The sequence below is a fragment of the Miscanthus floridulus genome, unplaced genomic scaffold, assembly GCF_019320115.1.
Source record: "Miscanthus floridulus cultivar M001 unplaced genomic scaffold, ASM1932011v1 os_1157_1_2, whole genome shotgun sequence".
Lineage (NCBI taxonomy): Eukaryota > Viridiplantae > Streptophyta > Magnoliopsida > Poales > Poaceae > Miscanthus > Miscanthus floridulus.
The window spans coordinates 1-60,000 of NW_027097556.1; the positions used below are offsets into that span (position 1 = coordinate 1).

General features: G+C 47.1%; 1 pseudogene; it reads right to left on the minus strand.

Annotated features, from left to right (window-relative positions):
- Positions 1-8,693: 8,693 nt before the first annotated feature.
- LOC136533738 (uncharacterized) lies at positions 8,694-36,294 on the minus strand (annotated as a pseudogene).
- Positions 36,295-60,000: the final 23,706 nt, after the last annotated feature.

Below are 60,000 nucleotides of genomic sequence, written 5' to 3' on the forward strand. Positions count from 1 at the left end.
CATAGGGTTGTATAAGAAGGATCGGTTATCATTCAGGATAGATGTTATTTAAGTGAATATTAATCAATGGCAATAAGATATTAATGATGATTGGTTTATACTGAGCCAATGATTACAAGTAACCGAACTCCTTTTATTTAAAGAAACAATTCAACACCTCTTAACCATTTAATAAAGATAAATCTAATGAACATGTTAGATCTCATCTATCGCCATGACCAGTGGAGCATGGGGCAGAATCATGCAGGCCGTAGAAACAATAATAGACTTGACGACCCTAACTCATTACTAATATCAGTGGGGCATGAGGCAGAATCATGCAGGTCATAATACAATAACAAGATCATGGGGCTAACGCATCTTTCAACTTATCTCTACTTCAATGATCTCGTAATGTGAACTGTTCGTGGAAGCATTCGATATCGGATAAACAACCGATTCAGGCATAACGCACAGTTAAAGTCATGCATTCTCAGGAACGGGTCTACTAACTAACAATCCCCACTCCACGGTGCCAACAGTGGGGTGAGAGGCAGAATCCCACAGGCCGTGATGACAGGCCATGGAACGGTTTTTATTAACTAATAGATCTACTTAAGATCAGACATGCCTTAACCGCACACTATGTATGATTAAGATTGACGCAAAACAGCCGATAAAAACATAACTCATCGCTTAAGATGTAGATTAGATCAGTTTTAGATTAGCAAACGATGAGTTAAACAAGATATGAGGCCGATCCAGATCAATCTCAATCGGACAGAGTGATATTGCTGTAATTAAATAAACAATAAAAGCAATAAGCAATATCGGTAACTTAATGAATCTACCAAAGACTATCATACTAAGGTAGAGCCGATAACTTGACCTTGATCTAATTTAAGCAGTGGGGTGTGAGGCAGAATCACACGGGTCATACTTGAATTAGACAAGAATCGATAACTAGCCTATACCAGAGTCACAGTGAGGGTCGATCGGATCGATGCAGCCATACGAACAGAGGTATAAACCATGACGGTACTTACAGACAAGCAGTGGAGGTCGATCGGATCGATGCAGCTGTACTCGCTGAAGAACTCACCGAGATCTACTCTACTCTTACTTCTAAGGGAAGGCCGGAGCCGAAAAAAGTAATTGACTTTGTATTTGATTGGTTGATGTCTTTTTACAATAGCCGGGGTTTGGTATTTATACCCAGAGTCTAAACACGAACCTTACTCGAGTACGACTCAATACCATCTTTGGTATAATGAAAATATTTCTAATTTAAGATAACTTGGACTCTAATCCTTCCCCTTTTGTAGAGTTTGATATGTATCTTCTTGGCGCCAATCATATCCTGTTATCGTTATCTGCTGATATCATTCGAAGAGAATGGATCCAGTATTGCATTCGATCCAGCAGATATCAATCTTAACTCTATCGACTTCTTGATTGGCATAATTCTAGAAGCCTACGAGTTCCCTCGCTCTTCTCCCAAATTTTGGTGTAAACAGAATTGTATATATAGATTGTGGAGCCGGTAGAATCACTTAATTATTTTAAGAATGGCATTTCCATCTCTTCTGTGGGCCGGTCTATCCTCTATGCATAGCTCTGGACAGAGAATTTGCTTCTGATAGTGAGGTAATCCCTACATTCTCTTTTTGGACAAATTACTTGGCGAATCTTCTTGCCAACTGTCCTAACCAATCCTTTTAGGATATTGAATTCGATCCTCCAAGCCGAGATAGGAGAGGGCGTCCGATAGATTACCAGCCGTCATGCCTAGTTTCAAGGATGGGATCAACCGCACCTTCTTTGAAGAAGTTGATGAGAACCCATACTGCTCCCATGATCATGACATGTCCATCTCCTAAGCGCAAAGTGGTTCCAGGGGCAACTCAGAAAGCCACTACTAGAAAAAGACTCTGTTGGACAAGACCATCAGCTGCTCAGGTGAATGATTCACACTTTCTTTAAACTGACGTTCAATTTTTTATCCTATTTTTTCTCACAGTTATTGAGCATCACGTCTCAGTCTACTTTGGGCGCGGGACAACTATCTCAGGCACTTGATCCATCACCAACCAAACCTTCATCTCAGGAGAAGCTGATTTTAGTAGAGGCAACCGATGCTTTCACGATGGCAGAAAATGTGAGTTTCATCCTTGATATCCGTTGGAGTACTTCCCTTTTAATTTCTTGATTTTCCTAGCTTTCCAACCTTTATTTAATCATTTGTCATGCTAGACATCTTCTGAGGAAACACCCGTGCAAGAGCAGGGGCCTAGCAGTTCACCTATTGACAACGATCCCACTGACACTGGGAACAGTCCCATTGTTGATACTCATACTGCCGATTCCCCAACTCGGCACACATCTGACAGTAAGGAAATCGTATGCTTAGCCTATTCCTCTGCAATAAACATGAATAAAAATCTCCTCTTACCATTGCAGATATCAGCGCCGAGAATCTAGAGCCGATTCAACCAGATGCTATTGGTGCATTACCAGCTGTTCCCCCTCTTCTGATAGAGGCTACTACAGAGAAGGTACTGTATCTTTTCATCATCCATTTTTGCGACAAACTGATTCAAACTTCTTAATCAAGATTTCCCCTATATACAGGCCTTCGATCCTCCAGCACAGAGTTGTTCTTTTAATCTTGAGGAGTATTTTGATGAAGATGAAATCAGATCGTCAGCCGCCTCTTTGGCTGAATCCTTGCTAGAGGAGACCAAAAATCAGCTAAAAGATATACTGCCTATATTTGAGAATAACATAGTCGATTTGGTCCAGGATACTAAATCAATGCAGCGAGTCTTCTTGGCTATTCAGGGTGATCCATCCCCAGCTCTCTCCAAGGTCCTATCATATTTGCCTAATTTCGAAGATCAGGCCTTGAAGGTGAAAACAATCCAGAGAAACTTATCCAATTGTGAAGCTTTGCTGGCCAAAAGGGATTCCAATAGGCAAGAGATCAAAGAACTAACACAGTCGATTGATGCTCTGAAGAATTCTTCCCTTGGGACTGATCTAGAGTTGTCTCAATTGGAAGCCAAACGTGCAGAGCTTGAGAGGGAGCTAGAAAACGTGAAGGCCGCCATTGATCATCGCAAGTCTACTCTAGCTCAAATACCTGATGCCATCAAATAGAAAAAACAGGAACTGTTGGCTAAAGTGAAAGAAAGTAGAACTATCCGTAGCAGCCTTGAGAACGCCCCTAGAACAGCTAAAGAACGCGAGTGCAAGATCACAGAGGCTAATGCTGTCCGGCTTGCAATACTGAAAATTATTCAGGATGTTCTGAACGTGTAATCCGTAGGTCGACACATATATCTTGTGTATGATAACTATATCTGTCTTGTTGTATTTCTTTCTTCGGCCAAGGAGCCGATTTGAAAACAGTCGATCCCAGATTTACGATCTTGATCATAATTGAATCTGAAAACGTGGCTTTTATTGAGAGAACCTCTTGACTTTCTGTCTTTAGTCGCCTGACGCCGCATTTTTCTCGGTATTTAGCGAGGCGGCGCTTCGCTTTCTATTAATTGCGGTTGCCTTTTGCACTTCCTCGAGGCATCCGTCTCTTCGCTCCGTGGCTTCAAATACCAGCCGAGGGCTTTGGCCTCGAACACATCTATACCTGCAACCGCTCCTGTTCCTTTGCATTCCTCCACCTTCGCAACCCTGTAGCGGTTTTCTCCCTTTCCAATAGATCCAAGCAACTTCATGGTCAGTGAGGACAACCACGGCAAGCGCGCGGCAGAGGAGAACATGCTAGTGAGCCAGCGCCTCCGACGCATGAGGTGAGATCGGTGCCTTCCGCTTATGGTGACGATTTGCAACTTTCTGTTCATAGGGGTGAACTCTTGTTCCTAGGTTTGTCGTGAACGACAGGCTTCGTCCTCTTCCCAGGGCTGGTGAACCTTCCGATGCCGTGTCCTCCGTGACATCCTCATCGTCGGATTCCTTCGATTCATACAACGGCGACGATGCTCAGCGTTTTCTCCAGGAGTGGAGGGCAGCTCAGAACCGCTACTCCGAGGCGACTCGAGAAAATGGCCAACTCGAGATCCGTCTCGGGGCTTCTCAAGCTGCTCTTCATGCGGCTGAGGAGGAGGTCAGCGCCGTCCGAGCGCGGCTAGCCGAGTCCGGCGCTCGCACCCTGCAAGGCCATCGTGGCTGTCGTGGTGCGCGGGGCCGACGGCACGCCAGAGGAGCCGCTCGGGCGGCAGCAACGGGCGCCGTCTGGACCATGAGACGCTGGCTGACGACGTCGACCGGGGTCCACACCACCTGCGCGGCTACGGCAGCAGAGACACCGCCCGCGTCCGAGGCGGCAACAGAGGCGGCCGGTTCCGCGACGCCGAGGCGGAGCACACGGCGCTCTTGGTGGCCTCGAGCGCCACCATATAGAGGGCGCGCTCCACGGCCACGGACAGGGCTGGAGCTGGTCCTGGCCGTCGTCCTCCTCACGCGCGCGGCCGTCGTGGCGGCGGCGGTGTTCACGGTGCAGGGCTCGGACGTGGTCGCCGTCCAATACGACGGACTGCAGGCGAACTCCATGTTGATGGACGTGCATGCTCCGGCGTACGCCGCCACCAGATCCTTCGTCAGGCTCCGGCGCGCCTCTGATCGCAGCGCAGGAGGAGGTGGAGATGGAGGGGCGAGTGGTGGGCCGGAAGGGGAAGCTGCCGGCTGCGATTGGCATTGGCAGGCAATGGATGGCAACACATGCAGCAAGCTCTGGAGAAATGCCAACGTCGCACGCAAGTATCAGCTGGCTGCTGCGGCGTGGGTGACCTTGTCGTCGTTCGTTCTCGCCGGGGGCGGCGGCGACCGGGCCGGTCGGTGCCGTAGAGATTCCGGAAGCAGCGGCGGAGTGGAGGTCCTCGTCCGAGCCCATGCCGAGCTGATGCGCACACATGACAGGCCCACCGTTCACGGCCAACACGGCGTCAGTCACGCGCGCACCCGGCGCAGTCGCATGCAGAGCGCGCCGCCACGAGGCCTGCGCCTCTCGTCGGCGTCCGAGACAGCAGTGCCGGTGGTTGCGGCCTCGCTGTCCACGCTCGTGCCGAACGGAGACGGCGGCGGGTCGTCAGCCCAAGACAAGGCGTTCGTTGGCGTCCAGCGCCGCCACATCGCCGTCTCCGTGGAGGTGGAGCCCTCGCAGGCCATGCTTCCCGTCTCATGTTATTATTATTCAATTCAATGCACAGAGCTAGTGTGTGTTGCCATGTCGTGGGACGTGAGGCCATTGAGGCAGTGACGAAGACGACGTGGCATAGATAGATATAAATATAAAAATGGTGCACGTGCGGACGCAAGTCATCGTCGTCTTTGTTGCTGCCGCTGCCACGTGCCACCAAGGCCAATGCGGGAGCGCTTCACGTGGTCGTGGACCTGTTCAGGTTCAATCAATGTAACGCCAAAATCCCTACTATAGCTGAGTCCTTGACATTTTCCTATGTTAAATGCATGGCTGACCTCCGGTCTCTTGGCTCGGTTCTCGGTTGTATTTGGTTTGTTTATCAGTCAATGAACAGTATTTTTCTCTCATATTAAACTAGCCAACAGTACTTTCAGTCATGGCTTATAAGCCAAACCAGCCCAAACTGAACAGGGCACTCACTTGGCAAACGATGCACTTGCTCCTCGGTCCCGAAAAAAAAGTGTCACTTGGTCTCGTGCTGGTCAAACTCTTTTAAGTTTGACTAGGTTTGTAGAAAAAATATTAGCAACATCTGTATCTCCAAACTTATAGTAGATCCAAAATCTTTGAAAACATATTTCTGGATCTCTAAACTTGCTAAACGGTGCACCACAGTGGTCAGTATGGTCACCAAGGCGCTTTAGCGAGACCATGGCGCAACCGGTGTCCAATTTGCCTCGGGGGCACATCAGTGGCCGAGGCAGGCGAGGCCGGGCGTGGAGACGGTGACACGAGTGGGTCCAGGGCAGTCAAGGCTGGCGGGGAGGGGCTAAGGCTGGGGTGGCGACGTCGCGAGCGCCCGTTCATGCCATTGGGATAAGGTAGAGAGAGAAGTGAATATACGAAGGAAAAGCAAAAAAAAAAACTATAGGGTATTATAGACATTTTATCATTTTGAGTAACCATGAGAAGTCTTTCTCCGAAACTGTTTTTAATTAGAGAAATTGGAGCTAAATAGAGCAATTTCATCATTTTGAGCCATGCATGGTGAGCGGTGAGCCGTGACACGGACACCGTCTCAGCCCCTGCCGAACCCACTGCGCGAACAAGACAAATGGTCCGACATCGTGTGGTCCTGCTCGCGCGCTAGAAGAGAAAAAACAGAAACAAAAATGTTGCGCAAAAAGAGTTGAACACAAGACCCATGATTTTATAAAATCATTCCCAACCACTACACTATGAATATCACATGGTACTACTTAAGAAAACAAAATATACCTCTGGAACATCTCGCGAACACGATATGAATACTCGAATATAATCGTGGAACATCCAACTTATACTATATGAATATCCCGAAACATAACATAGAACATTATACATATACACTATGTGAACATTATATATGAAAAAATACATGTAATAGATAGAGGTAATAAAAAAGAACATCATAATTGAGGAAGAGACGACTACGACTACTGCTTCAGATGGTCTAGCTCGCGATCACGTGTACGGCGTCGTACATTCAGCGATATGCATGAGAACGGCACATTGGCACCTGTCAACCCGCTGCATTAACCAGGAGTTTAGACTCCCTCTCGGGCCGACGAGGTGACGGCCGGGTTAGTTTAGGTTTCAGATGAAAAAGACTGCTGTTCCTTTTTGTTTTTGATAAACAAAAAAGGCTGCGTTCTTGACTCTTGAGAGTAGTGCTGGGGTGGCCAGGTCTTTGCCGCACCGCAAAACCAATCTTCCACGACGTGGGCCTAACAAAATAGCAGACGTCGGGCTGAAGATGGGCCGGCGGGAAGAAGCCCAGGTATCAACCGTGTCACGCCAAGTCCATTCATAGATCTGCTAAAAAAAAGTCCATTCTCAAATTCGGGGAACTGAATATTCGACTGACAGTGCGTTTAGTTGCACATAATTTTCGTCTTTAAAAGTACAACAAAGCTTTTATTGGCCACAATATTATTAACTTGTTACAAGTAGATATAAATGTCCTAATTTGTAAGAGAATCCGAGCCCAAAAGAAAACGCACAACTGTATAGGGGCAGAAAGCCAAAAACTATATATGAACGTAACTCTAAGCTTACAAGTACGCCAACGAGCGCAACTACAAAAGAAAACTGGTCGAAATAAAATCATATAAAACTACAAAAAGGACTTCATCCCCGTCACTCGTAATTAATCTGTCATCTCACAAAATTTACTAATGTGTCACGAAACTCCACCACCGCAATCACAAAATTGACTTCCAGACATGGAGACCTTCCTTGAAAACCCAAAATCCCAACCTCTGACCCCAAATATCAATTTACATTCGTCCATTCCTCACAAAAATTTGCACCTAGCAACCAAACAAAAACAAAAATTTGTACGGAGACTGCTGCTCGACCGAGGAGTCCTCCCGCGCCATCCGCGACCGCAACAGCATGGCTCGCACGACCGGCGTCACGAATGACGATGCCTCCGTGGACCATGGCGTCGTTCATCGGGATTCGAGATCGGGACGGCGAAAGAATTAGGGGCCATTTGGTATGGCTCCTGGACCAGCTCTAGGAGCAGCTGCACCTTCCCACCAGCCAAACGCCAACAAATGGATCCGCTCCACGCTCGGAGCCGCGGAAAACCTGCTGAGAGGAGAGGAGAGGAGAGAGAAGGATGGGGACCGGCTCCCACGAGCAGCCATGGGCCCGGCACAGGCCATCGGGCGGATTTGCCCCTACCGGTCTGTGCTAGCGCGGGGTCGTCGAGGGCCGCCGTTGCGTGGATGCAGGGTTGCCGGAGCGCCATGTCCGGCAGGCGGGGTCGCCGAGGGCTACCGGGGTTGTCGGAGCGCTATGGCCGGCGGTCGCGTGCAGCTGCCGCTCTTCCGTCCGCATGGAGCCTGCGCGTCGCGAGCAGATAGCAACCATGCTGCCTGCAGATAAGAAGAACGAAGAGAAGGAAGCCGAGCGCATGCTCCGTTGGTTACTGTGCTGCTCTTAGTTCGGTTATTTACTTTTTATGTAATATCAACGTTCGAAACAGTCTGCTAGGAAGGTCCAGTCACAACTGTAAGACCTCCTAAGACGCTCATTAGAAACGTGTCGTGTGTATGGTTAAACTTCTTCTTCTTAATTATAATGAATACGCAATCTTTTGCGTATTCGAGAAAAAAAAGGCGAGCCCATGCTGCCTAGGGACTGCAGGGAGAAAAAGTGAATCCTATATACAGTGGAGATAATAAGAGACAAAAAAGAGAAAGAATTGAGGATAAGGTGCCGTGTGGTGAAGATAAACAAAAGGACAACAAAATAAAAAAAAGATACAAATAAGGAAAAAATAAAAAAGAAGAAGAATATAAATAAAAAAAGGATATTATATACATTTTACTGATATATAGAATGTAGAAATTATTGTTTGCATCTTGAAATATAAATACATTTGCAAACATATAATTCAATTGCAACAAGTTACATAACCAGGGCATCTAGCACATTGTCCCTATCTTAGCCATTCATAACATACATGAGGAGCTGTTTAGTCAAATGGTTTTCCAAAACAGCTTTAGCTCTGCCAGAGAATCTGCTCCAGCACAAGAGTCAAAGCTATAGCTGTTTTGAGAGGAGCCGGAGACCAAACGAGCCGACAACTTGAGGTCCTCTTCATGTTGGCGCGTTGCTGCGTGTGCATGCAGATGCCAGAGAGCATCAACATGAAGGCGCGCCCCGACTGCTCGTAGCTATTCCCATTCGAAACGAAGCAGCGCATCTCGTGCAGCTCCGCCCCTAGCGCTAGGATCGTGGGGTCACCGCCGAGCACCGCCGCCTACTATGCCACCGCTCGTTGCCTGCTCTCGAGTATCTCCACCGCCTCCTGGTGCGCGCCCTGCTCCGCCGCCGCCCTCGCCGCAGCGTTGTCCTCGGTCGCCTCCACACGGATGCGCTCCCGCTCCACCTCCGTTGAGCGTTCCGCGTCCACCACATGCTCCGGTTCCGGTCTCGCCACCACCGTGTCCTCCACCGTCACGTCGACGTGCGCGCCTCCATCCGTGTCTCGGTAACTGCAGCTCACCTTGGTCAGAGCAGTCTTGCCGTCTGTTACTTTCACGGTTGGGATAGACAAGAACAGCAGGAAACGCCGCTCCTCATCCGCGTATAGCTCGCCGACGCGGATAGAAGCGGAGCGGCCGTGCTCGTCGGCGGGGCTATCAGTAACGCCCAGACTTGATCAAGCAGACACGAATTCTGGGATGCCCGCAAGCGATGGTGACGCGCGCGTCCTGCACCACGATGGTGAGCAGGCCGCCGATGCACTGCGTGAACACGTCCTGGATGATCGCCTACCGGTGGTGGCCTCAGCAATGACGTGCATGCATGGAGGCCGCATCATGGTCGTTGCCGAATCCACACGTGTGAGTCGGCGCCGACCAATCTCTGGTGCCTGCCAGTGGACATGAAGGACGACCTCGTAGTTGGTTGTGGTGCCCCGCAACCACCGTGGCGTCGTACGGTGTTGGTGTCCTGGCCGGCCGGCAGAGAGGAGTATGACGCTGGACATGGTGTTCCTGCTCCGGCAGTCGACGAGCACCTTGGCCACCGTGCGGAGCCCTTCGGCGATGTTGGAGCCCCTCTTGGCCGTAGCCTTCCCGATGCCCGACATCCGCAAGAGCCTGGTGACACGGCGCCCCCCGGAGGAGATGGACACAACGCTGAGGCGGTCCTGGGGCCTGAGGTTGTCGATGATGAACCCCATGGCCTGCTTTAGGAGCACGAGCTTCGCTAGTAGAGAACAGACCTTTGATCCTCGGCCAAAATAGGCTCTAGTCCCGGAATTTTTTGCGCCCGGGACTGAGATACCTTTAGTCCCAGTTGGTGGATCCAATCGAGACTAAAGGTCCCTCCCAACGGCTACTGCGCCAGACAGAGGTGGCAGGGACCTTTAGTCCCGGTTGGAGCCACCAACCGGGACTAAAGGTAGACTTTTACTCCTAGTTGGTGGCTCCAATCAGACTAATGGTCCCTGCCACCTCTGTCTGGTGCAGTAGCTGTTGAGAGGGACCTTTAGTCCCGGTTGGAGCCACCAACCAGGACTAAATCTCCCCCCTTTATATCCCGGCCGTCTCCTTCTTTCTCCCCGAGCCCGAGCTCAGCACATTTTGAAGCTCACTACACTAGTGTTCTTGCTTTCTCCCTCCATTGTTCCTCCATCCATTCTTCGATTCCTCCGTCGATTTCTTCGATTCCTCCGTCGATTCTTCAGTTGTAAAGGTTACCAATCTCATACTCTCATTTTTCACCATTGTCTTATCTCATTTTGTTCACTATATATATGGTTCTTTATTGTGGTTTTTTCATTTGTAAGCAATTTGAGCTCAAAATCACTTCAAGCCTGCATATTTACATGAACGAAGGTTAAAGTAGCTAGTTGAACTTGCGGACCGTGTTCATCTCGGCGAGCATGTTCTCTGCCGAGTGGTAACGGACATCAAGGAGGAGCTTTGATTCTACGAGGGAGAGCGGCAATGGTCATGGAAGACCGTGTTCCCTTCCTCGTAGAATCGGAGCTCTTCCGTGGCCAAGTACGGTGCCGTCCGGTGGAGAAATGCTCGCCGAGATGATCACGTAAGCAAGGTCAACTAGTACGGATGGTTATTTATTCACACGTCCCGATATCGTCGTAGTAGTCTGTCAATCACCGTACCTAAACGTAGTATATATAAAAATATAAACGATAATCGATTGTTATGTGTGTACATTCCCATTCTTCTGTTAATTTGCAGAAATATCATGTGAATTACTTAGCTACCGCAGTAAAAGACGAGAACACAATGACCATGGCCACGACCATGAAAAATGCCAACGACACAACACTAGCAACTTTCTCGGCAAGCAGAGTAGTGTTAAACGCTCTGGAAACCTTTAAACTTCAAGCTTGCATATTTACATGAAGGAAGGTTAAAGTAGCTATTAAAAACTAGTATTCACTTGTTTATTTGTAGCATGCATAGCACACTTCATTGTTTAGAGATATAGAGAATTTTAGAGTTTTTTTAATTTTATTTGTTTATAAAATGAGAAATTTATAGTGTATTAAAAAATGAGTATAGAGAGTAGATGACAACTGCTTCTGGGTCCTCGGCCTCTCATGGGTTTCCAAAGCGACTTAGGCCGGGCCTCCCACTCATTGCATGTGACAAGTGTTGTGATGAGACGAAGATTAGTGATGGAGTACCGAGTGAAGAGGAGGGTCCCAACAAGGGTCGCATTTTCTACAAGTGTCCGGATCGCAATGTGAGTTATTTTATCGTATATAATGACTATGGTTAGTTTATACCTATTTTCATGATGGTTGTGATTAAAGTTCTAATTTTCTATTTTAATTTCAGTGGGATGGCACTGGATGTTCAGGCTTCTACTGGGAGGAAGAGTATGTTGAACTCGTGCAAAAATATCTTGCACAACAGGCAGATATGGCGGCTAATGAGGCAGTGATCCAGCCGAAGAAGCCCAAAGATGTTGAATAAATGGGGGATCTATCTATTTTAGTTGGGATTGGTCGCGAAATCCTTGTGCTGCTGAAGTGCATTTTAGCTTTAGTGTTTTTAGTGGTAGTTGGGATTGTCTATATTGTAGCGATGATTTCTTAAATTTATAGCTTTTGTGGTGGTATGCATGTTGTGTAATTAACTAATTATGTTCTAGGTTTTAATATGATATTTATGTCATGTAATGCAGATGAGTCAGCATTGGATGTACAATGCTGATCGTCGCTCCCAAGAGTTCATGGACGGCGTGCATTCTTTGTTACGTGCGGCCGAGGCAAACAAACGCGATGGTTTCATGTGCTGCCCATGTGCCGTATGTAAGAATACGGTGGAATATCCTTGCTCAAGGACTCTTCATTCACACTTATTCAAGTCGGGTTTCATGCCAAACTATATTTGTTGGACGAAGCACGGAGAAACCGGCATTGTAATGGAAGAAGGTGAAGAAGAACAATGGGACAACAATGATATTGTTCCCGATGGTGCGTGCTTCAATGATACTGCAATGGGAGAAGCTGAAGAAGAGGTAGCCGCAGAAGATGAGTCTGCTGATGATCTTTGTCAGGTCATTCATGATGCACAAAGAGAATGTGAAAGTGAAAAGGAGAAGATCAAGTTCGAGCGGATGCTAGAAGATCACAAGAAATTGTTGTACCTAACTTGTGATGCAGGGCAGAAAAAGTTGGGAACCACACTAGAATTGCTGCAATGGAAGGCAAAGAATGGTGTATCTGACAAGAGATTTGGAGAGTTACTAAAAATCCAAAAGAAGATGCTTCCGAAGGACAATGAATTGCCCGCCACTACCTACGAAGCAAAACAAGTTGTCTGTCCTATGGGGCTAGAAATCAAGAAGATACATGCATGTCCTAATGACTGCATCCTCTACCATGGCAAAGAGTACAAGAAATTAGATGCATGCCCGGTATGCCATGCATCGTGGTATAAGATCATGCGAGATAACCCTAGTGATGTTGAGGGCGAACGTCTACGGAAGAAAATCCCTGCCAAGGTTATGTGGTATGCTCCTATAATACCACGCTTGAAACGTCTGTTCAGAAACAAAGAACATGCAAAATTGTTGCAATGGCACAAAGAAGACCGTAAGGTAGACAATATGTTGAGACACCTTGCTGATGGGTCCCAGTGGAGAGCAATTGATAGAGAATTCCCGGAGTTTGCAAATGACGCAAGAAACTTAAGGTTTACTTTAAGTACAGATGGTATCAATCCTTTTGGAGAGCAGAACAGTAGTCATAGCACTTGGCCTGTTACTCTAAGTATCTACAAGCCTTCCTCCTTGGTTATGCATGAAGCGGAAGTTCATTATGATGCCTGTGCTCATCCAAGGCCCGAAGCAACCTGACAATGACATCGATGTGTACCTGAGACCACTTATTGACTGAACTTCTCATTTTGTGGAATAAAGAAGGTGTACGTGTGTGGGATGAGTACAAACAGGAACACTTTGATCTACGAGCATTGTTGTTCGTAATAATCAATGATTGGACCTGCTCTAAGTAATCTTTCAGGACAGTCAAACAAGGGATATAATGCATGCACACACTGCTTCGATGATATTAGAGGTGTATTCTTGAAAAAATGTCAAAGGTCAGTGTACCTTGGCCATTCGTCGATTTCTTCCTGCAAATCACCCCGTAAGAAAGAAAGGCAAGGCATTTTAAAGGGAAGGCAGACCACCTGACCAAGCCTCGCAAGCGAATCAGTGAGGATGTACTCGATATGGTCAATGATGTGAAAGTCAGTCTTTGGAAAAGGACATGGCAGCCAACCTATTCCGAACTGACGCTAACGGTCACGCACCCATATGGAAGAAGAAGTCCATATTTTAGGAGCTACCCTATTAGCAAGTCCTAGAGGTCCACAGCTCGATCGACAGTGATGCACCTGATGAAGAATCTTTGTGTGAACCTGCTAGGCTTCATGGGTGTGTATGGAAAGCCTAAGGACATATTTGAAGCACGACAGGACCTGCGTTGTTTGAGAGAAAGAGACAACCTGCATCCTAGAGAAGATAGATGATGGACGCCATTACTTATGTCCTGCCAGCTACACTCTAAGCAAAGAGGAGAAGGAAATCATGTTTGAATGCTTAAACAACATCAAGGTACCATCTGGATTCTCCTCGAATATAAAGGGTATTACAAATGTGCCTAGAGAAGAAATTCTGTAACTTAAAGTCCCATGACTGTCACGTTCTCATGATGCAATTACTTCCAGTTGCATTAAGAGGAATTCTACCTCCAAATGTACTGTCTAGCCACCATGAAGCTATGTGCATTCCTCAATGCAATTTCTCAGAAGGCAATTGATCTAACTGATCTAGCTAAACTATAGAATGATGTGGTTCAATGTCTCAGTCAGCTTTGAGTTGGTGTTCTCTTCCTTCCTTCTTTGATATCATGACACACCTCCTAGTTCACCTAGTCAAGGAGATTTTCATTCTCGGTCCTGTGTTCCTACACAACATGTTCCCCTTAGAGAGATTCATGGGAGTACCTGAAGAAATATGTTCACAACCATGCTCGTCCCAGAAGGAAGCATCGCCAAGGGCTATGGAACTAGAAGAGGTCATTGAGTTCTGTGTTGACTTTATTCCCAACCTTGACTCTATTGGTGTTCCTGAATCGAGACATGAGGGGAGACTAAGCGGAAAGGGGATACTAGGGAGGAAAACATATATTGGTACGGAAGGATGATTATTTCAATAAAGCGCACTACACAGTTCTACAGAACTCCTCTTTGGATAGATCCGTATATTGAGACACACAAGGATCTCTTACGATCCTGAGTTTCCAGGGAAGACTGAAGCTTGGATTACGCGTAAGCACATGGAAACTTTCGGCGGTTGGTTGCGAAAAAAATGTCAAGGTGATGAGAGCATCCATGAGCAACTGTATTTATTGGCTATGCAACCATCATGGCATATCAGTCACATATAAAGGGTACGAGATAAATGGGAACATATTCTACATAGTAGCCCAAGATAAAAGGAGTACCAACCAAAACTAGTGGTGTCCGCATAGATGCCACAGACCCGAATGGGAATAAGCAGACATATTATGGCCGCATAGATGAAATATGGGAACTAGAATATGCACCTACTTTGAAGATCCCAGTTGTTCAAGTGCCAATGGGTCAAGGTGACCAGAGGCAGGGTAACAGTAGACAACGAGTATGGAATGACAACAGTAGACCTTAGTAATATTGGGTACAAAGACGAATCATTCGTCCTTGCCAAGGATGTGAATCAGGTGTTCTATGTCAATGATATGTCTACCAAACCTAAAAAGAGGGAAAAACGATAATGACTCAACCAAAGAGCCAAAGCGCCACATAGTTCTTTCAGGGAAAAGAGTCATCGTGGGAATTGAGGACTAAGTCGGACATGTCAGAAGATTATGAAAAGGATGACCGAATTCCGCCCTTCAAAGTGAACAAAGACCCTAGCATCTTGGTAAATGATGAGGACACTCTATGGTTACGACTGCGATCATAACCAAGGGACATACATAAAGAAGAAGTTCACTGCTGTGCCCACTTGATGATATAGTGATTTAATGTAGTGTGTATTTGAGATATTATGTAATAATTGTGAATTTAGATGTTTATTATGTCGTGTTTCAAATTAAATCAATGTTTGATTTGGTGGGATTTCTCTCTCGAAAAGTTAAATTAGGATATTGAGTGATGAAAAATTAAAATATTAACGTTAAAATGATGTGAAAACAAATTTCCTAGTCCAAAACCAATAGTTTTAATAATTTTAATTAAACACTACATTTTTGCATTAACTGAAATAATAAATATTAGTTACATTATGTTTTATAATTATAACAAAAAATAAAAAAAGTTAGGTTATAGATTTTTCCTATGTGCAATAAAGAAAAAGAAAATCCATATTTTTAACAAAATAATTTTATGTCTTTTATTTAATTTACTATGTATTTAACAAGATTATTGCATTTCTATTAAAAAAATTTGCTCAAAACAGGCGGGAAATGAAACTGCAGCCCACCTTTACTCCGGGTGGGAAGCCCACCCGGGAGTAAAGGTGGGTTGCAGTTTCATGGCTCGCTAAAAAAACCCTTTACTCCTGGTGCGTGTTACCAACCGGGAGTAAAGGTAGGTATACCTTTATTCCCGGTTGGTAACACGCACCGGGAGTAAAGGGACCTTTACTTCCGGTTGGTAACACGCATCGGGAGTAAAGGTCGTTTACTCCCGGCTGGTGGCTAGCACCAGGAGTAAATCTCCCTGGCATATAAGCGCCAGTGCCTGGTGCAGGTCGATCCCCTCCTCTTCTTCCTCATCGAACAGCCGCCCTTTCTCTCTTCTTCCTCGCGCCGCCGCCGATTCGTCTTCGCCTGCGCATCAGCCCGCCGCCGTGACATCGGAGCCCGCGCCTCGCCTCGTGCAGCCCTCCACCGCATGTGCCCATGCGGCCCTCCACCGCCGACGACCTTGCGCCGATGACCTCGGCCCTCCACCGTGCGCGCCCGTGCGGCCCGGCCTCCACCGCGCCCGCCCGAGGTGTGTTCTCTCGGCTTTCTCTCTCCTAGTGCCTAGGGTTTCGCCATTCAGCGGCCAGTCGTAGTATGGGCATGGCAGGGTCGCATGGATGGCCGTGGCGAGGATGATGGCGCGGTGCCGTGGCTTGCTCGTGGCTATGGAGTTTTGCAATTTTTTTATTTTTTTGCCGGTTTGCAATGCTATATATTGATGTTTGTACTGTGTTTTGCAAAAAGAAAAAAAACATGTGGACATGCATGGATGATATATAATATACTCCTTTTGATCATAGCCCCAGCCCGACGCACGGGCCACACCCTCCAGCGCATTGACTGTAGCCCTGGCCCGGGCCGCTCCACGCCAACGACGCCCTCCACCTCACCGACACTGCCCCGGCCCACCTCACGTCGTCGTCGTCAGCACGCCGGCCTGCCTCACGTCGTCGTCGTCAGCACCCCAGCCACCACGCCGACATGTATATATACATCATTTGTATTCATATGCATGTATATATACGTCGCGGAGCACCGCCACCCTCGTTCGCCCATGCATTTCTATGTATACGGTGGAGCACCGCCGCCCTCGTTCACCCATGTGTACAAACATATATACGGCGGAGTGGAGCACCGCCACTCTCGTCACACCGCCCTCTCTTGCAACGTAGTCGATCAACACTCGTATTATCGTTATCGTTAACGCTAAACAATCACACTAGGGTGAATTGCGTCGGTGACTAGGGTGAACCGTGTTGTTGATGTCACCGACATGGTTCACCCTAGTCACCGACACAATTTTCCCTCGGCCGTTTATGTATAGCGATAGCCCTAATTCGCCCTAGTACCGACGCAGTTCGCCCTAGTGTGGCGAATTGCGTCCGTGACCGAGGGGCAAGATTTAATAATGCATATTGTTCGTAGATTTTACGCATGTAAGCAAAGATTTGACGTACTATATATTGGTTTTGTTTTTTGAAGCTAGATGGCCGACCCGAGAAACATGGATGAGGAGGAGTTGATGATGAATTTGATCAACACTGGCACTCAAGTTGCCGGCGATGATGGTGCTAAAAATAACGTGCAAGAGGATGCAGATGACGAGAGTCAGTACTTAGCTCTTGAACAAAATGAGCAACAACATATTGGCCAAGTATATATTTTTTATTATTAGCTATTTATATTATCATATGTCTTATGTGTGCTCATGACATTAAAAATAATGTTTATGTTTTGTAGCCCTCTGGATCGACATCAACAACTACAACGAAGAGTAAAAATGTTCGAGGTCCCAAAAAGCCATTGGAGGGCCGCTTCATCATCTCAGAGTTCAATGTGGATACAGGCGAACCGGGGGGAGGGGGGCCAAATAAAATGAAATTCGTGTACCACTGTGGTTACCTTGTACGGGACCGGCTCCCGATCAGTACCCGCGAATGGAAGAAGAAGACCAATGCTCCTCATATCAGTTTTGTCTCCGATCGTGACAAGATGTTAATTTGGAATGATGTCTTGGAACATTTCATGCTCCAAACAGATGATTATGATGATATAATAGATGGTGATGAATTGAAGGAGCGAGTTAGGGATTGAGCAATGAAGAAGATGGCCACCCAGTTTTAGACTTGGAAGAAATACCTATACACGACGTATGCCAAGAAGAACATAGCACCAGATTTCACTGTCCCAGGCCCGATCTCAAAGCAGAGGCCCTATTGAGATGAGTTTGTACAGTATAAGACATCGGAAGAGGGTGTGAGTCGGGTGATAAAGAACCAACGTAATGCCTAACAGAAGACATGCCACCATAACTTAGGATTAGGTGGCTACCCGACTGCCATTAAGAAGTGGAACAAAATAGAAGCATACCTTCTTGCCAAGGGTATCACACCAGAATCACTCGAGTGAGGAGAGCGTGCAAAGAATTAGTTTTTTGCTCATGGGGGAACACTAGACTAGGAGACAGGGAAATGCGTTCATGGCACAAGACTGCAAGAAGCAGCAGTAAGATTGTTTTATGCTCAGAGAGCTACTGCTAGTGGTGTGTTCAGACCCAACAAAGAGAAGGATAAACTGACATACGCCATTGGGACTATTGAACATGGTGGTCTGAACTAGAGGCTAAAGGAAGTGTCTCGTAGGAGCATGGATTCCCTCAGGACTAGACCTTCCTACAGAAGTCGCCTAGAGAAAGAAGGAAGAAGAGGCACAACAGGCTCCAGAGGTTGGAGGAAGCGGTGCGTGAAGCATAGGAGCGGGAAAAAACCTTGAAGCGAGAATGCAAGGAGGAAATCAGAAGGCAAGTGCAAATAGCAAGTGAGTGCAAGCAAGCAGGCATCAGAGCCAGGAATCAACATTAGCCAATCTATTCAGTTGAAAAGCAGTTGCGCTTCCACGGAGATACCAAATCAAGGGGACATAGGACTGCGCTTCCCTGTGGATGACGTCACTAAACCTTGTACATCGTGTGAGCTACACATTCCAAAGGGGAATTCCACAATCAAGGTGGCTATCGGTCTTGTTAATCCTATCGACCGAACCAAAACACCAAGGATTCATGGGAATATAATCCAAGAAGGATATGCTACCATCTCAGTAGATAAAGCTGAAAAAGGTTTTAGTGATTTGCCTCTTGACATTCCTGGAGGTGATGTCGAGAAGACTCTAGGAGAAGCAGAGAAGACATTCATTCTATGACGCAAGCGCTACATCATCATTCCTGGGATGTCGCCTCCACCTCCTCCTGAACTACCTCACCATAGGTGCGGATGAAAACACTACATCATTAATTTATATTGGCTTAAATAATTAACAATCTGCTCATAATAATATGTCATTCCTTTTTTTGTAGCAGATCCTCCCCCAACCTAAATCCAATTGTTCAATCACCAGATCATCATAGTGCTCTGTACGATGACAATGTGTTGGAAGGCGAGGCTGCATCCACACCATCTCCAAGGAGGTCTCCAACGCCGCACCCGCCACCTCCAAGGAGGTCTCCAACGCCACTGCCACCACCTCCAAGGAGGTCTCCAACGCCTCCCCCGCCCCCGCCTACCAAGAAGCCAAGTACTAGCAAGAGGCCAGCCCCGCAAATGAAGAACCAGTCCCCGCTGGCAAAGAAAGCCACCATGAAACCAAGGGCTATTCCCAAAATAATATCTGAAGAGAAGGAAGAAGTAACTGATGCATATAAAAAATATATGTCCAGATTCTATGACAAACTTAAAAAGGATCAAGAAGCAAGGAGAAACCCGGAGAAACCGTACTTCTTCGTAGCTCCAGATATTCTAAGAAAAAAGGTGGCTTCTTACCAGCAACAACAGCGGGAATCTCGTAAGCCGTCCAAATCAACGTTAGTGGACTATGACCGCACTCTCACCAAGTCAATTGAGGCGGCACAGAAAAAGAAGCGGGCAGGGAAAGGAGTTGCACAACTCGGACAACAATCGCACCAATCAGTCCCCTGCTAGTTGTTGGTAATGAATATGGTTCGAATTTAGGATTAATGCATCAGGCAAACATACCTTTGGATGTCGATTTGGATCACCTTGGTGAATTTATTGAAGAGACTAGTCTCGACCTTTACCAGATGTTTGGTGCTGGAAACATTGAGAGTGCGGCGGAGGTTGATATTTGGAAGAAAAAATTTGTACTAGGCCAGAGTCTATACAACCCTCAAGCCTTAGGTGATCTGGGGACGCAAATGTACCTGCTAAACAAGTGGTACATGCAGGCGTCTACCGGTGGAGACTTCTACGTTGGTGTCAGAATTAGAGATGAACATTGGTTCCGTGGCGATGATGTTATGTATGTTGACTTTGTAGAATTTCATCAACTATGCCACCTGACCTCTCTGGATAAAGTTATCATTAGCTGCTATTGCCTATAAGTAATAATTCTTTCGATCTATTATTAAACTCATCATATGTGTGTATATGCATATAAATTATCCTAACAAGTACTATATATATATATATAGATTTACAATGACAGAGCGCAGAAAGGAAGGCTGCAATGAAATTGGTTTTGTTGATCCCCATATAGTATTCAAAGACCCAGTTACTCCAAAGTCTAATTGGAAGTCTGAGTCAGAGAGTAACCTCATGAACTTCTTAGTGAACCAACGCCACAAGAAGGATATACTCTTTCCCTACAACTTCAAGTGAGTGTTAATAATGTCGATCATCCTTAATGGCTCATATGTTGATTCTAGTTAATTAATGAGTGTTATGCGTTATATCCTATAAACACATGCAACAATCACTGGATATTGATGGACATCGATCTGGTGAAAAGTCACTTGATAATCTATGACTCGATGAGAAAACCACAACAAGACTACCAAGATATGATAGATATTATCCATAGGTAATTTCGGTATCTCTAGCAACTATATATACACACAAACATGATGATTAACTATATCTGATGACGTGGCAAATTTTTTATTGGGCAGTGTTTGGAAAACCTTTATTGAGAAGCAACACATGGGAAAATGCAAAGCGCCACTGAATGTAATCCCTTTGAAAGTAAGTCCCCTAAATCGCATCATCTTTATTAATTAAACATATAGCTTTCACCGGATCACCAGATTGGATGACAAATCTATATATTCATTTAATTATTATTATTGATTGTGTTACTATATCTTTATATATATATCTTTATTTATTTTCCTTTAATTCAAACCTGTAGGCTCGATGGTTGGAGGAAAAGGTCATACGACAAGACCAAATCAAAGCAATTCAAGAGTCTATAGCCGGATTTTTTAATGACCAAGGTCATCGATTCTAAGGGCGAGTTCTACTTCGACCCAACACTGCCATGGAAGCCAAGCTAGAGGATGAGAGGAAACTTGTTATATCACAACAACTGTAATGCAATCTTTTGTAATATATGCACATAAAATAATATAATGTAAAATACACATATGCATGCATGCATGTAAATATATATATGATGCATATATATATATATATATTTCTATGCTTGAATTGTGTGATTTAATACGTTCATTGTGCTTGAACCGAAACATACTATATGCGCGTATAAATGTATTATTAGCAGCGTACAATACGACTTCGAAAACCTATTTTGAAAAGAAAACAAAAAAATGAAAAGAAAAGAAAAAAGAAAAAAATATTTAGTCCCGGTTCGTATTACCAACCGAGACTAAAGGGTGCCGGCCTCGTGACATGTCAGGAGGCACCTTTAGTCCCGGTTGGTGTTACCCACCGGGACTAAAGGTCCTCCTTTAGTCCCGGTTCCTGACCCGGGACTAAAGGACCCCCTTAGTCCGGTGGGGAACCGGGACTAGAGGGGGTTTCCCACCGGAAGTAAAGGCCGTTTCTGTACCAGTGCTTTGCCCCGATCATGCTGCCGTTGACGTCCAGTACTGTCACGAGGTCGAGAGGCGCGTCGCCGGACGCCGCTTCGCCATCCGTCATCCCGCGAGCCTGGACGTGCACGAGGACGGCGAAATTGTCGCGCGACGTATGTACGAGCCCCTCGCGACTCTTGACAGCTAACGTCCCACCGGATCTGGATGACGCCGTGGCCTGTCGCTGGTCGCCGGAGGGCGGCCCTACCTGCTCGTCGTCGTCGAACACTAACGTACTTGGCACCTGCTAACATGGCCTGTCGCTGGTCGCCGGAGGGCTGGAGCTGTGGCCGCCGGCCATGCATCGGCAGTGGCAGCACACGGTGCATGGGCTCCGGCCGTGGCAGCGGCTGGCCGTGCGGTAGCGTGCGCGGCACCGGTGTCGGCCCCAGAGACGGCAGCTCGCGCCACCGCGCGCGTTGCAGAGAGCGGGCAGAAATTTATACGCACGAAATGAGTCTGCTTGATTGATGCATCATCTTTGATTGAAAGAAATTTATCTGTCAGATTAAGAACCAAAAATAATTGCACGTCGAATAGAAAGTGCCGATGGAATTTTGGGGACCAGCAGGCTGAAGCCCAACTCGCTTACTGCACACAAAAACACAGGCCCAACCACCCCATGTCGACAGGAATTCACAGCATGGTCCAGCATATTCCAGCCCACATAACTTCGAGCCCAAAGCTGCAACGTCTCGGGCACAGCACAGAAGCGGCCGGGGGAACAGCGAGCAGGAGCCAAGCCAAAACGTACGTGTATACATGGGGACACACACGAGTGAGTCTGACGACCCTGGCTCGCTAAACACCTCTACGACGAGTGCAAAAACATGCAGTAAGTGCACGTACACCAACACACACTCTGGCACGCGGACCTAGCACGGGCTGCTCCGACCGTAGTTGTCGTCTCTGCCAGGCTCCTGCTCAGCGCCTCCCATGCCGAGCTCCTTCTGCCTTCTGGTGCGCGCCTATGCTGCCGTGCGGCGCCATCGACACGATCAACTCGCACCACGGCTCAGCGCCTCCCATACGTATACAGGCCGTCGTCGCCGCCATGCATGCGTCGGCACGCACACCGGAAGATCTCCGGCAAGCATCTGGCCTTTCGAGACTATGCTGATCTCTTTTGGCTATCTTGTGCCCGCCCCGTCCCCCTGCTTTCCGTTGGCCTCCTCCTCGCCGCCGTTGGCTGCTCTTTTTCTGTCCAATCGCTTTTGCTTCGTCGAGGCGAGGACGTTGCACATGTCCTGAATCCAGCCGCGGCCGTCCTCCAAATCCTAACTTGTTTCGTTGCTGCTCCGGTAGCGGCGGCCATCCTCCAAATCCTAACTTGTTTCCGTCGCTGCTCCGGCAACTACCCGGACCATTCTTAGTTTCCTTCACCGCTCCCGGCCGTCTACCAGACGGAGACCGCACGCCATTGAGTCCTCTCTACTGCTGTGCTGCGCTCGCCCTCCAAGCGTTTGTTCGATCGTCCAATGCGCGGGTGCAGGCCGGCGTCGCCGCCGTCGTCTTCCTCCGGCGTGCTGGTCGCGACGTGCCACACCAATACAATACACCATGATTCTCTCGATGTGTGTCTAAGCCTTGCTGAGGTCCTCATCGCCTTTCTGGTCGGTCCTCCTCTTCACCCTTCAGGGACTCCTGGGCAGCGGGGGACCCAGGAAATATTTTAGGGGCTGAACAACACTGCTGTTCGATCTTAAGTCTCAGCCCCCCTACACTATAGAACTTTGCCTAAAAATTAATGGGGGCTCCACAGGGGTTCCACTGCTCCGATCTGGTAGGGGGGCTTGAGCCCCCTGCCCCACCGCTTTGTCCGCCCCTGCTCCTGGCCGCCAACCAAACTGTCTTTGTTCTTCACGAGGGTACTTCATATCATCTCCTCTACCTCTTTGTCTGCGGAGACCGGCTGGAGAGAGTCGTGCACTTGTTGATGCGCAAGTCCTCGTCGCCGGTGAGCAGGACGAAGGACCTTGCGTGTGGTACAGCTTGACGATGCACTCCGAGAGGCGTACGTCTCTGCTTCTTGGCCGCCTTGAGAAGATCGAACTGTCCGAGAGAGAACGGTTTTCGCTTGAACAGCCCGGTTTTCAGCCATGATACATTATTTTTCTCTCACAACAAAACAGTATCAGCCGGTTAATCAGCCGCAAAAACCATCAGCGGAAGTTTAACCAAATATACTTAGCGTTGTTATATAAATAATTACCTTAGACTAATCACATAATGCATTTTCATAGTAAAACTCTATATTTAAAGATATATAGATGTTGATATATATGTTTTTATATATACATCTAGTCAAACTTAAATCCGGTTAACTCAAAGGCAAAGCAGGGGGGCACCATCAATTATTCAATTCCAGATGTGATGACAATATAATTCTACTCTATCCTTAACCAATTTTTTTAAAAAAATAATTAAAGTTATATAAAAGATATCAATATCTATCAGACAAAATAGGTACACAAATCTCATAACAATGATTATTGGTGTATTTTTGTATAAATTTATTCAAATATCAAAATAATTTGGCTTGGTACAGAGAGTACATACAATGATACAATGACTGAGGCTGCTAAAGAAAAGAGAAGAAAGAGGGCCTGTCTCTCTTTATATCTTTTTTTTATTGAAGAACCAGCGGCAAGAGCATGCCGGGTATATATTAATAGAAAAGATGAGTTTTACAAAAATTAATTAAAAAACAAAAAAAACTCTCACGAAAGAGGCAACAGCAAGACCACCACCACACGAAAACACAACACCAACGAACCTCAGAGAGCAACAAAATTTCAAACATCCGCCTTGAACGCCACATAGAACAAGCAAAGTAAATAAGGAGGGGGAGTAGGTTTTCCATAGCGATGCCTCCAAGGAGGGAAACGACAACCACAGATGTCGTCAACGCTAATAGGAGAACCATGGTTTTTCAACCAAAGTCCTAGAGGGTAAAGGGGCCTAACAACAATGCCTCCAATGAGGGGCGTGACGCCAAAGGCAACACTATTGTTGGCCACGAGCAAGGGCCTAGCAGGGCCATCGCCCGACAACCCCCATGCCCAAGCCCCAAATGGCCATACTGTGACTTGGCAGCCAAGAACCGCAGCAAGCCACCGCTAGTAGGAGATCGATGTGGTACCGGCGAGGTCACAAGCATGCGTGATCTGTCTCCGCCACGCCAGCCTGCAAGGGCCGCCTCCATCCTACATAGCACCAACCACCATGGGAGGTCACATCTTGTTCCTGCACCATGCAAAGGGTGTCGCCGACTTTGTTTCTACAACTAAGCTGTAAGCTGGCTAAATACTGAGGTAGAGGAGAGAGGAGAGGAGAGAAGAGAAGCAGGGATGTAAGGTTACAACCTAGCTTTGACACTAAGAACCAAGAAACTCTGTGAGAGAGACAAGTGGACTATGTATTAATAATAAAAAGCTAACAACTATATGAGTGGGCTGAGAGAAGGCTGACAAAGATACCTTACATCCAGCAGCCGGCTATATTATTAGCCTTGCTCTCATCCCTATCAACACACGCATGCAAATCTACCCCTATGAGCATCTTCGAAGATTGGGTTGGCAAATCCTCGAGATTGACAATACAAATGTCTCGCTGTCGACGAGAACATCGCCTACCACTAAAAGCACAAGGTCGTTAAATCCTAGAAAATTCGCTCCTTTCAGTAGTCGTTGAGCCCGGGACCTGAGCTAGTTTTGTGGCATTTACAATTTCCTAGATTAGCATAGGCTAGTGATAGGATTTGCTCTAGATTGCGAAACTTTTGGTTGGTTATGGAGATCACACTAGATAAATCCTAGGTTGTGTATCATCATGTTAGTTAGTTCGTTTATCTCCAACTCTGTCTCTACAACTAAAAATACGAAAGGAAGACTCTACCCGGTAGGACGACGTGCGTCGCCCCGCTTCACTCTGCCCGGCCGTGGTGAAGCCTTTCCTTAATTAGTTTTCTCCAGTCATGTAAGGGGGCCAGGCGATAAACACTCGTCTGACTTTTTTTAGAAGGAAATTATTCGGTGCAGAAAGTGACCAACTAGTGAATATTTATAGTTTTGTTGTACGTTGTGATCGGAGGTGGCCTAGCACTCAATGACACATGATTTATACTGGTTCAGGCAACGTGCCCTACGTCCAGTCGGGGTCGGTCAGTGACTTTATTCCTGAGCCCAGGTGCTCGAAGTTTGTAGTGGGGTTACAAACGAGAAGGAGAAGGATGGGGTGTACAAGAGGTCCGGTCGGCTCTGGTCGGAAGGACCGAGAGTGACAGGAACTTCGCTATGAGCTAAGTGTTCAAGCGGGTGCTTGATGTCCGAACCTAGCGGTTCTGTGGTTGTGAGCTAGTGAACTTAGGAACTTTGATTAACTCGAATCGGTCTCTCTTGTTGGAGGAAGTGCACCCCCTTTTATAGATGAAGGGGACGGCTTTACAAGTGAGAGGGAAAGGGTGCATATGTTACCGAGCCTTGTTGCCCACGCCTACCGAGCCTTGTTGCCCACGCCGGTGGGTACAAGATAATGGTAGGCGCCTACAACACTGTTGATATCACTGTAGAATGCCAGATGCATGTGGGAGGTCATGTTGGCTTCTTTAGGGATGGTAGTCGTCAGTTCCTGCAAATCCTGTTTGATGCCTAGAGGGCATGTGAGGATTCTCACCACGTTCACCTAGTATGGTAAATCTCGGTGCCCATAACGCTATCGATGTCCAGAGGCATGTGGGGGGGGGTTACCGTATGGGAGTTTTTAGTGGTGCCTACAACACTATAGAGGGAGATGTTGGTGCCTACAATACTGTTTGTATCAGGGTAGCTGCATAGTACTATTCCGTGTAGGGTATGGTCCCTAGTATAGTGGTTTTGATCTGTGAGCCTTGCCTTGCTTTTCTCTGCACGTCTCCTGGTTCCTACCAAGTGGGCGTCCCCGGTTGGATGGCTCCAGTCGGCTCTGAGTGCGCCGGTCGGAGAAGAGCGGTGATCAGGGTTCCTTCGAGCCCTGGTTGGAGGGACGCGGGGTCAGGGGTCGGAAGTAGCGCTTTGGGCCAGACCTTCCAATCGGAGAGGGCGTCCGGAGACGACTAGAGGCCGAAGCGAGTGCTCCGATCGGAGTGGTGGGCCGAAGGGGTCGATGAGCGGGCGTCGCTCCTTTTGGTCTAGACCTTCTGGTCAGCGACTGGGCCGTCCTTCTGGCCTATTGTATTTAGACTCTTGGGCTGAGCCTTGGCACGGAAGCCGGTCCTCGAGGGACCCCGGGTTTATGAACCCGACAGGAGCCCCCAAGCCCCCGGGCGATTCGGGTAGAATCATTCAGGGGATTTTTGTCTTGTCGACTGGTGCGCGCAAGCGCACCCGCGGGTGTAGCCCCCGAGCCCCTAGGCGGTTCGGGCGGAACCATCTAGGGGGTTTCTGTGTCATCAGGGGAGATTTTCTGTTTTATCGGTGGGTGCGCGCGAGCGCACCCACGGGTGTAGGCCCTGAGCCCCCGGGCGGTTCGGGCAGAACCATTTGGGGGGTGCTATTTTACCGGGCGTGTGTGCGTGTTTTTAGTCTGAGACAGAATTTTATCGCCCAAGGCGTCATTGTGCAGCCGAGGCGTTTTTAGGCGCGAAGATGAGACAGAACTTACTGATCCCGGTGTCGATGCACGCCGTGGATCGGGCGAGGAAGTTAGTCTGAGCATGAGAGAGCTCACTGATCCTAGCGTTGATGCGCGCCGTGGGATCGGGTGAGGGAGTTAGTTTGGACGTGAGAGAACTCACTGATCTTGGCGTCGATGCGCGCCATGGGATCGGGTGAGGGAGTTAGTTCGGTCGTGAGAGAGCTCATTGATCCTGGCATCGATGCGCGCTGTGGGATCGGGTGAGGGAGTTAGTTTGGACAAACCCTGGCGTCGGTGCGTGCCGTGGTTTCTAAATAGTTAGTTTAGGGGTCGGACGAGACCGAGACCGTGGGTCCTAGCGTCAGTGCGCGCCGTGGGACCGAGCAGGTCGGAGTCATGGATCCTGGCCTCGGCGTAGCCTGGGCGGCCGAGGTAGTTAGTTTTCATGTGAGTTCGGAGTCGCGGTCCCTGGATTTTTGGAGCACAGTCGGAAGTGAAGCCATTACGCGAGTTCAGAGTCACGGTCCGTGGATTTTTGGAGCGCAGTCGGAAGTGAAGCTGTTACGTGAGTTCGGAGTCATGGTCCTTGGATTTTTGGAGCGCAGTCGGAAGTGAAGCCGTTATGCGAGTTCAGAGTCACGGTCCCTGGATTTTTGGAGCGCAGTCGAAAGTGAAGCCATTTGTCTTGAGCCCCCGAGCCCTGTCGGGCCTTCGTGGGAGTCGATGTGAGTTGTGTGTTACCCCATCCTCAGTTCCTCACAACCGGAGGGGCTAAGTTTCATCGCTTGTCCCGATCGCTCGGGCTCGAAGACTAGCTCAGTGAGTTCACTAACGGGTGTGATCGAGCAGAATTCGGGTCCGTCATTCATGATGGGGTCGGCATAGCCCTCTTGTGACATTCCATTACTCCTTTACCTACAACCCGGCAGATGCCTAGGCCATTCCAGAGACCGACCCGGGTGGCCTAACGGCCTCCCCTCCATGGAGATTCTGTGGGCCTAGCGAGAGGTTTAGGATCGAACGGGGCTCATCTATGGTTTTCTCCCCTGGCTCTGTTGTTTGCTCATGTCGAATGAGGCAACCGCCGCTTCATGACGCAACACGGAGCATTGTGATGCATTTCACTGCATGTGTGATGCTTAGTTCCTGAGCCCCCGAGCGGTTCAGGGCCCGAATCGTCTAGGAGGCACGGGCGTATGGAATGAGATGTGCGTATGGATGTATGAAATGATTTATAAGGAAATAGAGGGGTTCGGTACTACTCACCTTGATGGCTTAAGTGACGGGGTTCGGAAAGCTTCAGTTGGAAATGTCCAACCAGGACCTGCACTTGTCAATCATGGGTGAGCCCTTGTGTGAATAGTTTTTGTATTTAATGAACACATGCTCACCTTGATGACCTGAGTGACGGGGTTCGGAGAGCTTCAGTCAGAAATGTTTGACCGGGACCCATGCTCGTCGTTCGTGACAGAGTCAGCATGGCCTACATGGGGCACCCCTTCGTTTCCTTACTTGTCTCTTGGTGTCTATCCTGAGTGATTCGATCGACTTAGGGGGTCAGATGGTTTCTTCGATGGAGATTTCATTTTTGGTCTCCCTAGGTCTATCCTGAGGAAGTGGGAAGCCGCCCGCATGCTATGGCGCTTCGGTTCCTGTGCCCATCGTGTGGTAGTGGTTGATCATGTGGTAGTGGTGGGCCATGGCCAGGCCACGTCCCTTCTGATCAGGAGCCGTTCCATCGGGCAGAAAAGTGTTCGGGTCAGGGTGCTTTTGCAGGAGCATATACTAAGTAAACAATGATAAGATTGAAGCTTAGGAAAAACGACATAGCTGTTCCAGTAGTTCGGAGAGATGAGGGTCATTGTCGTCCTTTGGTCGGTACGCGTCCTAGCCCGCTACGTCCCCTTTCTTGGTTGCTGCTTCCTTGCCTTTTCTTCCTTTGGCCTGCTGGCCTGCCATAGAAGGTGCTTGAGGAGCTGGCAGTCCTTGTAGAGGTGGTTTATGGGATAGTCGTGGTTGGTGCATGGGCTCCCCATGAGATCGTGGAAGTGGCTTGGAGGGTCTTGCTAGGGCTACGTGCCCACGTGATCGGCCACGGCGACCGACACGAAGTTGGCCGATCGACGGCGATCCTTTCTGTTCTTTTTTCCCCTCTATGTGGAGGGGCCCTCATCTTGACCCTGGTACTTGGCCTTACCTTTCCCGCAGCCTCCATTGAAGTGCGGTGGGAACGATGCTTGCTGGAGGTGTTGGACGGAGGTCCGCGGTCCCGTGCCATTAGGGCTGGGACTCCAGTTGCTGCTGCATGTGTCTCGATTCGGTCCAAGCCGCACGAATACAGGCGGTCGGTGCGGAGCGGTCGCTGAGTCAAGATGAGGTGCCAGTGCAGCCTCCTGTGCCGCACTCGGTGATTGTAGCGGCGATCGGGTGGAGCGACCCGTCTACCATGTTCTCGTTCCCCTGGCGGAGAGCGAGGACGCGTGTCGGCGTCGCTGAAAGCTCTAGTTTGGTTTTGGTGAATTGATGAAACCCTAAGTGCTAACCTAGTTTATCAAGTGATCATAAGATAGGTAGCACACTTCAAGTAGAGAAGCTAATGAAGATCATAACATGACAATGGTGATGGCATGACAATGATCAAGGGCTTAAACTTGAAAAGAAGAAAGAGAAAAACAAAAAGCTCAAGGCAAAGGTATAATTTGTAGGAGCTATTTTGTTTTGGTGATCAAGACACTTAGAGAGTGTGATTACATTTATGTTTGATAGCCGTACTATTAAGAGGGGTGAAACTCGTATCGGAATGCGGTTATAAAAGTGCCACTAGATGCTCTAACTCATTGCATATGCATTTAGGATCTAGTGGAGTGCTAACACCCTCGAAAACATTTGTGAAAATATGCTAACACATGTGCACAAGGTGATACACTTGGTAGTTAGCATATTTGAGCAAGGGTGAAGAAGACAGAGGAGATGCCAGCGTCGGTCAAATGACCGGACGCTGGATCTGAATGCACCGAACGTTGACTGCCTGCGTCCGGTCGCGTTGACCTGGCGGTATAGTGGCTAGGGTACTCCACCGGACACTGGACTATGTCCGGTCAAGGTGGACTGGACACGTCCGGTCGAAGAAATACGCCTTGGGGAGCTTACTGTACTCGACCGGACGCTGAGGCTGCAGCGTCCGGTCAGTTTTGCCGGAGCATCCGGTCAGCTTCGTAGCCGTTGAAATCTGATGAACAACGTTTGAAGCTAGTGACGCATGGCGTCCATCAGTGGACTGGACGCTGAGTCTAGGGTCCGGTTAGTATGACCGGAGCATCCGGTCAGAGCGCAGTGTGCCCAGTGTAGGGGTACAACGGCTCTATTTCGTGGGGGCTTCTATTTAAGCCCCATGGCCAGCTATAGCTCACAACTTTTGCCATTTTCATTGACATAGCATCCTTGTGAGCTTAGCCAAAGCCCTCCCACTCATCTCCATCATTGATTCATCATCATAGTGAGATTGGGAGTGATCCAAGTGCATTGCTTGAGTGATTGCATCTAGAGGCACTTGGTGTTCGTGTTTCGCTGTGGATTTCGCTTGTTACTCTTGGTGGTTGCTGCCACCTAGACAGCTTGGAGCAGTGAGGATCGTTGAGTGGAGGGTGGTGATTGTCTCCGGCTCCGATCGTGGTGATTGTGAGGGGTTCTTGACCTTTCCCCGGCGGAGAGCCAAAAGATACTCTTGTGGATTGCTCGTGGCTTGTGTGATCCTCATCTTGTGTTGGTTATGCGGCACCCTATTGAGGGTTTGGCGTGTGAAGCCAATTAGCGCGTGAACCTCCAAGTGAGTGAATCACCACAACGAGGAGTAGCTTGCCAGCAAGCAAGTGAACCTCGGTAAAAATCATTGTGTTTATCTTTTGATTCCAAGGTGATTGGTCTTCATTGTTATTCATCCTTGTGATTGATTGGCTCATTCATCTACATGGCGGTATAATCTTCTTGATCACTCTCTTTACATTACCGCAAACTAGTTGTCAAGCTCTTTAGTGTAGCTAGTTGTGAGAGCTTGCTTGCTTGGTTTGTGTGGCTCTTTAGTTAGCCTTTGAGAGCACACTAACATAGGATAGTGTCATAGCATTTGTGTGGATCAACACTATCTAAACTAGAATTGTGGTAGGTGGCTTGCATTTTAAGTAGGCTAGCGCAACACTTGCTTCGCCTCATAATTGTCTAACCATTTTGTTAAGTGTTGTTGTAGAAATTTTATTAGGCTATTCACCCCCCTCTAGCCATTAGGACCTTTCAGTCACGATATGGAGCACTCCGCTTGTTGAACGGCGGCGGTCTCCACTAGTGCCCGGAGGTTCTGGTGGATCGCTTGTTCATGAGGGTCGTTTGGCTCGGACAGGCCACACAGAAGTATTGCCGCGGCGGCGATGTTCTGGTTCGCCCGAGCGAAGTGCAGGGGATTGGTCCCCCCTGTCCATGGCGTTGCGCTGGACCTGACAGGTGCGACCCTGGGCGCTGCTCGCCGGTCTTCGCGCATGGGGCGTAGTGTGGTGCGCAGAGTGCACGGGCGCAGTCGGTGGCTGGTGCGTCCACTGTTGTCGTAGTCCTTCCCTGTGCTCAGGTGTGAGCTCGGTGGTCCCCGCATGAGGGCCCGGAGAGGTGTGAGTCCATGAGGACTCCGCTTCCGCCAGTGGGTGTCCCAGAGGGTCTACCATGGCGCACTCCCAGGACAGACGGTGGCTAGGTGCCATGTCGCTGATGCTGAAGCCGTCACTCCCGACGTCGTCATCCATGATGTCGAGGAAATAGGTGGGAGCATAGCTCATCATCCCCATGAACTCAGACGTGAGAGGGTGCGGTGCCGGCATCTTTTGGAGCCCCCGGGCGTATGCGTCCGCAGAAGACGCAAGGCCGTAGGGGAACCGATCGTACGACGGTTGCATTGGGGACAACGGGGTTCCATCGGGCAATCGACGGAAGATAGAAAATAGTAAGTAAATAACAGCGTGTATATTACTCACAACGGGGTTTGAGCAGAGAGTTTGCTCGGAATGAAGCGCAGATGCCGCGTCATCGAAGTCACGCGTCCCGAAGTCGATGGAGGACGTCCCTCCAACGAGTGCCGGGTCGCGAGCCTTCTCGTGGAGGTGTAGTACGCCGAGTCGGTTGGCGACAAAGTCTAGGCTTCCGAAGAGGAAGGCCTGGGATGGCTCGAAGACAGGTGGAACCCGCTTCCCAGCGGGTGAGAGTGCGGGAAACTCCTGCGAGCCGAAGCGAATCATAATGCCCGAGCCCGCCACAGTGGGGGTGGCAGAAAAATGGGCCATCCGATGACCAAAAAGTGTTGAACGTACAACGTCTTCCCCATGGACGGCGCCAACTGTCGGTGCAGAAAGTGACCAACTAGTGAATATTTGTAGTTTTGTTGTACGTTGTGATCGGAGATGGCCTAGCACTCAATGACAGAGGATTTATATTGGTTCAGGCAACGTGCCCTACATCCAGTCGGGGTCGGTCAGTGACTTTATTCCTGAGCCCAGGTGCTCGAAGTTTGTAGTGGGGTTACAAACGAGAAGGAGAAGGATGGGGTGTACAAGAGGTCCGGTCGGAAGGGCCGAGAGTGACAGGAACTTCGCTATGAGCTAAGTGTTCAAGCGGGTGCTTGAGGTCCGAACCTGACGGTTCTGTGGTTGTGAGCTAGTGAACTTAGGAACTCTGATTAACTCGAATCGGTCTCTCTTGTTGGAGGAAGCGCACCCCCTTTTATAGATGAAGGGGACGGCTTTACAAGTGAGAGGAAAAGGGTGCATATGTTACCGAGCCTTGTTGCTCACGCCGACCGAGCCTTGTTGCCCACGTCGGCGGGTATAAGATAATGGTAGGCGCCTATAACACTATTGATGTCACTGTAGAATGCCAGATGCATGTGGGAGGTCGTGCTGCCTTCTTTAGGGACGGTAGTCGTCAGTTCCTGCAAATCCTGTTTGATGCCTAGAGGGCATGTGAGGAGTCTCACCACGTTCACATGGTACGGTAAATCCCGGTGCCCATAACGCTATCGATGCCCGGAGGCATGTGGGGGGAGGGGGTCTTACCATATGGGAGTTTTTAGCGGCGCCTACAATACTGTAGAGGGAGATGTCGGCGCCGACAATACTGTTTGTGTCAGGGTAGCTGCAGAGTACTGTTCCGTGCAGGGTATGGTCCCTGGTACAGTGGTTTTGATCTATGAGCCTTGCCTTGCTTTTCTCCGCACGTCTCCTGGTTCCTACCGAGCGGGCGTCCCCGGTCGGATAACTCTAGTCGGCTCTGAGTGCACCGGTCGAAGAAGAGCGGTGAGCAGGGTTCCTTCGAGCCTCGGTCGGAGGGACGCGGGGTCGGGGGTCGGAAGTAGCGCTTTGGGCCAGGCCTTCTAATCGGAGAGGGCGTCCGGAGACGACGGGAGGCCGAAGCGAGTGCTCCGATCGGAGTGGTGGGCCGAAGGGGTCGACGAGCGGGCACCGCTCCTTTTGGTCTAAACCTTCTGGTCGGCGACTGGGCCATCCTTCCGGCCTGTTGTATTTAGACTCTTGGGCCGAGCCTTGGCGTGGAAGCCGGTCCTCGAGGGACCCCGGGTTTATGAACCCGACAGAAATGCTATAGCGATAGAATGTTAATCTGGTCATGAAATACTGCCTCCATCCTAGTATAATATATAAGACGTAACCACCTCTGGTTCAAAGACCAAGAAACATATTTAATTCTCTCTCAACACTAGTACTATTGCATCAATATACGTGCGTATAGAGAGAGGACGTCTTAAATCATGGGACTTGAATAAAAAGTGATTACGCCTTATATAATAGGACGGAGGAAGTAATTAAGGAAACCACAAATCTTGGAAAAAAAGGCCCGACATCACGAAGGCTACCGATCCCGCCTCCCCGGGCCATTTTCTTTTTCCCTCGCCTCCCACGGAGGCCTTGTTTGGATGTTGTCGGATTCACCTCAATCCACATGTGTTGAAGTGGATTGGTGTGTAATTTAGTTCAAGTTCCACCGCCATTTATATGATTATTAAAAAAACTTATGCAAGGCTCTAAACCTCTCTCTCTCTCTCTTTAGAAAGAGATATAAAGTAGAACTGCATATTTTTACACTGAGAAGAATAAATAGTTTACGGTTTACACAGTTTACATACAACGCACTCACGCTTGAGCATGACGATGTAAACATATTATTATACGGCTATATTGGAGGGCCCAATGCATGCAAAAACCACGCGTAGTAACGTTTTCACATGTCCGGCTGTCCCCCTACCTTATACGAGAAGATGATCTATCTAGACAATATCAAACGTGACATGCTGCGGGAGTACTGTACTGATGGTGGTTCTAGCAATTTGTTTAGCTTCCTCGATGGGTGGTTCACCGCCTCCATATCGCCGGTAATTATATGGTGGATATTGACCAATTTCTACTCTAAGAACCTCCAGTGCATCCGCATTTTCAATGATATGGAGAAGAAATTCGAGTTGCCCTCTTGTTGCTTTGAATCCTGAGATCCATACGTTCTTCAAATGATTATATTTGCATTTACATTGCCCAAGGTCTTTTCGGCTTGGACCCCCTTGTGCAAACCATAGATTGAAGCCAGCATACTGCAAAAAGAGTAAATCATGAACAAATTAAGACAAGAAGATGGAGATGGGTGCATATAGATAGACTTGGTGAAATTTTAGCTATATACATAATATAATCACTATTTTTTTTAAAATTTTTTGAGGAGTGCATTTGAACCCCTAGTTATATATGGAACAGCTTCGCCCCCTAGTTGGGTATCAGTAGTAATAATAAGAGGACGAATAATACGTAACACTTGAATGAATTGAAAAATTACGAAACATTGAAAAATATATATAATGTACTAACATGGATGGGACTTACATAGACCTCCAGCTTTTCAATAAACGGTGCGGCTCTCAGGAATGAAACCGATGAATAAAGAAGCTTGTCAACCTCGTCGTGGAAATATCGAATTAGCAACTGTAAATGCCGGAGTTTGGAAAACCTTTTTAACGGGCGATCCCACGACCATTGCTTCTGAGAGAGTGAGAATTGAAACACAGAAAATTAATTAATTGTTTGAAGCTACGTTATTACATTATTATTGATTGTGATTTGAAATAAAACATGAATGAAATAATTAGGAACAGTACGGCACCTCTAGATATTTCAAACCAAGCCTCAAATCGGATATGAGCGCATGCTCAAAAACCGCCATGAGCAAGTCAAGATTTGCACTTTGCAGGTTCAACGAATGGACAAGACGGATAGGTACCAAGCGTCCGGTGTACTCAAAGGTAGCTAGATTGGCAGCATTGATGTCTATCTTGGTGACGAGGCCGCATTGAACATTGAGGTAGAGCAGACTAGGCAGTGGAGTCGCCAGCGTGAGTTGATCGTCGACGACGCATCTGTTTATGTGAAGCCACTGGATCTTGCTGGCGCAACGGGACAGCAGGTGCTCAAGATCCTCCCTGGCCATATGCAGCACGTCCAGACGAAGCTTCCTCAGATTCGGGAAGCCTTTGAACTGCGACGGTGGTCTGAAAGATACAAAGCTAAGGTGCAGCTGCTGCAGGCTGCTTCCCCAGTTGTTGTCTGAAACTGAAAGAAGCTGCCGGAAAGGAAACACGTACAGATCCTGCTTTCGGGGTAGACAAGATCCATCGTGCTCCCACCAGGTTTCGGGCTTGAGATCCAGGGATAGGTTCTTGGTCCGCGACGACGAGACGGCAAATTCCACCCACATGTGGATGTGATGAGCTAGCAGGCCGTGGGCGCCGCCGACGAAATCGGTTCTTACCTCAAGCGTTTCCACGACGGCGCAGCGGCTACGGTGTTTCTGCAAGACGCCGTTGACGTGAGGGATGAATCTCGCCACCTGGGTGGTTTCGCTCAGCTCGTACCTCTCGCATTTGCATATCGACACAGCATGGAAGGTTAGCCTCGGGCACGCTGACCACAGACGCATGCATCGCCTCCACTCGCTTGACAGGACGCTACTTCTTGCAATTTCTTTTGCCGGCAGCTTCGACACGATCGTGTACAAAATGTCCTGCATGCTTGCAAGTTTTTCTCTCTCTCTCATTAGTACATACATATATTCAGTTGATTGAATACGAAATAATAGTGTGTATATACAATACCGGTGGAAGATCGGTGAATCGAAGGCCTGTTGCTGGGTTGTTGTTGTGTTGGGTCACCTCGTCGTCGACTGACAATGCTGCTGCGTCGGGGGACGAGGAGAGCCGGCGGCGGAGAGGAGGAAACCACCACATCCACATGTTGGCAAGCGCCGAGAGCACACCCCGAAACATGATCCGTATTATTTTCCAAGTCAATCAATCAAAAAGGAAACAACGGCATGTATTTATATATATACAGACATCTCATGATCGGTTTCTGGGTCCTGGCCTGGGAACAGGAACCAACGACCACCGTTTCGGATACAGTACAGCAGGGGTCGTATCGTATTGTATTCTGCTGCGGTCGCGCCACCTTGCCCGACTCGACTCGCCGGCTGGGGCGGAAGCGTGGACAGAGGACGACGGGTCATGGGGCCCGAATTTTTTACCTTTTAGCTTTTTTTTTTAAGTTTCTCACAAATAAATCCCTGAAGGAAAGATTTTAGAATCTAGACCCTTAGCTCGGCGCCATCAATGTTGGCGCCGAGATAACACGTCTCGGCGCCAGCGTCTCTGGCGTCGAGCTCCTGGGCTCGAAGCGAACGTGGAAGATGACATGGCAGGAAGCTCGGCGTTAGCCACCCTGACGCCGAGCCTTTATTTTAACCCCGCCCCAACCTTTCTGCCCGAGCGTTCTTTCTCTTCTTTCTCCTCTCTCTCGGGTTTTCTCTCTCACTACTTCACCCTACCTCACGAATCGACATATTGGACCTTGGAAACTTTGATTCGATCCGTGGATCTTTGAGAGCAAGGTATCCTCACTCCCCTCCTAGTTTTTTTCGTATCAATTCGGTATATATTAGTCGGATTTTTGAACTTAAGAATCGTCGTTACTTATAGTTTCATTATATCCCTCAATATATGTATTATACAACCGTAGGATGATGCCAAGACATGGAAAAGCTAGTAAACCTAGGCGCATGTAGTTATGTTATGGGTTCATTATTATGCATCAAATGGGAAACCCTAGGTTTAGGGTTTAATGTTAATTGCTTTCGGTTCTTAGAATGAAATTGCTTATATTGTAGTTATGGTTCGCATTGACATTTATTTGTGATGTTTTGATTTTTGTTTGTTAAATTACATCCGTTTTGTTAGATGCAAGAAATATTTCGGGAGGAGTTTTGGCGAAAATGGGGTCGTCCTCGAGAATTATACCCTGACGCGTCTAGCAAAGATGCCACCGTCCCTCCTGACCTCTCTGTCCCTAATTGTGACTATGGTTTCCCGGTCCATGTTTTTCAATCGAAATACCTGGACACAGCGGCGCGTTGCTTCTACACATGCAGTCGTTTTAATGTAAGAAATTATTTCCACTATCCTTTTTTTATTTGTGTAAGTATGCTACTAATATTTTGTTGGAATCTCGTTGTGTAGGACCATGAGAGGTGCTTTTTCTTTCAGTGGATCGACGGTGCAGACAAGTTTGATTCTAGGTATCTTCTTTTCGACGATTGGTTTAGAGGGAGACATCCACGTGAGCACTTCAAGCGGTGGGTTCCACCCCCCCCCTAACCCTCCACCAATGACGGCTAAGGAGAAGCACCTAGCCACAGTTAGACGACTCGAGGAACCTCCTCTGTGCGATTGTGGAGATCGAGCTGTGATAAACCCTGAGAATATGTTGGAGTTTGTGTGTCCAAACAAGCATGAAGTAAGTGCAAAGTGTATGTGTTGAAATATTGAGCTATATGTGTTCATATACTAATGTCTACTTATTTAGGTGTTTTCAGTGGTGAAGTGTCATTTCAAGGAGTAGTTGTTTGGTCCTAAGAACCAATGGCCGGAAGAACCGCGAAAGGTTAAGGAAAAGAAGAAAGAAAGGGTAATTTACAAAGCACCTCCTGTCATGTGCGAATGTGGTGTTAAATCCAACTATGGCCTAGTCCCTTCGGAGCTTGAAATAGGCCATTATTGCGGCCATATGGTTGAGTACGATGAGGTTGGTTATTTTTGTGGTAAACATGAAATCATATTTTGTTTCTTTTGCTAAGACATATATGATATAATTTTTCGGTTGAACAGAGCACTAGGAAATGCAGGTGGGAATGTTATGATGGTCAAGCTAAGTTCTTGGATGAACTAAAGAAGAGGCAAGTAATTGAACGAAAGAGGGGATATGGACCTGACTACGTCAATCTATTCGTTAAACATCACAAAGAAAAATGCGTGAGTTTGCTAGACGACGCGGTATTTGTAACCCGATCGATGTTGGGCTTACCAAATGGGGATTAGAGAGACGGATGACGTTAGAGGAGGAGAGGGCAAGGAATGAGGCAAGGGAGGAGACGAATACAGATGCAGGTCTTGAACGAGCATGTTGTTGCATTATGTGCCAGTGAGTGCTTGAAAGCTTTTTATTTCGTTGTCTGATTTTAAATGTAATATAATCGCATTGCTAACTGATTGCATTTTATACATGAAGGGATTGGTTGCAGCGAGGAACATGCCACAGGGTGGCTCGTGCAAGGTATGAGGAGAAAAAGTTAGATGAGCATAGATCGCGAGTTGGTCACACCGTTCAATCACTGATTATGTTGTCTGATGAGGGGGACGAGGATGAGGACGACACTGACAGACTGAGTGAGCTCATTTGTGGGGGTATGGCCCCCGGTATCCTCAAGACAAGACATGGGCCGCACCATCAGAGGTGGCCCGGCCCATAAGAACGAGACGTGCACAGCAAGATTACTAGTTATACTAGATATTGTAATAGTACCAAATAGGATACTTTATTTGTAACCCTCCTCCTCCAGACTATATAAGGAGAGGCAGGGGTCACCCTCAAAGGACACATCTCAATACAATACACCAAAGACACAGTACATAGGGCATTACGTCGATCAGACGGCCCGAACCTGTCTAAATCGCCATCTCTGCGCCTTGTGTCACCATCTGGTTCCTGATTACACGCACCGTCTATCGACAATCTACCATCATGGGCATACCCCTAGATGGACTGCCGACCATATTTCATCGACAGTGGCGCGCCAGGTAGGGGTCCCCTTTAGGGGTTGTGCGTGCTGATCTTCCGACGAACCAGATGGGATTTTCTTCACCAACTTCATCCATGACGACCTGGCGACTGGCGGCGGCATCCCTCGACAGACGGATCTGATTTCGCATCTACTGCACTCCAACGATCGAGCGACGGCCAGCAATAAAGCAACATGGAGCTATGTTTCCATCAAAGATGCTAATCGGCCGTACGAGCAAACTGGAGCAATAGAAGAAATATTCGAGCACGTATGCATCTAGATCTACGGAGCAGTGGGATGCAGGCTGCTCGATGTTGTCACATGCAGTTTCATCTCGAAAGCTAAGTCAATCTTCAATCTATAATATCCTATGATATAATACGTATCCAGATACCTACACATACGCATAATTATTTCAAGAATCTAACTGCATTCATCATCGTTTCGTATCATCAGCGGGATCAAGCTCGGAGGAACAAGTGAGAAAAAAGACGAAGAGTTCAACATGCATGGACATGTATCACAAAATCACAACGCACGGCTGCATGTACAAGTGGCTAGCAAGGCCAGGAGCAATACGGATCCAATTTTGGACTCCGACGATTGTCTCGCTGGGGGGGGGGGCGTGCTACTGCCTAGAGTGGCAAGGAAGATCCCGGACTACCACGCCCCACCTCTGCTGAACACGCCCGAGGCCTCCGCCTCCCCATGCATTGGACTTTGTCAAGCTACGTCATGATTCTGCGAGTCCGTGAGCCCAGCCTTTACACAGAACACGCGCTCCGACCACGCCGGATTGACTAGACTACAGCAGCATGAGAGTTGTCCAATTACAACAACCGAAGCAAGGCTCAAGTGAGCCACGCCGAGCCATCGGCGAGCCGCGCCAAGCCGTCGATGCCACGTCGAGCCATTAAGCGAGCCGTCGGCGAGCCGCGTCGAACCATCAAGCAAGCCACCGAGCGAGCCACGTTGAGCCAAGCGAGTCCTCGAGTCCGTGACGTACGTGCCAGCATGAAGTCAAGCCGCCAAGCAAGCCAGAAGCAAGCCGTCCGGACTATTGTCGATCTATCAAGCGAACCACGCTAAGCCATCGGCGAGCCACGTCGACCACGTCCCGAGCGACTCCACTGAGCACCGACCACCAGACCACCAGACCACGCCCCGAGCGGCTCCGCCGAGCTCCGACCACCAGACCACGTCCCGAGCGGCTCCGCCGAGCTCCGACCACCAGACCACGTCGCGAGTGACTCCGTCGAGCTCTGACCACCAGACCCCCAGACCACGCCCCGAGCAGCTCCGCCAAGCTCCGACCACTAGACCATGTCCTGAGTGGCTCCGCCGAGCTCCGACCACCAGACCACGTCCCGAGCGACTCTGCCGAGCTCCGACCACCAGACCACGTCGCAATGATGATCGCCACGAAGAACGGCGCTATGACAACCGCGACCACCATCACAACAGGCCGAAAAATACGAGGATCGGACAACTTTATCACCATCAACCAGATTTCTATCCAAAGATAAGTACACTTCTAATATTTAATATAATTTTCATTACGACGTTTCTCCACAACGTCCTTGTCATGATTATTCTTCAAATAACGTTTGTCCATGTATACAATCTTAAATATAACATACATCTATACTTAATGCAAATCCTTAACTAGTCATGTTGACGCTCGACGTCTCCAGAAAAGGCCCTGTCTCCGGCTCCTCCCTACACATGCACGAGCGTCTGCCCTCTGCATTATGGGTGGTCGGCAGCGGCTCCTTAGCGATGCTTTGTTCTTCCTACACGTGCAGGAACTCCGCGCCCCGCGTTATGGTTCACGGGCTAGCTAGGGCTGGAGACTCAGCTACATACTAACTGGTCAGGCGGTTTATATTAAGTATAAACACAAATTTCATATTAACACTGATGTTTACAAAGCACCAACTGCTTTATCACAACATGCTCATTTGCAAATGACAGTTGAGCGTCATACGCTATTTCTTCACCGTTGATTTTTCTCCATAATTTATTATTTTGTACATCATGTACTACCGTTCTATGTATTTATATTGCAGGGATCTCGAGCTACGCTCGGGGACTTCGCCGCTCGCCCCTCAACCTATCTTGGGGACTGCCTCGATAACTCTCCGACCAGAGCTCGTGGACTCTGCCGCTCGCCCCTCGACCTATGCTCGAGGACTGCCTCGACCACTCTCCGACCACAGCTCAGGGCCTTTGCGTCTCAACTACATGCGACTGGCGACTCGCATACAGTTGGAATATTCTCTCATTTAGACCTTGCTACAAGGCTCATACCTCGCCTTCCAGCAAGCTCGGGGACTACATCGGTACGATGCACCTGTCGGTGCATCTTGTATCGCCTGTACGACGATTGGATTCTCAACTTAACTAGGAATTCTTTTTAGACCCTAGCACCACATGCCTACGTCACCTACTACCAGGCTCGGGGACTAAGTGGGCACCCTTCACCTTGTGGTGAATGTGCTCGCTCTGATGGTTCAAACACCTCCAATTCTATAAGGACGATGGTGTCTCTTTTTGACTCAGAGTCAAAGTGGGCACACGTCGAGGGAAATATTTTTCAAATTTTATCTTGAGCCCCTTACATCCTTATGGCAAGCTCAAGACGACGCTACTCGAAGGATACAAGGCGCTCGGGGACTAGCTGTGGGGGTATGGCCCCCGGTATCCTCAAGACAAGACATGGGCCGCACCATTAGAGGTGGCCCGGCCCATAAGAACGAGGCGTGCACAACAAGATTACCAGTTGTACTAGATATTATAATAGTACCAAATAGGATACTTTACTTGTAATCCTCCTCCTCCAGACTATATAAGGAGAGGTAGGGGTCCCCCTCAAAGGACACATCTCAATACAATACACTAAAGACACAGGACGTAGGGTATTACATCGATCAGACGGCCCGAACCTGTCTAAATCACTGTCTCTGCGCTTTGTGTCACCATCTGGTTCCTAATTACACGCATCGTCTACCAACAATCTATCATCATGGGCATACCCCTAGATGGACTGCCGACCATATTTCGTCGACATCATTGCTCTAGCAGAGGTGGGCTTGCAGGCGCAGGAGACTGAGGATCATACTGGCAGACTGAGTGAGCTCATCGCTCTAGCAGAGGTGGGGTTGCAGGCGGAGGGGGCTGAGGAAGACACTGGCAGATTGAGCGAGCTCATCGATCTAGTAGAGGCAGGCTTACAGGCGGAGGAGGATGATGAATCGTTCTTCACTCAGGCCACAGCGGCCGCAGATGAAGCGGAGGCTGCTTACTACATGCGACAGGCATATCAGAGCAACACAGGTGAGCCTAGCCACAGCAACAGGGTTGTGGTAGAGGCTGGTACTCGGATGATGAGTTGCTTACTCAGTATGTTTTAGACTCAGGATTTGAAAGTGCATTTGCCCCCTATGTCTACTATCGGCACGTACTTCTACTATTATTATGTTGTTTAATGTGGCATAGTGTTGAACTTTTCATTATGTGGTTGTTTTCATTATTTATGGTCTTAATATTCCGCTTAATATTACGGACGTATTGAAATGTGAACACGCGCTGCAAATAAAACATAACGACGTATGGCATTATGTAATTCAACACACAAAACAAATGAAATGGCATATGAGAACATGTACCGAACTTGGGTATAGAGTTTCCTTCGACTAAACCTAACATGCCTTAGGTAATTAAACCAAACAACAAACACATAGATGTGGCATGTGAATAAGATAAAGTCGTCCTAGTAGTGTGGCCACATAGCAAATTATGTTGCACCTTCTCTATAGTAGCCTCCCGTTGTTGTTGGTGGTGGTGGCGGGGGTGACGGGGGAGGCCCCTTGTTCTTGTGGTTAGGGCAGGTGCAATATGGATCATTGCAGAGTGCCTCCTGTGAATCAGCACCATTGTTGTTGTCGTCATGTGCGTCGTCCTTATAACCGCTACTAACTTTTCTTTCTAGATCGAAGATACGGTCCTACAGGTAGTAGATGTACTCCGCATGCGGATAAATAGGTCGAGGATCGACCCACCTAGTGAACCCACATTTTTCTTTGGCCAAGGAAAACTATAATAAGTATGTCGTGTAAGTTATATAGAAGAGGAACACATTGAAGAAATAAATAGTAATAGCAATTACCCATGCTCGTGAGCATTTGAAGAAATGACGACCTCCATCTATTCCCTCAGTGAACATCTGCACTAGGCAGTCCTCACCATGCATGCATTTTGGTCACTCTTCTTTTCTTTCATCGTATCCTCTCAGTGGTGCCTCTTTAGGGAAATCACTTTTGCTCTCAACTGGGAACCTCTCATAAAGAGCTTCCTAAAAGAAATCGGGACCAAGAGGACCCTCCCACCTAATGGTAGTAACCTTCCCCTTTCCTCTCCCTCTGGATGACTCTCCAGACATTGGTACTGCAATGAAAGAAAATGCTGAGGAGTCTTCTTCTTCCTTGTGTGTGTGAATGAGAGGGGGTGAGAGGTTATTTATAGGTTGAGAGGAGGAATGGAGGCCTCTCAATGTGCCATGTCAACGATCCGTGTGCCTCTTCACCTCAGCCCTTGGATCAAACAGTCATAAGATGGATGGTGGAGATATAGTGGAGTTGTGCTTCCTTGCATGCCAGTACTATGTCAGTGAAGTGATAAATCGCTGCTGTCCTTGTATCTGAAAAGACTATTTTTATTGTCTAAAAAGCCTAGATTCGTTCACTGTTGCTTGTTAACCCTAGATTCATCTACAAAGCGTATGTACGATATGTTTGGATTATACATGTTCTAATAAATTTACATTTAATCATCCACAGTTACAAAAAATTCATAGTTCTAAAAAATTCGCAAGAGTTTCCCTTGTTTTAGGAGCATGCACAGTTACAAACAGAGACATCATTATATATTCCAAACATTTAATCATCCAAGGAGCAAAATGCAACCACAACGAACATCAGAACCAACATAATATGTCCTGCATATTCCAAATAGTCCACAATGTCCATACAGTCCCAAATAGTTACAGAAAAGTAAATACAAAATCCATAATAGTGCATACTAACAACTACCACAACCCTTACTGCCTCCTACTCTTGTCCTTACCCTTGTGACTGAGAGCGCTCGTACCTAGAGTGTAAGGGTCATATGGACGGCGTTGCCTAGTGCCTGGAGGCGGTGTAGGATGAGTCAAGGGAGCGTCATGGAGCTAAGAAGGGCCAAGCTCCTCGTGCCTCTTGTCCACGTCATCGTCGTCGTCGTCTTCCTCGTCCTCATCCTCGTCCCCTATAGCTGCTTTGCTAGAGGAACCCAAGCCTCCTCTGCCTGCGGAAGGAATGTACACGTCTTGCGTCATGTCTGTCCTGCAACCACAATGACCAGCCGCACGGCGTAGCCGACGTGACAGCCTCTGTTGTACAAAATTATGTTAACTGAAAGAATCTAACGTATTAATGATATGTTTGAAAGAATATTTTTAATCTTACATCCAGGAAGCTAAGCATGTAGTCGTCCCTGACTCTCGACCGAATGCGCTCAATCTCTTCAACTGAGCATTTGAGTGTATTGCCCTGCAACAAAGTTCTCAGTAATAATACTTCTGAACAGATAGCAATATGTTTTGTTTTCTTTTGTACAAGAATCTAACGTATTATAAGGGTGATACGGCTCGAAAGTGGCACTAACTAAAATAAATAACTCCTAATATTGGTCCAAGAACACCTAATGAATTGTTATGCAACTTAACATAGAAAAATAAGGTAATTGGCTTACCACTCTGTCCAAGATCGGTCCTACCTTCACCTGCCTTCCTGCACGAGTCGATTGGTCGTACGCTGTGTCTTCATCGTCGGAGGACTCGATGTCGGCGTAGTGATCTTCTGTCCACTGTACCCTCAGCCTACAACGTGTCGCACGCTGGTACCAAGCTTGGTACCGCCTGAACTCACGGTTCGTATGTGGCTCATTGTTGTCATCCATGTTGTCGTTCATCTCCTCCCATTGCTCAATGAAGGACTAGTGGTGCTTCTCCCAGTCAAAAATCTTCCTATTCTTCTGACGATCCAACCTACACGTATGTCAAAGTTACATGAATCCATGGACATGTCACCATATTAATAGAAATGGACTGTAACAGAACCGACCAAATCATAAGAACGTAAGTACAAAAACAATCACCGAAGCGATCAAATTCCTGTACTTAAGCTCCCATAATCCCGGTAGTCCAGAAATCACGAAGGATTTCAACCAACTCTCGACATACAAACCAAGATCGTAGTGATTCAACACAACACATCATCTGTTACAACATTTCACAAATAGCATTCGGATTACCTCCATCAGAGTTGAAATAGAATGTTACAAACCAAGTTTGAGTGCGCGGAAGCAACATAGTTTAGTACAAAACATCACGGTTTTCAAATACATTGCCAAGTCTGAGTCATGTCCCACAAAAGCATTATCAGGTACGAGAAGTAGTAGAGACCGCGCCCAACGGTCTAGTCTTCATCCCCAGCAGGGAGAAGGCAGTACTTACAGCAACCAAAGTAGAACTGGTCATCTGCAACAGGTGAGAAATAAACCCTGAGTACGAGAAGGTACTCAGCTAGACTTACCCGACAAAAATCAGAAATAAAAGACACCAAGGATCATGCAAGGCTTAATAGGTGGGCTAGCTTGACACAGTTGCATAAAAGAGCTTAAGATTATAGTAACCAATTTAAACTTAGCATCAAGCTTATCATTATTTACCTGTCCACTAGATTAGCACCTGTACTAGAGCACTCACTTATTAGGAGCAAACAATATTAACCATAGCAGGTATAATAAGGCTGTCATCATCATATCACCATTTCTGAACCATTAAGTTATTAAGTGTATCTACATTGGAGATAAGCCCGTCAAGTTCTCACTAACCGGGAGAGACGGCGATTCGAATCGAATTACAACTCAGCTGAGGGGGTATTCCTAACTCTCACCCTGGCATACTTTGCAAGGGTAGCCGTGGGTCACCTTTGGAACATCTCAGGAACCAAATTCGCAGGTTCGATCAGCGCCAGCACTCTCAGGGATTACCCTTCTGCCAGGACGATCAGGACTTTTAAATCACCTGCCCTTGGACTCACGCCTACGGCTCCCTTCCGAGGCGCACTTTATACTTATCGACTCCCGGCCTGAGGTGAGCTACTCGGCTTCGCGGTCGGTCTTCAGGCCGGCCAACTAAGAGAGAGGCATGCGTTCAACATGAACAGGAAAGGCTCCAAGATCCAGTCCTTAATCGACACAGACGGAGTCACTGCAAACCGGCAAGCCTCCGTCTGGTCTTCATTTCAAATTAAGACTGGTTCTTTTCCACGATAGCAAATATAGCCAACCGTGCCATATGTATCATCCTATATCTCGCAGGTGACAGGAAATCACCCGACTTCTACCGCGTTTAAGCAGGGCTAAGCACTACTCGAGCCCGAGCTACATAGGATTCAGGGTAACAATATCTGGACAAGGAATGGGTAACCAATGCAGCAAGTGTTTGCATCCAACACCTAAACTTAATGCAACAATATATGTAATAATAATACTGTAACTGCAGTTCGGAAAATAGGAGGCTTAATATGCTCCGGGGCTTGCCTTTCACAAAGTTGCAAGGACGGTGGTCAGGGCACTCAACGGCGACCTCATCTGGCACTTCTCCTGAAGGCTGCTCCTCCTGAATCTCCGGTGTCGGCTGCTGCTGCTCGTTCAGTTCCTCGAATTCCAGCAGGGTTACTCCTTCCGGTACACCTATTGCATGCCGATGCACAAGATAAATATCATGGATGCATACGGAATGACATGATGCTCCTGATGAATGAATCACAATAGGTGTTTATGAAAACATCACTGGACACTCGTTTACCGAGTAATTAGCTCTATTCAAATCAGTTTAAGCATGTATCCATCTTAACTTAAATAACCAGAGCAACTTACCTAACTTGCATAACCTAAGATAAAGATGCTCATCTTCAGTTAAAGGCCTAACACCTAGGAACAGTACCATGAACTTAGAATAGTAAAGACATACTTAAAATAGCAGTTAAAGCTTCATATGCAACAAGTAGTCACTTAATTCTATCATAACCAGAGTTCTATAACTCCAAATGACTTGCAAGAGGACATTCTGGAAAGCTTATGAAATTCTCTACAATTTATTTGTAAACATCAAAGCATGATTCTTACGTTAACCAAACTGAATTCCAGTAAATCTAGAATCTGTCCAGAATTGACAGGGTTACTAACTTAATTATTTAATGATGATGCAAAAGCCCAATTTGACCAAACAAAGTTTACCAACTTGTTTCACACACCAGAGGAACACTAGAAAGTATAGTGCCAACTTCTAAATAAATTATTTAATACCCTTTTCTAATTTATTTAATTAATTAGGGGATTAAAGCAATATATAGTAAAACTATTCATAAAAATCTACAAAAATTACAGTAGCTATCTCATGCTGCACATAGACTACCATAAAAATTTCAAAGCCATAGGACAAACATAACTTGCTGTATCCAAAATAACAGATGATATGTCTAATTTGAGCATAATTAGGAAATCCTAATGAAAAGTGTCAAGCAACAGATTTCACATTTTTCCTAACATCATTCTAGCATAAGAACCTTACTCACCAAATTTTACCTTCACTGGATCTATAGAAAAATTATGAAAATTCACACAAGATCCACCCATTAATAAAAGGAAATTCTATAACTTAGAAACTACACATGCACTAGCTCTGAAATTTTAACTAGAGACTCTACTAAACCAAAATAGAGGACCCACAAAATTTCATAATTTTTGGACCACAGAAACTCAAGATAAAATTCAAACAAGTTTGCATGCTTCTAAAAACATATTTCAAACTCCTATTTAATTCATCCAATTTTTCTAAAACCTGTGCTCATATACTATTTTTGTTAAATACTAGACAATACTAGGAACTCAACAAAATTAGAACCATAGCATTTGGATCTATATACTAGGAGCTACATATTTTTCAAGATGTACATAAACCTGTGAAATAAATAAACAAAACAAAATAGGAAAACAACACTCAGCCCTACTCGGGCCAGCCCAAGAAACGGCGGCCCGTGAGCACACTAACGCGGCCCAACACACGGCGCGGCCCACGCTGGGCTCCCGCCTCAGCAGCGATGCTGACAGGGAGGGCCCGCTCGTCAGTGAGCGAAACAGGGGAGGAGCGACGGTCGGTGGCGTAGCTCGCCGCCGGTGGTTGCTCCGGCGAGACCATCTACGCTACGACGTTCGCCTTGACTATGCGCATCTAGTGGTGACCTCAATCGGTGCTAGGGTAGTGGCTAGAGAGGTCGGCGACTGACACGGCGGCGCACAGCCACGGCACGGCCGGCTCCGGCGAAGCTACGACGTCACGGCCTTAGTGACTCACTCACTGAGCTTCAGCGTCACATACAGAAGCTAGCGCAAGAAAGAGAAGGGGCGATAAGGGGCTCGAGCGGCACGGCCACGTGCGAGCTCGGCCGGCGGTGGTCATGGCGACCCGGTGGAGCCGCGCTCACGGTGAGAGCTACCTAAGGCGAAAATGGAGTGGCGGTGGGGTCGGGGACGTGGAGAGACTCACGAAGGAGCTGTGGCTCAGAGGAATCAGGCAATGGCGCTCGGGTTTGGGTGAAATTTGCTCAGCGGTGCTCGGTGTTCCGGTCGCCGTGCGCGCGGAGGAAGGAGGGGAAATGCGAAATGGGATGGCGACTCGGTGGGCAGGTACCGGGGTGGCTTCAGGACGCGGCTGCGACGCCAGAACGTCCACGGCGCGTGGCCTGCGCGCTCAGGCGAGCGGCGACGGGTGGCGCCACGTGGCGTCAAGACCCTGAGCCGGTCGGCCAAGGTGACTGAACGATTTCTGAAAACAACGCGATTCAGTGTTTAGCGAAGGTGACTGACAGCACGTATTCGACGCGTTGGATCTCTTAAACCGTGGCGATCCAGGTTAAGTCGTAGTTAACAAAGTTGGAGATCTACATAAGTACTACAAGTTTGCTAATTGGAGCTCGAGCTAGTTTGGCTTGGTCAGTGAGATACAGTGCTCCAAACATCAGCTCATGAAACTGAAATCTGCTTGGGACTTAGAAAAATTTGCTAAGTATGAAATCAGCATGTACATCTGACTTGTGGGCCATGTTTGAGCATGTTCTAGCCATTTTCATGAGTTGGTCATAAAACAACTTTTGTTCCTTGATAAATTAGCTACAACTTTTGTAAAGAGTGCACAGCCATGCAAAGTCTCTAGGTTGGACTTTTGAATCAGTCAAAGTATGACACTCCTAGGGTCAATTCAAGTCAAACATGCAATTAAGGGCAATTTTGTCATTTTGACCTACAGGAACAATGTCCAAACAATTACTCCAAGTGTAGTTAAGGTGTATTAGACCATGATCAACCACTTTACACAATTGTTATACCATTTCAATTGATCACATGTGATGAAATAATCAAAACAAGCAATTTACCCAATGTTGCAATGAAACGTTTCGCATGTTTCATGACTTTATGATTATTTTATACTGGCACATTACTACCATATTGCCATGTTTCAAGGTATGAGAGTTTCATGTTGCATTCACATGTGTTGCACTACTACCATTCACAAGCAATCCAGTACGAAACAAACAGAATAGGCGAATGTTTCATATGTATGTTTCAGGGAAAATGACATGATGACAAGGATAATGCACATGTTTATGAAATGACATGCAATAAGTAGAAGCCAAACACCTAGGGTGTTACAGCCCTCCCCCCTTAGAAAAATCTCGTCCTGAGATTTGGAAAGCGTACCATTTAATATAGAAAGCTGGATAGTTTTCTTTTAAATAATCTTCCCGCTCCCAGGTTGCATCCCGTTCACTATGGTTACTCCAAACTACCTTGTATAACTTAACCACTCGTGTACGAGTCACTCTTTCTTGTGTATCCAGAACTTGCACGGGCTTTTCCTCATAAGAAAGATCAGATTTCAAGTTGACTTTCCTTATTGCTATTCTTTCCTCAGGAATACGAAGACACTTCTTCAGCTGGGACACATGGAATACCAGAAATATAGCTCCCATCTCACGGGGTAGATTGAGTTTATAGGCTACTCTTCCACTTTTCTCGATAATGCGGTAGGGTCCAACATATCGAGGCTCAAGCTTCCTTTTAATTCCAAAATGCTTGACTCCTTTCATAGGGGATACCTTCAGATAAACATGATCACCTACTTCAAACTCAATAGGTTTCCTTCTCTTGTCAGCATAGCTCTTTTGTCTAGCCTGTGCGGCAGTCATATTCTTCTGTATAGTTCGGACTTGCTCTTTGGCTTCCTTTACAAAGTCAATACCATAGAATCTTCTTTCCCCGGGCTCCACCCAGTTCAAAGGAGTCCTACACTTGCGGCCATAAAGAGCTTCAAAAGGAGCCATTTTGATACTCTCTTGATAACTGTTGTTATAAGAGAATTCAGCGAGAGGTAACCAGTCTTCCCAAGAGCCTTTGCAAGAGATAAGACAAGCTCTAAGCATGTCCTCAAGAATTTGATTAACACGCTCAGTCTGTCCTGATGTTTGCGGATGATAGGCAGAACTGCGGATTAAATGAGTGCCAAGATTCTGATGTAAGCACTCCCAAAAACGAGCCGTGAATTGAGGTCCTCGATCAGAAACAATGGATTTGGGTACACCATGGAGACGTACTACTTGTTGAAAATAAATCTCAGCATAATTGTGAGGATGATAGGTAGACTTGACCGGAATAAAGTGAGCAGATTTAGTTAGACGATCTACGATAACCCAGATGGAATCACAACCCTTTTTGGTAGTGGGTAGTCCAACAATAAAATCCATGCTAATTTCTTCCCACTTCCAGCCAGGAATAGAGAGTGGCTGCAATAGTCCGGGCCTTATGTGAATAGCCTTGACTCTGCAACAGTTATCACACCTTGCCACGTAAGCTGCGATTTCTTTCTTCATCTTGGTCCACCAATAATACAGCTTGAGATCTTGATACATTTTACTACTACCAGGATGGATGGACAATTTAGAAGAATGGGCTTCAGCCATAATTTGGTTTCTAAGTTCTTTATCTTTGGGTACCACAAGTCTATCATTAAACCAGAGAATTCCTTTGTCATCGACCTTAAAGTGTTTGGTCTCTTTCTCTTTCATTTTCCGTTTGATATGAAACACACCCACATCAGTCTTCTGGAGTTCGATAATTTGACTTCTAAGAGAGCAATCCACAGTGATATTGTGGAGTACTACAGGATGAAGGAGGTGTGATAGATAAAAGTCTTCACTAACTAAGGAATTGCAATGGGCCTTTCTGCTTAAGGCATCAGCAACAACATTTGCCTTACCAGGATGGTAGTGCACTTGAAGGTTGTAGTCCTTGATCAATTCTAACCAGCGCCATTGACGCATGTTCAACTCGGGTTGAGTAAAAATGTACTTGAGACTCTTATGGTCAGTATAGATGTTGCACACATTACCAAGCAGGTAATGTCTCCAGATCTTCAGGGCATGAACAACTGTGGCTAGTTCTAAGTCATGGGTAGGATAGTTGACTTCATGCTTTCGGAGCTGGCGCGAAGCATAAGCAATTACTCGGCCTTCCTGCATAAGAACACACCCCAAACCGGTGCCACATGCATCGCAGTAGACATCAAAAGGCTTCTCGATGTCAGGCTGTGCCAATACAGGAGCAGAGGTTAGTAGGGTCCGCAAAGTGTGGAAAGCCTCTTCACACTTCGGAGTCCACACAAACTTCTCATCTTTTTGCAGTAGTCGAGTCATGGGCTTGGCGATTTTTGAGAAATCCGGGATAAAGCGATGATAATAGCCAGCCAGACCCAGAAAGCTTTGGACTTCGGTGACCGTAGTAGGTGCCTTCCACTCTAGGACTTCTTGCACCTCAGTAGGGTCAACCGAAATTCCATCACCAGATAATACATGACCTAGAAAAGGTATCTTGTTCAACCAGAACTCGCACTTGCTGAACTTAGCATAAAGCTGGTTGTCACGTAACCGAGTTAAAACAATTCTCAGATGTTCAACATGCTCTTCTTCATTCTGAGAATATACCAGGATATCATCAATGAACACGATGACAAATTTGTCCAATTCCGGCATGAATACAGAATTCATCAGGTACATAAAGTGTGCCGGAGCATTTGTCAACCCAAATGACATGACGAGGTATTCGAACAAACCATAACGAGTAGAGAAAGCTGTCTTTGGTATATCTTCAGGATGAATTTTGATCTGATGGTAGCCAAATCTCAAATCGATCTTGGAGAATACCTTAGCTTTGGAAAGCTGATCAAACAGAATATCGATGCGAGGAAGAGGGTATTTGTTCTTGATAGTAACAGCGTTTAGGGGACGATAATCCACGCACATGCGTAGAGACTCGTCCTTCTTCTTCACAAATATAGCTGGACAACCCCAAGGAGAAGAACTAGGTCGAATCAACCCTTTCTTCAATAGCTCATTCAACTGACTCTTCAGCTCAGCCAACTCATTAGGCGGCATTCGATAGGGCCTTCGAGAAATAGGAGCCATACCCGGAATGAGTTCTATTTTGAATTCTACATCACGGTCCGGAGGTAATCTAGGCAAGTCATCAGGAAAGACATCTGGAAACTCATAGACAACCGGTAGATCCTTAATGGCTTTGGCTAAGGTAGCATTGGCTGTACTGTGGATAGAGATATCACAAGGTAACTGCACTAGAAAACCTTTCTTATCCACAGGATCCCTCAACATTACCACACGGGTTGAGGTATCAATTAACACTCCATTCCCGCTCATCCACTTCATTCCTAGGATGACATCAATTCCTACCCCCGGTAGAACCACAAGATCCGTACGGAACTCTCGATCCCCGATCTCAATCTTTACATCTTTAACTACTTGGTTAGTCATGATATTATTCCCAGCGGCACTAATACAATAACCCCCCCTGACAATTGTAATCACATTCATCTGATGCTTAGATGCAAAAGTAGAACTCACAAAGGAATGCGAAGCACCAGAATCAAAGAGCACAACTGCAGGGTGATCATTAACAAGAAACTTACCAGCGGTGACCACTTCACCAGCAGGAATTTCCTCCACTGTAGTATAGTGAACACGCCCCTGACGGACGTTTCCTTGAGCATTCTTGGGAGGATGGGGACATCTGTTTGCCCAATGACCAGGTTGGTTACAGTTCTAGCACGGCCTGTTTGCTGGTGGAACATTGGAGCTACTGTGCCCAGATGTATTCTTCGGCAAGGAAATGGTATACCCCTTGCGGAAACCGGTTTTAGCTTGGTTCTTCTTCTGAGGTGGGCGGTACCGGATATTAGCATTGGGTGGACGGTACGGGGTCTTAGATACCATTGGAGCCTTGGACTGGGAAGCACCAGCCTCAAAGTTCCTTTTACGGTTCTTGGAAGCAGCATAAATCTTGTCATTGTTCTCCTGAGTCAGAGTGTCACTGATAAACTCATTGAAGGTGACACACTTGCAGTTGCCCATTGACTTCATTAGTTTTGGGGAAAGTCCCCTCTTGAAGCTAGCTATTCTCTTGGCATCATTATCGACGAACTCAGGAGCATATCTTGCCAGGTTGTTGAATGCCTGGAGGTACTCATTGAGACTCTTGTTGCCTTGGGTGAGCTTCATAAACTCAGTATGCTTAATGGCCATGAGACCAGGAGGGATAAAGTGTCCCCTGAAAGCTGCCCGGAACTGGTCCCAAACTATCTCAACGTTAGCAGGGAAGGTGGTCCTGTGATGGGTCCACCAGATGCCTGCAGGGCCTTGGAGCTGGTGCCCTGCATACGTAGCCTTCATGCCTTCGGTCAAACGGAGCAATCCAAATCTTTGCTCTATCGTGCTCAACCATTCATCCGCTTGTAAGGGTTCTTCTGCCTCACGAAAGATAGGAGGCTTTGTGTCCATGAAGTCCTTAAAACTGCTATACTGGTTCGGCTCGGGTCCCTGGCGGACATGTCGATCCTCACGGTTAGCCATCTGGCGCATAGCCTCAGCTAGCATGCGCTGGCTTTCCACAACTGTCTACATTAGCTCAGCTGGTGTGGGCGGTGGCGGAGGTGGTTGTTCCTCATTTCCCATGCCACGACCGCGACGAAGGTTATGAGCCATCTGCAAAATGTTTAGCCAATGAGCACTGACGATGTGGAAATTTTTGTAGATGAATCGTATAATTATGCCAAACTGAGTCCATTGGAGGGAATGTATTTAAATAATCAACAGAGGCACAATCATTCATCACAATCACACAACTCATCAAGCGCATCAATTGACATATAAATGCGATGAACTTAACCAACAACGAGATCCATAGACCGCAAAGGCGAAATTCATCAAAAGCTCACATACGTGGAGCATAATACGTTCGATAGGTTATATCCAAGCCATAGTGGTTCCAACTTACATAATGGGTAACATAGGGTTCGATATTACATCCCAACGATTAACTTGTCCATGCATGAGGATCAACAAAAGACTAGATCTAGCGCATTAGCTAAGTAGTAAGCTAAACTACGCATCGTCCTCGGAGTCAGTGTCGAAGATCTCTCCTCCATCTTCATCACTAGCAGGCTCTAACTCCTCATCTTCCTCCTCAGCAGGTGGAACGTCCTCAGGTCCATTGACCTCCATGTCATCATCACCTTCAGCCATGATGACACCAGAACCCATCTCATTCTCATCATCAGGTGGCAGGATAGGGTGAAGTTGATTGTGCAGTAGGTGAACCTCCTCATGGAGATTGTCATTGTACTCTTCTGCAGCCGCCAACTGCTGCTCTAGCTCAACCTGCCTCGCTCTCAACACATTCTCCTCGTGCCAGGCTTCATTCCGTTGGTTCAGCATGTGAACCAACATATGCTCATAGTTGCGGTGAGCAACTGTCAACCTCTGAACCTCCAGGTTCTCTTGATCCCATTCCTGTGTGACTTGCTCCAAACGCTGCTGAACTGCAGTCCTTTCAGCAGTCACCTGAGCCAGCTCTGCCCTCAGCCTTTCCGCCTCAGTAGGCTCAGGACGGGGCTCACGAGGAGCTAAATGGTGACGAGGCGCCCTACCTCCAGCGGACTTGCGAGCAGTACGTTTCGTGCGCGCCATCTGTAGCAAAAAGTTACAACGTAAGGGGAGAATCATTTAAGGGATACGAAATTTAATTATTCAGGACCATCAATTTTTAAAGGAGGGAGTAATGCAAGAAATGCCATGTATGCTTGAACATGATGCATGCACGATCCGTACGTCCTCACAAACCTAGAAAAATTTAAAGGCTAGCGAAATATACGGTGGCATACATACGTTCTCTCGTATACGGTAGCTAGTCGAATTACAATGATACGTTGTTAGTGTACCTGCAGAAAATTTCATTTCAGCCCAATAATTTCCCAAAAAGTATAAAAGCAAGCAGTACACTAAATACTCTCATACATACATCCCCTGATGCATATACTCTAGTATCACAGCTACCCGACAGAGATATCCACAATTAAGTACTCTCATAGATACATGATTAAACATGTAAGTATGCGAGCAACCACAACTACTCTCCCCTAGACCGACGGTTGGATGGTCATGCTCTCACAACTCACACTTACCAGAGCGTAGAGGTATTTTGATCCATACATTACCACCCAAGCGGATGGCATCTATACAATAGCACGCCGTATGGACGACGAAACAGAAACAAGCAGGAACCCCCAAGTTAGTACTTTAATAAGCCACCTAAGAGTCCTTATTTGGGCATAAGGGATATGACCACTGGCAATACTTAGTATTTAATTTAGGATTTTCACAATACTTTTATTTTAAATACACAAATGACGTGTTTAGTGTCGAATCTTGCTCTGATACCAGCTGTAACAGAACCGACCAAATCATAAGAACGTAAGTATAAAAACAATCACCGAAGCGATCAAATTCCTGTACTTAAGCTCCCATAATCCCGGTAGTCCAGAAATCACGAAGGATTTCAACCAACTCTCGACATACAAACCAAGATCGTAGTGATTCAACACAACACATCATCTGTTACAACATTTCACAAATAGCATTCGGATTACCTCCATCAGAGTTGAAATAGAATGTTACAAACCAAGTTTGAGTGCGCGGAAGCAACATAGTTTAGTACAAAACATCACGGTTTTCAAATACATTGCCAAGTCTGAGTCATGTCCCACAAAAGCATTATCAGGTACGAGAAGTAGTAGAGACCGCGCCCAACGGTCTAGTCTTCATCCCTAGCAGGGAGAAGGCAGTACTTGCAGCAACCAAAGTAGAACTGGTCATCTGCAACAGGTGGGAAATAAACCCTGAGTACGAGAAGGTACTCAGCTAGACTTACCCGACAAAAATCAGAAATAAAAGACACCAAGGATCATGCAAGGCTTAACAAGTGGGCTAGCTTGACACAGTTGCATAAAAGAGCTTAAGATTATAGTAACCAATTTAAACTTAGCATCAAGCTTATCATTATTTACCTGTCCACTAGATTAGCACCTGTACTAGAGCACTCACTTATTAGGAGCAAACAATATTAACCATAGCAGGTATAATAAGGCTGTCATCATCATATCACCATTTCCGAACCATTAAGTTATTAAGTGTATCTACATTGGAGATAAGCCCGTCAAGTTCTCACTAACCGGGAGAGACGGCGATTCGAATCGAATTACAACTCAGCTGAGGGGGTATTCCTAACTCTCACCCTGGCATACTTTGCAAGGGTAGCCGTGGGTCACCTTTGGAACATCTCAGGAACCAAATTTGCGGGTTCGATCAGCGCCAGCACTCTCAGGGATTACCCTTCTGTCAGGACGATCAGGACTTTTAAATCACCTGCCCTTGGACTCACGCCTACGGCTCCCTTCCGAGGCGCACTTTATACTTATCGACTCCCGGCCTGAGGTGAGCTACTCGGCTTCGCGGTCGGTCTTCAGGCCGGCCAACTAAGAGAGAGGCATGCGTTCAACATGAACAGGAAAGGCTCCAAGATCCAGTCCTTAATCGACATAGACGGAGTCACTGCAAACCGGCAAGCCTCCGTCCGGTCTTCATTTCAAATTAAGACTGGTTCTTTTCCACGATAGCAAATATAGCCAACCGTGCCACATGTATCATCCTATATCTCGTAGGTGACAGGAAATCACCCGACTTCTACCGTGTTTAAGCAGGGCTAAGCACTACTCGAGCCCGAGCTACATAGGATTCAGGGTAACAATATCTGGACAAGGAATGGGTAACCAATGCAGCAAGTGTATGCATCCAACACCTAAACTTAATGCAACAATATATGTAATAATAATACTGTAACTGCAGTTCGGAAAATAGGAGGCTTAATATGCTCCGGGGCTTGCCTTTCACAAAGTTGCAAGGACGGTGGTCAGGGCACTCAACGGCGACCTCGTCTGGCACTTCTCCTGAAGGCTGCTCCTCCTGAATCTCCGGTGTCGGCTGCTGCTGCTCGTTCAGTTCCTCGAATTCCAGTAGGGTTACTCCTTCTGGTACACCTATTGCATGCCGATGCACAAGATAAATATCATGGATGCATACGGAATGACATGATGCTCATGATGAATGAATCACAATGGGTGTTTATGAAAACATCACTGGACACTCGTTTACCGAGTAATTAGCTCTATTCAAATCACTTTAAGCATGTATCCAACTTAACTTAAATAACCAGAGCAACTTACCTAACTTGCATAACCTAAGATAAAGATGCTCATCTTCAGTTAAAGGCCTAACACCTAGGAACAGTACCATGAACTTAGAATAGTAAAGACATACTTAAAATAGCAGTTAAAGCTTCATATGCAACAAGTAGTCACTTAATTCTATCATAACCAGAGTTCTATAACTCCAAATGACTTGCAAGAGGACATTCTGGAAAGCTTATGAAATTCTCTACAATTTATTTGTAAACATCAAAGCATGATTCTTATGTTAACCAAACTGAATTCCAGTAAATCTAGAATCTGTCCAGAATTGACAGGGTTACTAACTTAATTATTTAATGATGATGCAAAAGCCCAATTTGACCAAACAAAGTTTACCAACTTGTTTCACACACCAGAGGAACACTAGAAAGTATAGTGCCAACTTCTAAATAAATTATTTAATACCCTTTTCTAATTTATTTAATTAATTAGGGGATTAAAGCAATATATAGTAAAACTATTCATAAAAATCTACAAAAATTACAGTAGCTATCTCATACTGCACATAGACTACCATAAAAATTTCAAAGCCATAGGACAAACATAACTTGCTGTATCCAAAATAACAGATGATATGTCTAATTTGAGCATAATTAGGAAATCCTAATGAAAAGTATCAAGCAACAGATTTCACATTTTTCCTAACATCATTCTAGCATAAGAACCTTACTCACCAAATTTTACCTTCACTGGATCTATAGAAAAATTATGAAAATTCACACAAGATCCACCCATTAATAAAAGGAAATTCTATAACTTAGAAACTACACATGCACTAGCTCTGAAATTTTAACCAGAGACTCTACTAAACCAAAATAGAGGACCCACAAAATTTCATAATTTTTGGACCACAGAAACTCAAGATAAAATTCAAACAAGTTTGCATGCTTCTAAAAACACATTTCAAACTCCTATTTAATTCATCCAATTTTTCTAAAACCTGTGCTCATATACTATTTTTGTTAAATACTAGACAATACTAGGAACTCAACAAAATTAGAACCATAGCATTTGGATCTATATACTAGGAGCTACATATTTTTCAAGATGTATATAAACCTGTGAAATAAATAAACAAAACAAGATAGGAAAACAACACTCAGCCCTACTCGGGCCAGCCCAAGAAACGGCGGCCCGCGAGCACACTGACGTGGCCCAACACACGGCGCGGCTCACGCTGGGCTCCCGCCTCAGCAGCGACGCTGACAGGGAGGGCCCGCTCGTCAGTGAGCGAAACAGGGGAGGAGCGACGGTCGGTGGCGTAGCTCGCCGCCGGTGGTTGCTCCGGTGAGACCATCTACGCTACGACGTTCGCCTTGACCATGCGCATCTAGTGGTGACCTCAATCGGTGCTAGGGTAGTGGCTAGAGAGGTCGGCGACTGACACGGCGGCGCACAGCCACGGCACGGTCGGCTCCGGCGAAGCTACGACGTCACGGCCTTAGTGACTCACTCACTGAGCTTCAGCGTCACATACAAAAGCTAGCGCAAGAAAGAGAAGGGGCGATAAGGGGCTCGAGCGGCACGGCCACGTGCGAGCTCGGCCGGCGGCGGTCATGGCGACCCAGTGGAGCCGCGCTCACGGTGAGAGCTACCTGAGGCGAAAATGGAGTGGCGGTGGGGTCGGGGACGTGGAGAGACTCACGAAGGAGCTGTGGCTCAGAGGAATCGGGCAATGGCGCTCGGGTTTGGGTGAAATTTGCTCGGCGGTGCTCGGTGTTCCGGTCGCCATGCGCGCGGAGGAAGGAGGGGAAATGCGAAATGGGACGGCGACTCGGTGGGCAGGTACCGGG